This window comes from Stegodyphus dumicola, chromosome X1, assembly GCF_044657685.1.
Source record: "Stegodyphus dumicola isolate Sdum_Otavi_A_Nest chromosome X1, ASM4465768v1".
NCBI lineage: Eukaryota > Metazoa > Arthropoda > Arachnida > Araneae > Eresidae > Stegodyphus > Stegodyphus dumicola.
The window spans coordinates 4,702,769-4,766,779 of NC_140780.1; the positions used below are offsets into that span (position 1 = coordinate 4,702,769).

At 30.1% G+C, this 64,011-nt stretch overlaps 1 long non-coding RNA gene across 1 annotated transcript; it reads left to right on the plus strand.

The window, feature by feature from the left end:
* The first annotated feature begins 2,434 nt into the window (after positions 1-2,434).
* Positions 2,435-59,633, plus strand: LOC146993059 (uncharacterized). Its single transcript, XR_015038595.1, has 3 exons — positions 2,435-3,346; positions 47,507-47,624; positions 59,484-59,633. It is a non-coding gene; the product is annotated as an uncharacterized LOC146993059 (long non-coding RNA).
* Positions 59,634-64,011: the final 4,378 nt, after the last annotated feature.

Genomic DNA, 64,011 nt, shown 5'->3' on the forward strand with positions numbered 1-64,011 from the left:
ATCCCTCTCATCCACAAATTTTCCCTCTCTCGAGATTCCTTAAGGGCTTTGTAAGTGTTGACAGACGTGAACTGATAACGCTGGCGTCTGTTTCGAGTTGATACACAAAGGAAGCCACAAGCAATGGCAATTTCAAGTATTTTTGAATGCTTTAAACTGAGGAAAAATTAAGATTTATTGATTTAAAGGCACTTATTTATAGAAATTTGATTTAGTTTAAATGAAAGAAAAGTACTTATCTTAAAATTCCAGGCTTTTGGAGTACATCCTTACGTTGTCCGCTGTTTTATTCTCGTCAACATCGGAGCCGAAATTCATTGGAATGATATAGGTTTTGTAGGGGAAAAATAAACATTTTTCAACGAAATTTAATTGATAATCACCAAGAGGAAAGGAAATATTTTCACTTTTTTACGGAGCGCAGCGATCGTCCTGCCGCTTGCCTCGGTGATCACGCAGCCCTCCCGCTTCTTGTCCTTTAAGACAGACAGACAAAGTAGACAGATGTCTTGTTTTGCACCCGCTAAGTCTTTCTGCACCGATGGGCGAAAAATCAAGCATAGGTGCGAAGGAAAGGTATATAGAAAGGGGGCAATTTCGTATCTGAGGAGAGTAAAAAGGGAACTTCGTACATCTTGCACGAGTTCAAAAGGTCAGGAAGAAAAGATGGGACAAAATAAAATTTAAAATAAATGGCCCCAAAATAATAGAGAGGAAAAAAAAAAAAAAAAAAAGGGCCTATAGAAAGAAAAGGAAAAGAAGTAGAAAATATCCTAAAATACGATTGTGTCCATGAGTGTAGTTTAAAGGAGGAAAATTTGTCTTCATTTACAATAAATAGTGTCTCACAAGTGTGTGTGTGTGTGTGTGTGTGTGTGTGTGTGTGTGTGTGGTGAGTGTGTTTGGTAATGATGAATAGATGTGTTACTAGGGGAGAAAAAAATATTGATGGTGTTAAATTGCTTCGTATCAAGGTATTTAGCATGAAATACAAAGTAATATGTATGCTGAGTACGTGCAAAGTAATATGTATTGCATCCTGAGATATCAACAAAAGTCATCATACAAAGTATATATTAATTTAACTAAAGTAAATTGTGCTATTTTAGTTCCCAACATTTTCATACATTTTTGCAAAAAACAGCAGCAGACAAACAAGATAGAACCATATACAATACAAGACCACAACCGTACACACACACACACACACAAACAAAAAAAAAAAAAAAAGATATATATATATATATGTGTGTGTGTGTATGTAAATTACTGAGTATATGTATTAAAAACACAAATTAAACATAGTATTTATTAATTTATATATCATAATTTATTACAAGATTTATTATTTTGCTATCATAATTTATTACTACTTAATTAATTAATTACACAATTAATTACTTAATTAATTACACAATGAGGGACACTGTTGTTTATATAAGCTCATAGTTCTAAGAATTTATTTAAGGCAGTGACGAATAATCTATCCGTTACATATGGACATTTAACAGATAGCAAGGAACAGTATGAGAAAAAATCGGTGAGGTATAATATTATTTAAAGGCAAAAAATATTTAAGCGATCTAAAAAAAAAAAAGAATCCAGAGGATCCGAGAGGAAATAGCGCGATGCCGTGAGTCCCCTATTTTCCCTCTCACGAGATTCCTCAAAGCAAGATAAGGGGGCTTTGTAAGTGACGACAGACATGAACTGATAACGTTGGCGTCTGTTCGGAATTGTTTAACAAAGGAAGCCACAGGCAATAAGCAATTTCAAGTATTTTTTAATGCTAAAAACTGATTAAAAGTTAAAATTTATTGATTTAAAGGCACATATTTATAGAAATTTGATTGAGTTTAGATGAAAGAAGGGTACTTATCTTAAAATTCCAGCCTTTCGTTGTACTTCCTCACATTGTCCGCTGTTTCATTCTCATCAACATCGCAACTGAAAAACTTTTGAAAACGTGTAGGTATTGTAGAAGAATCAGTATTTCAATGTAATTTAATTGATATTCCCCAAGGGGAAAGGAATTTTTTTCACTTTTTTACGGAGCGCTGCGAACGTCCAGCCGCTTGCCTCGGTGATCGCAGCGCCCTCCCTTTAAGCAAAAGAATTCTTTTCTGTATTTTCAGAAGTTACGGTTATAATTTTTAACTCATGCATTCAATATTTTCAATCGTTTGGTAATGATCGTTTTCAATCGTTTGGTATCTTAATAACATATTTGTCAGAGATAATTCGTTGCGTTAAATGCTAACACTACCACACACCACACAAAAGTAGATTTATAATTTAAAAAAATCTCGCGCAGAACATTATAAACCTACCATTTCAACTCAGTTAAAACTTCATTTAAGTTTTCTTTAAATACGAAGCTATAGCATACTTATAACTTGTTTTTAAGGAGAGGCGTAACCAATATTACGTCATAAAAAGGCATGTCCAAGCATAAGAGAAGTAAACACAGCATCGACTGATGCAGCCTATTCTGCGATTTAGCCAAATTTTCTTTTATTGAGGTACAACAAAAAGCGCAACAAACCTGGAGTAGGATGAAACTATGTTGCTTATTTGAAAAACAAAACAGAAATTTTGTGAATCTTTGCAAAGTTTGAAGACGAAATGTTGTTTTCAATTACAAACTGGCTGAATAAAGGAGAAATGCAAACTTGTTTAAAGCCAACTTTCAGGCCATGACAAGTGGTTTATGAAGGAAAGAGGTCTAAGCAATTGAAAAAATTATTATTCACAGGAACTTTTAATCGACCCATAACACGTATTTGGCCATCAAAAATTAAATCCATCTTTTTGTTTGCCATACATCTAAATGCTTAATTACATAAACTGTGACTCACAGAGGACTGAATTTACAGGCAGTGATTTCTCAAATTTTATTCACATTGAGAAAAGCTTGCCTGTATTGACGTGTCGAGAGAATTGTGCAAAATCTTTATTCACAGGTAAAATTCTTTGAAAATTTGTTTAAATTTTTAACGTTTGAAGTAATTTATTCTAACAGGGAACATGCATCTAATATGTTGATGTTGAATAGTAATAACGATTTTTTGAGTTCAGACGAGTATTAGATATTTTGAGTAATGTGTCGTACTGGATTAGAATCAGAATCCGGTACACATGTTTTATTTTGTATATAATTTCCTGTCATACTGCTTGCGTGATGAGTTTTGCTGTTTATAATTTAGATTTAAGAAGTAACTCTTTCTGTTTTACAGTGAAGGATATATGAATAATATAAGGAATTCAAGTTACTTTCTTAACTGTGCAGAATGTCCATTCTGAGGTAGATGTTTTAGAAAAATGGCTTCAATTTCTAATGCTTGAAGTAAGACACAAACCTGCCACTTTTAATAGGCCAACAATTTTGTTTTTATGACTGTGATGACTGGGCTTCATGTATGGATGCAATTATTTAATATTTTGTAAAGCATTGCTTAATGTAACTGTAAAATTACCTCGTTTAGAAATATATAACATGTTTCTTACTTTCCTCAGTCAATTATTGGTAAAATCCTAGAACATGGTACACGCTTGGTGAGATTTTGAAAATTATTACTAACACCAATATGATTCATTTACTGCTCATCATAAATGCCGCGTTAACTGATCATCATTAAAGTCGCCACATCCCGTATGTGCCATGTAAACCCATTAAACCCAATTATTGGCTTAATTAAAGCCTGCTGCGAAAGCCAATAATGTTGATCCGGTAAGAACTTTGTGAAAATTTTGGAGCTTTGATAGAAAATATAGGCAGTGGCACATAACTTGAGAAAACAGTCAATCACAATCTAGCCTGTTTCTGTTAATTATTAAAATTTATTCGAAGCATAAATAAAAATACAAAAGTTTGTATGCAAACGTATGTACCTTCAAATCTTTAAATAAGATTGCTATGCCTCTAGAAATCAATTAGGATACTTTTTAGTTCCTCATTCAAATTTCTAGGGTGCTGAGAGATGTTTTCCAGAAGAAAGTTGTTGGCAAATTCTTCGGAAAGAGAATGAAAGTATTTTTGATAGGAATATTTCAAGCGGCGGAAAGCCCCTGCCTTCGCCACCCCCCCATGACTACACATTTCCAGGGTGATGGCAGACATTCACCAGAAGAACGGTGTCCACGATGTCTTCGGAAAAAGGAGCTTGAAAAGATGGGCGGAGGAGGGTGCAGCAGCGGGTATAGTGGCATTAAGTGCAAAGAAAATTATTATTATTATTATTTGTTTATTTTTTTTAACATTCTGAAACGTAACTGTTCGTAGAAACATAAGGCAAATGCACTTAAAATTTAATCAAAAACTCGAAGGTGTAAAAGAAATACCGTATTTACTATTAGTCGCACTTTTGCCATTTTTCATTGTGAGATTCTAGGTGTGACTATTATGCGGAGAAATCTATTACATGACATTGTACACTTTTGGCGAATTTTTCTGCTTCAAAAGGAGGGTGCGAGTATTATGTGAGAGTGATTATTACGCGAGCAAATATTATGTTGACACTAAACAAATTGTGAAATAGTTGGCTTTTAAATTTAATAGTAAAACTCACTGTTGAAATGAAGTGTGTTGTCCCTGCTCTAAATAATATATTTTTTATATTCCAAGTGTCAGTTGGTTGCCATTCGGCAAAGCATAAACTATTTAGATTTTCATTTAAATTTGATCACTCTTGTGTTGTTTAACAAACTAACCCTCTTAAAAACAGAACACACATTTTTTAATGCTGCTTCATTAATTTGAAGTTGTATGCGCAAAATGACATGAGCTGGATTTTGTAAGAGTAGCATTTAGTGATTTTCTTTTTTATAGTAACTATTTTATGGGGCTTGTTATTGGAAAAGGGAAAAGGACAACAAAAGTGATTCGACGTAAAACTAACCGTGGAGATTAATTAAAACTTCAAATAATTTGAAGTTTCAAAATTGGATGGTTGTATGTACCGTTGTTTTATCTCAATGCTAGAAACATACATATATTTATGCAGATTCTTCATTATTTAATTTCTTTAAATGTAACACAGGGCGATAATATTCGGTGGCAACAATTTAAAAAAGTAAAATAATGCTATAATTATCAGAAGTCTGAGAGTTCTGTTGCTTCGTAGTGATTTCAAAATTACTGCTGTAGTGTAAATTTTCCCAAGTGGCCTCCTTTCGCATTACGAGGAAGAGGCTAAACATTTTCCTCTTTGTGTGGCCTAATATTTTCCCTATCCAACGGGGTCTTCTCTTCCCAACAGGTCAGTGTAATTGCACTGCCTGTGTATAAATTAATTTTGTTTGTCTTTTCTGAATTTAGAGTCTCTCTATCAAGTGCTGTTTCTCTTAAAACCATTGAAAGTTAAATGTTGAACAAAAAAGAAATGTAAATAAAAATTTAATGAGTGCTCGTAAAGAAAGTTAGTGGAGCCAAACTGTCTTCTGTTAAGGCTGCTCAAAATGTGCTTTTTATTAATTGTTTTAAGCATACTTTATTATATTTTTCCCTTAATCTGAACTATTTTGGCAAAAATTGTGAAGTTTTATGAACCAATTTGCGAAGATCTATTTAAAATTGATTCCATAAGTAAAAATTCATTTTGAAATCAAATCAGAGATGTTTTGTTATTATCGAAGTAAAATTCTGCAGATTAACTTTGAACTTTGTTTTGAAAAGCACTCTGAAAGTTTCTTTTGGACTTTATTCCGTTCTCTTGGCAAATGCATGACAGAATTATTTTTTGAAAAAGCTGATGTCTTTTGCTTATAATAATGACTGATGCAACTGCAACCGTGTCGCTGTAAAGAGCACAGGTTTCCCAGTAGTTCTTTTAAAGTGTTCTGTTTTTTCTTTAATTGGGTCAATCCCCGCTAAAAGATCAGATGTTGCTTTTGTGTTATTTAACAATTCCTTCATCTTATCTTCAGTTAAGAGCTCTTCTTCGTAATGAGTGCTTTTATTATCTAGGGGTTTTATAAGCACCCAATTTTTCGTTTGTAATTTTCTGATTCATTGTTTGACTTCTCTGTCTTCCATATGTGAAAATTCTTCGGCATTCTTTGCTTTTGAGATTTGTAAGATTTTTTAAACTTCATTTTCAGTCGATGGAAATTGTTTAAAGTAGCAGATAAATTATTTCCGGTGTTGATGGATGAATGTTGAACCACGTATGAATGAAATTCTAGCAGTGGACAAATTAAATTGAATTCTTGAAGGTACTGCTGTACGCAAAATCACGCTTTACAAGTCTGCGCTCAGCAAGTACCTGCCGTATTAAAAATGATAGACTACGAAACGTGACTTGAAGAATCGTATGAGGTATTTGGAATGCAGATTGGAAGTTTATTCGTGGTAAATAAACATTCTATACATATGACTGGAAATAATAAAAATTTAGATGGATGTACTATAAAGTATTTTACTCCTGGACCATGGATTAGTCATAAACAGTACTTGTGTAAAAACAGATTAAAGTATGTATATGGATTCCCTGTTTAAGAAAGTTATTTCTCTCTGAAAGTATGTAGTCTGTATCATAGCTGGAATAGCGAGGTGTTGCGTCTTCAGGGAAACAAAATCTGTTATTCTGTAATTTTTACTGAAAATGTGTGTTTAAATTTTGTTACCTAGATAGCCTTTTTTTAACTCTTTCTATATGAAAATGAAACGAAATACAGACAAAAACATAAAATTGCATTCCTTGCCTTGGTGTAGTTATGCGCAACTTTAACTTAATGGGAGCCAATTTTGAGTTTATAAAATTTTGGCTAGCTACAATTATATATTGCACTTTTAATATTTCAGTTATAAGTACATTACACAAAGTATAAAAATGTGTGGTATAATATGTTAAAGAAAAGGTATACTCTTTGTATTATTTACAAAAATTCAGCAAGATGAAAGTTAAATACAGGGAAATCATATTTTAATGTAAAATTTAACACTGCATTTCTTCGGCGAGTTTTTCTTTCCTTCTGGTACATGCGATGTTATGGCTAAATCCATGCAGTCTTTCGAATGTTTGTTTGTTATCTTGTATCTGAACATTGATTTTAACAAGTTCGTTGTTGAAAATCCTCTTTCACATTTTTTATTAGATCGAAATTAGAAATTTATTTTTTTAAAAGTTTAACACTTAATGATTTTTCTGATCTAGGACTATTCAAATGGCTTTTTGTGATATTGTTCATCTTAATTAGGATGAAAATCAGTTACTTCCATTTCTAGATCAGTAGAATTGTTATTTAACATATTTGCAATCTTTTACCATTTTTCTAAAATACTAGTATTATGTAATGTGTTTGAAGTGAATGAAGTAGTTGGTCTAATTTTAAATACACTCAAAACATCTAACTTAGAAACTAACTTAAGCTCGATGAGACTTTCCAAATGTTTGTTTCAGTTTTCTTATAATTCACGCTTTAGTTCTCGAGATTTTCAAAGTGGCAAAACGTACATTACATTATGGTAAAAATGTATATTCCTTATATTTGTAATATTTTCACAAAATTAATTTGATTTAAAATGAATTTATAATACCTTTAATTCAAAGACTTGAGTTTAGTTCTCTCCTTCCCCTCAAGTTTAAGATTTAGTTATTATGTATGTAAGAATGGCTAAATCATAGAACCAGGTATGTTCAATAATTTCTTCATGAGTTTCGTTTCTGGATTTTTAAAATTCTTCTATGAAACTTTTGTAACAAAAGCTGGGATGGAACCTAGGCAGCCAGACAGAATGTCCCTTCCCTGAGTAAAAATTTCTATCATTTCATTGAAAGTGACCTTATAATATTTCAGAATAAACCCTCGTGACACTAATAAATGTATATAGATTTTTTTTTAATGTTTATGTAATGCGTGTTTGGTTCTTACAATATTTTGAGCTATTATATTACTAATTCTGTATGTGAATTAAGACAGTTTAATGTAGAATACCTGCTTCAGTGCTAAAAGTAAAGTATTTGAATTATGTTTTACCGTTCATCTGTTTTCAGACGTAGGCTCTATTCTACAATTTACAGAATTTCTCTTTCTTGGACATCTCACATATGTGACAAAATTTCATTCCTATGTTAAGGTTTTATGGTACAGTACGTTGAGCATATGTAAATTAGTATATGACTATGTTTCCTTCTAAAGAAAATGTGTATCTTAGTTTTTTTAAATTTTTAATCAAAATTTTAGTACGTAGGTAATTACAATAGTGCTTCCACAAAATTGCGTTTAAATTTTTTGCATCATTTCAAAATGCTGTATCATTCAATGGCATTTGATGTGTCTTGGCTTGGTGTATTAAAGCTGGGCTCGAACCCGGACAGCCAGTCAGTATGTTCTTTCTCTGACTGAAATATTGCTATAATTTCATTAAAGTGACGTAATATTTCAGGATAATTTCTTGTACATTGGGTTAAGCGTTCCTCTCTCATGGGATAAAAGTACCTAAGTAAAGAACTTAAAAATAGAAACGGTTCTTACGTTAAAATTCTGAATGAAATATTTTTTTATGGTTAATGACTTTTGTTTCCAAGATGTTCTTCGAAATCTGTTTTTAGAATGGTGTTTTTCAGCCCTTTCTAAAAAAAAAATCTATAAAAATATATATATGTATAGCTATTTTAATGTTAATATATTGCGAGTTTGATTATTACTCTTTTTTGATCTGTTATGTCACTAATTCTGTGTGTGAATTAAGATTGTTTAATATATAACACCTGCTTCAAAGCTAACAGTAAAGTTTATTTTGTTTATTTGTCATTTAAAATTACCTGCTTGTTGTCTTTTGGTGCCCTCTTTTTGCAGCGCTGAAATTATTTACTCTCGAAGATCATTATCGCTTTTATTCTGTGTATCCGTAATAACTGTCTAATTTTTTTTCTTTTATTGTTCATGTTGTACCCATACATTAAAATCCCCCTTCGCTTACTGTTCTTTTGTCTTATTAGGAAAATCATTTGCTTTTCTATCGACTGCAGTCATGATTTTAGTAACAATGTAGCACATTGCTGGAATTTAAAACAAAGAAGGCTGCTTTTGAAGTTTTATATATTAAGAAACAATATTAGATATTTCTGTGTGTGTATAATTATTCTTTATTATCAAAGTAGTTAAAATCTAATGATTCCTTTCCCCCCTTGGCCTCTTCTAGTGTAATTTGTCATCATTTTTGTGCACTCTTGGATTGCAGAACATGATATCATGAAAGAAAACGAACGAAGAGGAAAAGAATGGAGAAATAGTGCAGAGCAAAAACACATCTGTGGCTGGTAATTCTTGTTTTATATTAACTTCATTTGCACTAGAAATGCTTGAATGTTATAATTTGTACACTGCATTTCTTCTGCGAGTTTTTCTTTCCCTCTGGTACATGCCATGTTATGGCTAAATCCATGCAGTCGTTCGGATGTTTGTTTGTTATCCTGTATCTGAACATTGATTTTTAACAAGTTCGTTGTTGAAAATCCTCTTTCACATCTTTTAGTAGATCGAAAGCAGGAATTTATCTTTTTAGAAGTTTAACAGGTCATGATTTTTCTGATCTAGGACTATTCAAATGGCTTTTTGTGATATTCTTGATCTTAATTAGGATGCAAATCAGTTACTTCCATTTCTAGATCAGTAGAATTGTTATTTAACATATTTGCAATCTTTTACCATTTTTCTTAAATACTAGTATTATGTAATGGGTTTGAAGTGAATGAAGTAGTTGGCCTAATTTTAAATACACTCAAAACATCTAATTTAGAAACTAACTTAAGCTCGATGAGATTTTTCAAATGTTTGTTTCAGTTTTCTTATATTTCACGCTTTAGTTCTCGAGATTTTCAAAGTGGCAAAACGTACATTACATTATGTTAAAAATGTATATTCCTTATATTTGTGTAATATTTTCACAAAATTAATTTGATTTAAAATGAATTTATAAGACCTTTAATTCAAAGACTTTAGTTTAGTTCTCTCCTCCCCCTCAAGTTTAAGATTTAGTTATTATGTCTGTAAGAATGGCTAAATCGTAGAACCAGGTATGTTCAATAATTTCTTCATAAGTTTCGTTTCTGGATTTTTAAAATTCTTCTATGAAACTTTTGTAACAAGAGCTGGGATACAACCTAGGCAGCCAGACAGAATGTCCCTTCCCTGAGTGAAAATTTCTATCATTTCATTGAAAGTGACCTTATAATATTTCAGAATAAACCCTCGTAATACTAATAAATGTATATAGATTTCTTTTAATGTTTATGTAATGCGTCTTTTGTTCTTACAATATTTTGAGCTATTGTATTACTAATTCTGTATGTGAATTAAGGTAGTTAAATGTAGAATACCTGCTTCAGTGCTAAAAGTAAAGTATTTGAATTATGTTTTACCATTCATCTGTTTTCAGACGTAGGTTCTATTCTACAATTTACGGAATTCCTCTTTATTGGACATCTCACATAGCTGACAAAATTTTATTCCTATGTTTAGGTTTTATAGTACAATACGTTGAGCATCCGTACATTAGTATATGACTTTGATTCCTTCTAAAGAAAAAGAGTATCTTAGTTTTCTTTAATTTTTGCTTAGAAGTTTAGTATGTAGGTAATTACAATAGTGCTTCCAGAAAATAGCATTTAAATTTTTCGCATCATTTCAAAATGCTGTACCATTCAATGGCATTTGATGTGTCTTGGCTTGGTGTATTAAAGCTGGGCTCGAACCCGGGCAGCTAGTCAATATGTTCTTTCTCTGAGTGAAATATTGCTGTAATTTCATTAAAGTGACGTAATATTTCAGGATAATTTCTTGTACATTGGACTAAGCGTTCCTCTCTCATGGATAAGAGTACCTAAGTAAAGAACTTAAAAATAGAAACGGTTCTTACGTTAATATTCTGAATGAAATATTTTTTTATGGTTAATGACTTTTGTTTCCATGATGTTCTTCGAAATCTGTTTTTAGAATTTTGTTTTTGAGCCCTTTCTAAAAAAAAAAATCTATAAAAATATATATATGTATAGCTATTTTAATGTTAATATATTGCGAGTTTGATTATTACTCTTTTTTGATCTGTTATGTCACTAATTCTGTGTGTGAATTAAGATTGTTTAATATATAACATCTGCTTCAGTAAAGCTAACAGTAAAGTTTATTTTGTTTATTTTTTACTTAAAATTACCTGCTTATTGTCTTTTGATGCCATCTTTTTACCAGCGCTGAAATTATTTACTCTTCTTGAAGATCATTATCCCTTTTATTCTGTGTATCCGTAATAACTGTCTAATTTTTTTCTTTCATTGTTCATGTTGTACCCATACATTAAAATCCCCCTTCGCTTACTGTACTTTTGTCGTATTAGGAAAATCATTTGCTTTTCTATCGACTGCAGTCATGATTTTAGTAACAATGTAGCACATTGCTGGAATTTAAAACAAAGAAGGCTACTTTTGAAGTTTTATATATTAAGAAACAATATTAGATATTTCTGTGTGTGTATAATTATTCTTTATTATCAAAGTAGTTAAAATCTAATGATTCCTTTTCCCCCCTTGGCCTCTTCTAGTGTAATTTGTCATCATTTTTGTGCACTCTTGGATTGCAGAACATGATATCATGAAAGAGAAAGAACGAAGAGGAAAAGAATGGAGAAATAGTGCAGAGCAAAAACACATCTGTGGCTGGTAATTCTTGTTTTATATTAACTTTATTTCCACTAGAAATGCTTGAATGTTATAATTTGTACACTGCATTTCTTCTGCGAGTTTTTCTTTCCCTCTGGTACATGCCATGTTATGGCTAAATCCATGCAGTCGTTCGGATGCTTGTTTGTTATCTTGTATCTGAACATTGATTTTTAACAAGTTCGTTGATGAAAATCCTCTTTCACATTTTTTAGTAGATCGAAAGCAGAAATTTATCTTTTTAAAAGTTTAACAGGTCATGATTTTTCTGATCTAGGACTATTCAAATGGCTTTTTGTGATATTCTTGATCTTAATTAGGATGAAAATCAGTTACTTCCATTTCTAGATCAGTAGAATTGTTATTTAACATATTTGCAATCTTTCACCATTTTTCTTAAATACTAGTATTATGTAATGGGTTTGAAGTGAACGAAGTAGTTGCCCTAATTTTAAATACACTCAAAACATCTAATTTAGAAACTCACTTAAGTTCGATGAGATTTTTCAAATGTTTGTTTCAGTTTTCTTATATTTCACGCTTTAGTTCTCGAGATTTTCAAAGTGGTAAAACGTACATTACATTATGGTAAAAATGTATATTCCTTATATTTGTGTAATATTTTCACAAAATTAATTTGATTTAAAATGAATTTATAAGACCTTTAATTCAAAGACTTTAGTTTAGTTCTCTCCTCCCCCTCAAGTTTAAGATTTAGTTATTATGTCTGTAAGAATAGCTAAATCGTAGAACCAGGTATGTTCAATAATTTCTTCATAAGTTTCGTTTCTGGATTTTTAAAATTCTTCTATGAAACTTTTGTAACAAGAGCTGGGATACAACCTAGGCAGCCAGACAGAATGTCCTTTCCCTGAGTGAAAATTTCTATCATTTCATTGAAAGTGACCTTATAATATTTCAGAATAAACCCTCGTAATACTAATAAATGTATATAGATTTCTTTTAATGTTTATGTAATGCGTCTTTTGTTCTTACAATATTTTGAGCTATTGTATTACTAATTCTGTATGTGAATTATGGCAGTTAAATGTAGAATACCTGCTTCAGTGCTAAAAGTAAAGTATTTGAATTATGTTTTACCATTCATCTGTTTTCAGACGTAGGTTCTATTCTACGATTTACGGAATTCCTCTTTATTGGACATCTCACATAGCTGACAAAATTTCATTACTATGTTTAGGTTTTATAGTACTATACGTTGAGCATCCGTACATTAGTATATGACTTTGATTCCTTCTAAAGAAAAAGAGTATCTTAGTTTTCTTTAATTTTTGCTCAAAATTTTAGTATGTCGGTAATTACAATAGTGCTTCCAGAAAATAGCATTTAAATTTTTTGCATCATTTCTAAATGCTGTATCATTCAATGGCATTTGATGTGTCTTGGCTTGGTGTATTAAAGCTGGGCTTGAACCCGGGCAGCCAGTCAATATGTTCTTTCTCTGAGTGAAATATTGCTATAATTTCATTAAAGTGGCGTAATATTTCAGGATAATTTCTTGTACATTGGACTAAGCGTTCCTCTCTCATGGATAAAAGTACCTAAGTAAAGAACTTAAAAATAGAAACGGTTCTTACGTTAAAATTCTGAATGAAATATTTCTTTTATGGTTAATGACTTTTGTTTCCAAGATGTTCTTTGAAATCTGTTTTTAGAATGGTGTTTTTGAGCCCTTTCTAAAAAAAAATCTATAAAAATATATATATGTATAGCTATTTTAATGTTAATATATTGCGAGTTTGATTATTACTCTTTTTTGATCTGTTATGTCACTAATTCTGTGTGTGAATTAAGATTGTTTAATATATAACACCTGCTTCAAAGCTAACAGTAAAGTTTATTTTGTTTATTTGTCATTTAAAATTACCTGCTTGTTGTCTTTTGGTGCCCTCTTTTTGCAGCACTGAAATTATTTACTCTCGAAGATCATTATCGCTTTTATTCTGTGTATCCGTAATAACTGTCTAATTTTTTTTCTTTTATTGTTCATGTTGTACCCATACATTAAAATCCCCCTTCGCTTACTGTTCTTTTGTCTTATTAGGAAAATCATTTGCTTTTCTATCAACTGCAGTCATGATTTTAGTAACAATGTAGCACATTGCTGGAATTTAAAACAAAGAAGGCTACTTTTGAAGTTTTATATATTAAGAAACAATATTAGATATTTCTGTGTGTGTATAATTATTCTTTATTATCAAAGTAGTTAAAATCTAATGATTCCTTTTCCCCCCTTGGCCTCTTCTGGTGTAATTTGTCATCATTTTTGTGCACTCTTGGATTGCAGAACATGATATCATGAAAGAAAACGAACGAAGAGGAAAAGAATGGAGAAATAGTGCAGAGCAAAAACACATCTGTGGCTGGTAATACTTGTTTTATATTAACTTTATTTCCACTAGAAATGCTTGAATGTTATAATTTGTACACTGCATTTCTTCTGCGAGTTTTTCTTTCCCTCTGGTACATGCCATGTTATGGCTAAATCGATGCAGTCGTTCGGATGTTTGTTTGTTATCTTGTATCTGAACATTGATTTTTAACAAGTTCGTTGATGAAAATCCTCTTTCACATTTTTTAGTAGATCGAAAGCAGAAATTTATCTTTTTAAAAGTTTAACAGGTCATGATTTTTCTGATCTAGGACTATTCAAATGGCTTTTTGTGATATTCTTGATCTTAATTAGGATGAAAATCAGTTACTTCCATTTCTAGATCAGTAGAATTGTTATTTAACATATTTGCAATCTTTCACCATTTTTCTTAAATACTAGTATTATGTAATGGGTTTGAAGTGAACGAAGTAGTTGCCCTAATTTTAAATACACTCAAAACATCTAATTTAGAAACTCACTTAAGTTCGATGAGATTTTTCAAATGTTTGTTTCAGTTTTCTTATATTTCACGCTTTAGTTCTCGAGATTTTCAAAGTGGTAAAACGTACATTACATTATGGTAAAAATGTATATTCCTTATATTTGTGTAATATTTTCACAAAATTAATTTGATTTAAAATGAATTTATAAGACCTTTAATTCAAAGACTTTAGTTTAGTTCTCTCCTCCCCCTCAAGTTTAAGATTTAGTTATTATGTCTGTAAGAATAGCTAAATCGTAGAACCAGGTATGTTCAATAATTTCTTCATAAGTTTCGTTTCTGGATTTTTAAAATTCTTCTATGAAACTTTTGTAACAAGAGCTGGGATACAACCTAGGCAGCCAGACAGAATGTCCCTTCCCTGAGTGAAAATTTCTATCATTTCATTGAAAGTGACCTTATAATATTTCAGAATAAACCCTCGTAATACTAATAAATGTATATAGATTTCTTTTAATGTTTATGTAATGCGTCTTTTGTTCTTACAATATTTTGAGCTATTGTATTACTAATTCTGTATGTGAATTATGGCAGTTAAATGTAGAATACCTGCTTCAGTGCTAAAAGTAAAGTATTTGAATTATGTTTTACCATTCATCTGTTTTCAGACGTAGGTTCTATTCTACGATTTACGGAATTCCTCTTTATTGGACATCTCACATAGCTGACAAAATTTCATTACTATGTTTAGGTTTTATAGTACTATACGTTGAGCATCCGTACATTAGTATATGACTATGTTTCCTTCTAAAGAAAATGTGTATCTTAGTTTTTTTAAATTTTTAATCAAAATTTTAGTACGTAGGTAATTACAATAGTGCTTCCACAAAATTGCGTTTAAATTTTTTGCATCATTTCAAAATGCTGTATCATTCAATGGCATTTGATGTGTCTTGGCTTGGTGTATTAAAGCTGGGCTCGAACCCGGACAGCCAGTCAGTATGTTCTTTCTCTGACTGAAATATTGCTATAATTTCATTAAAGTGACGTAATATTTCAGGATAATTTCTTGTACATTGGGTTAAGCGTTCCTCTCTCATGGGATAAAAGTACCTAAGTAAAGAACTTAAAAATAGAAACGGTTCTTACGTTAAAATTCTGAATGAAATATTTTTTTATGGTTAATGACTTTTGTTTCCAAGATGTTCTTCGAAATCTGTTTTTAGAATGGTGTTTTTCAGCCCTTTCTAAAAAAAAAATCTATAAAAATATATATATGTATAGCTATTTTAATGTTAATATATTGCGAGTTTGATTATTACTCTTTTTTGATCTGTTATGTCACTAATTCTGTGTGTGAATTAAGATTGTTTAATATATAACACCTGCTTCAAAGCTAACAGTAAAGTTTATTTTGTTTATTTGTCATTTAAAATTACCTGCTTGTTGTCTTTTGGTGCCCTCTTTTTGCAGCACTGAAATTATTTACTCTCGAAGATCATTATCGCTTTTATTCTGTGTATCCGTAATAACTGTCTAATTTTTTTTCTTTTATTGTTCATGTTGTACCCATACATTAAAATCCCCCTTCGCTTACTGTTCTTTTGTCTTATTAGGAAAATCATTTGCTTTTCTATCGACTGCAGTCATGATTTTAGTAACAATGTAGCACATTGCTGGAATTTAAAACAAAGAAGGCTACTTTTGAAGTTTTATATATTAAGAAACAATATTAGATATTTCTGTGTGTGTATAATTATTCTTTATTATCAAAGTAGTTAAAATCTAATGATTCCTTTTCCCCCCTTGGCCTCTTCTAGTGTAATTTGTCATCATTTTTGTGCACTCTTGGATTGCAGAACATGATATCATGAAAGAAAACGAACGAAGAGGAAAAGAATGGAGAAATAGTGCAGAGCAAAAACACATCTGTGGCTGGTAATACTTGTTTTATATTAACTTTATTTCCACTAGAAATGCTTGAATGTTATAATTTGTACACTGCATTTCTTCTGCGAGTTTTTCTTTCCCTCTGGTACATGCCATGTTATGGCTAAATCGATGCAGTCGTTCGGATGTTTGTTTGTTATCTTGTATCTGAACATTGATTTTTAACAAGTTCGTTGATGAAAATCCTCTTTCACATTTTTTAGTAGATCGAAAGCAGAAATTTATCTTTTTAAAAGTTTAACAGGTCATGATTTTTCTGATCTAGGACTATTCAAATGGCTTTTTGTGATATTCTTGATCTTAATTAGGATGAAAATCAGTTACTTCCATTTCTAGATCAGTAGAATTGTTATTTAACATATTTGCAATCTTTCACCATTTTTCTTAAATACTAGTATTATGTAATGGGTTTGAAGTGAACGAAGTAGTTGCCCTAATTTTAAATACACTCAAAACATCTAATTTAGAAACTCACTTAAGTTCGATGAGATTTTTCAAATGTTTGTTTCAGTTTTCTTATATTTCACGCTTTAGTTCTCGAGATTTTCAAAGTGGTAAAACGTACATTACATTATGGTAAAAATGTATATTCCTTATATTTGTGTAATATTTTCACAAAATTAATTTGATTTAAAATGAATTTATAAGACCTTTAATTCAAAGACTTTAGTTTAGTTCTCTCCTCCCCCTCAAGTTTAAGATTTAGTTATTATGTCTGTAAGAATAGCTAAATCGTAGAACCAGGTATGTTCAATAATTTCTTCATAAGTTTCGTTTCTGGATTTTTAAAATTCTTCTATGAAACTTTTGTAACAAGAGCTGGGATACAACCTAGGCAACCAGACAGAATGTCCCTTCCCTGAGTGAAAATTTCTATCATTTCATTGAAAGTGACCTTATAATATTTCAGAATAAACCCTCGTAATACTAATAAATGTATATAGATTTCTTTTAATGTTTATGTAATGCGTCTTTTGTTCTTACAATATTTTGAGCTATTGTATTACTAATTCTGTATGTGAATTAAGGTAGTTAAATGTAGAATACCTGCTTCAGTGCTAAAAGTAAAGTATTTGAATTATGTTTTACCATTCATCTGTTTTCAGACGTAGGTTCTATTCTACAATTTACGGAATTCCTCTTTATTGGACATCTCACATAGCTGACAAAATTTTATTCCTATGTTTAGGTTTTATAGTACAATACGTTGAGCATCCGTACATTAGTATATGACTTTGATTCCTTCTAAAGAAAAAGAGTATCTTAGTTTTCTTTAATTTTTGCTTAGAAGTTTAGTATGTAGGTAATTACAATAGTGCTTCCAGAAAATAGCATTTAAATTTTTCGCATCATTTCAAAATGCTGTACCATTCAATGGCATTTGATGTGTCTTGGCTTGGTGTATTAAAGCTGGGCTCGAACCCGGGCAGCTAGTCAATATGTTCTTTCTCTGAGTGAAATATTGCTGTAATTTCATTAAAGTGACGTAATATTTCAGGATAATTTCTTGTACATTGGACTAAGCGTTCCTCTCTCATGGATAAGAGTACCTAAGTAAAGAACTTAAAAATAGAAACGGTTCTTACGTTAATATTCTGAATGAAATATTTTTTTATGGTTAATGACTTTTGTTTCCATGATGTTCTTCGAAATCTGTTTTTAGAATTTTGTTTTTGAGCCCTTTCTAAAAAAAAAAATCTATAAAAATATATATATGTATAGCTATTTTAATGTTAATATATTGCGAGTTTGATTATTACTCTTTTTTGATCTGTTATGTCACTAATTCTGTGTGTGAATTAAGATTGTTTAATATATAACACCTGCTTCAAAGCTAACAGTAAAGTTTATTTTGTTTATTTGTCATTTAAAATTACCTGCTTGTTGTCTTTTGGTGCCCTCTTTTTGCAGCACTGAAATTATTTACTCTCGAAGATCATTATCGCTTTTATTCTGTGTATCCGTAATAACTGTCTAATTTTTTTTCTTTTATTGTTCATGTTGTACCCATACATTAAAATCCCCCTTCGCTTACTGTTCTTTTGTCTTATTAGGAAAATCATTTGCTTTTCTATCGACTGCAGTCATGATTTTAGTAACAATGTAGCACATTGCTGGAATTTAAAACAAAGAAGGCTACTTTTGAAGTTTTATATATTAAGAAACAATATTAGATATTTCTGTGTGTGTATAATTATTCTTTATTATCAAAGTAGTTAAAATCTAATGATTCCTTTTCCCCCCTTGGCCTCTTCTAGTGTAATTTGTCATCATTTTTGTGCACTCTTGGATTGCAGAACATGATATCATGAAAGAAAACGAACGAAGAGGAAAAGAATGGAGAAATAGTGCAGAGCAAAAACACATCTGTGGCTGGTAATACTTGTTTTATATTAACTTTATTTCCACTAGAAATGCTTGAATGTTATAATTTGTACACTGCATTTCTTCTGCGAGTTTTTCTTTCCCTCTGGTACATGCCATGTTATGGCTAAATCGATGCAGTCGTTCGGATGTTTGTTTGTTATCCTGTATCTGAACATTGATTTTTAACAAGTTCGTTGTTGAAAATCCTCTTTCACATCTTTTAGTAGATCGAAAGCAGGAATTTATCTTTTTAGAAGTTTAACAGGTCATGATTTTTCTGATCTAGGACTATTCAAATGGCTTTTTGTGATATTCTTGATCTTAATTAGGATGAAAATCAGTTACTTCCATTTCTAGATCAGTAGAATTGTTATTTAACATATTTGCAATCTTTTACCATTTTTCTTAAATACTAGTATTATGTAATGGGTTTGAAGTGAATGAAGTAGTTGGCCTAATTTTAAATACACTCAAAACATCTAATTTAGAAATTAACTTAAGCTCGATGAGATTTTTCAAATGTTTGTTTCAGTTTTCTTATATTTCACGCTTTAGTTCTCGAGATTTTCAAAGTGGCAAAACGTACATTACATTATGTTAAAAATGTATATTCCTTATATTTGTGTAATATTTTCACAAAATTAATTTGATTTAAAATGAATTTATAAGACCTTTAATTCAAAGACTTTAGTTTAGTTCTCTCCTCCCCCTCAAGTTTAAGATTTAGTTATTATGTCTGTAAGAATGGCTAAATCGTAGAACCAGGTATGTTCAATAATTTCTTCATAAGTTTCGTTTCTGGATTTTTAAAATTCTTCTATGAAACTTTTGTAACAAGAGTTGGATACAGCCTAGGCAGCCAGACAGAATGTCCCTTCCCTGAGTGAAAATTTCTATCATTTCATTGAAAGTGACCTTATAATATTTCAGAATAAAGCCTCGTAATACTAATAAATGTATATAGATTTCTTTTAATGTTTATGTAATGCGTCTTTTGTTCTTACAATATTTTGAGCTATTATATTATTAATTCTGTATGTGAATTAAGGCAGTTAAATGTAGAATACCTGCTTCAGTGCTAAAAGTAAAGTATTTGAATTATGTTTTACCATTCATCGGTTTTCAGACGTAGGTTCTATTCTACAATGTACGGAATTCCTCTTTATTGGACATCTCACATAGCTGACAAAATTTTATTCCTATGTTTAGGTTTTATAGTACAATACGTTGAGCATCCGTACATTAGTATATGACTTTGATTCCTTCTAAAGAAAAAGAGTATCGTAGTTTTCTTTAATTTTTGCTTAGAAGTTTAGTATGTAGGTAATTACAATAGTGCTTCCAGAAAATAGCATTTAAATTTTTTACATCATTTCAAAATGCTGTATCATTCAATGGCATTTGATGTGTCTTGGCTTGGTGTATTAAAGCTGGGCTCGAACCCGGACAGCCAGTCAGTATGTTCTTTCTCTGACTGAAATATTGCTATAATTTCATTAAAGTGACGTAATATTTCAGGATAATTTCTTGTACATTGGGTTAAGCGTTCCTCTCTCATGGATAAAAGTACCTAAGTAAAGAACTTAAAAATAGAAACGGTTCTTACGTTAAAATTCTGAATGAAATATTTTTTTATGGTTAATGACTTTTGTTTCCAAGATGTTCTTCGAAATCTGTTTTTAGAATGGTGTTTTTCAGCCCTTTCTAAAAAAAAATCTATAAAAATATATATATGTATAGCTATTTTAATGTTAATATATTGCGAGTTTGATTATTACTCTTTTTTGATCTGTTATGTCACTAATTCTGTGTGTGAATTAAGATTGTTTAATATATAACATCTGCTTCAGTAAAGCTAACAGTAAAGTTTATTTTGTTTATTTGTTACTTAAAATTACCTGCTTATTGTCTTTTGGTGCCATCATTTTGCAGCGCTGAAATTATTTACTCTCGAAGATCATTATCCCTTTTATTCTGTGTATCCGTAATAACTGTCTAATTTTTTTTCTTTTATTGTTCATGTTGTACCCATACATTAAAATCCCCCTTCGCTTACTGTACTTTTGTCGTATTAGGAAAATCATTTGCTTTTCTATCGACTGCAGTCATGATTTTAGTAACAATGTAGCACATTGCTGGAATTTAAAACAAAGAAGGCTACTTTTGAAGTTTTATATATTAAGAAACAATATTAGATATTTCTGTGTGTGTATAATTATTCTTTATTATCAAAGTAGTTAAAATCTAATGATTCCTTTTCCCCCCTTGGTCTCTTCTAGTGTAATTTGTCATCATTTTTGTGCACTCTTGGATTGCAGAACATGATATCATGAAAGAAAACGAACGAAGAGGAAAAGAATGGAGAAATAGTGCAGAGCAAAAACACATCTGTGGCTGGTAATACTTGTTTTATATTAACTTTATTTCCACTAGAAATGCTTGAATGTTATAATTTGTACACTGCATTTCTTCTGCGAGTTTTTCTTTCCCTCTGGTACATGCCATGTTATGGCTAAATCGATGCAGTCGTTCGGATGTTTGTTTGTTATCCTGTATCTGAACATTGATTTTTAACAAGTTCGTTGTTGAAAATCCTCTTTCACATCTTTTAGTAGATCGAAAGCAGGAATTTATCTTTTTAGAAGTTTAACAGGTCATGATTTTTCTGATCTAGGACTATTCAAATGGCTTTTTGTGATATTCTTGATCTTAATTAGGATGAAAATCAGTTACTTCCATTTCTAGATCAGTAGAATTGTTATTTAACATATTTGCAATCTTTTACCATTTTTCTTAAATACTAGTATTATGTAATGGGTTTGAAGTGAATGAAGTAGTTGGCCTAATTTTAAATACACTCAAAACATCTAATTTAGAAATTAACTTAAGCTCGATGAGATTTTTCAAATGTTTGTTTCAGTTTTCTTATATTTCACGCTTTAGTTCTCGAGATTTTCAAAGTGGCAAAACGTACATTACATTATGTTAAAAATGTATATTCCTTATATTTGTGTAATATTTTCACAAAATTAATTTGATTTAAAATGAATTTATAAGACCTTTAATTCAAAGACTTTAGTTTAGTTCTCTCCTCCCCCTCAAGTTTAAGATTTAGTTATTATGTCTGTAAGAATGGCTAAATCGTAGAACCAGGTATGTTCAATAATTTCTTCATAAGTTTCGTTTCTGGATTTTTAAAATTCTTCTATGAAACTTTTGTAACAAGAGTTGGATACAGCCTAGGCAGCCAGACAGAATGTCCCTTCCCTGAGTGAAAATTTCTATCATTTCATTGAAAGTGACCTTATAATATTTCAGAATAAAGCCTCGTAATACTAATAAATGTATATAGATTTCTTTTAATGTTTATGTAATGCGTCTTTTGTTCTTACAATATTTTGAGCTATTATATTATTAATTCTGTATGTGAATTAAGGCAGTTAAATGTAGAATACCTGCTTCAGTGCTAAAAGTAAAGTATTTGAATTATGTTTTACCATTCATCGGTTTTCAGACGTAGGTTCTATTCTACAATGTACGGAATTCCTCTTTATTGGACATCTCACATAGCTGACAAAATTTTATTCCTATGTTTAGGTTTTATAGTACAATACGTTGAGCATCCGTACATTAGTATATGACTTTGATTCCTTCTAAAGAAAAAGAGTATCGTAGTTTTCTTTAATTTTTGCTTAGAAGTTTAGTATGTAGGTAATTACAATAGTGCTTCCAGAAAATAGCATTTAAATTTTTTACATCATTTCAAAATGCTGTATCATTCAATGGCATTTGATGTGTCTTGGCTTGGTGTATTAAAGCTGGGCTCGAACCCGGACAGCCAGTCAGTATGTTCTTTCTCTGACTGAAATATTGCTATAATTTCATTAAAGTGACGTAATATTTCAGGATAATTTCTTGTACATTGGGTTAAGCGTTCCTCTCTCATGGATAAAAGTACCTAAGTAAAGAACTTAAAAATAGAAACGGTTCTTACGTTAAAATTCTGAATGAAATATTTTTTTATGGTTAATGACTTTTGTTTCCAAGATGTTCTTCGAAATCTGTTTTTAGAATGGTGTTTTTCAGCCCTTTCTAAAAAAAAATCTATAAAAATATATATATGTATAGCTATTTTAATGTTAATATATTGCGAGTTTGATTATTACTCTTTTTTGATCTGTTATGTCACTAATTCTGTGTGTGAATTAAGATTGTTTAATATATAACATCTGCTTCAGTAAAGCTAACAGTAAAGTTTATTTTGTTTATTTGTTACTTAAAATTACCTGCTTATTGTCTTTTGGTGCCATCATTTTGCAGCGCTGAAATTATTTACTCTCGAAGATCATTATCCCTTTTATTCTGTGTATCCGTAATAACTGTCTAATTTTTTTTCTTTTATTGTTCATGTTGTACCCATACATTAAAATCCCCCTTCGCTTACTGTACTTTTGTCGTATTAGGAAAATCATTTGCTTTTCTATCGACTGCAGTCATGATTTTAGTAACAATGTAGCACATTGCTGGAATTTAAAACAAAGAAGGCTACTTTTGAAGTTTTATATATTAAGAAACAATATTAGATATTTCTGTGTGTGTATAATTATTCTTTATTATCAAAGTAGTTAAAATCTAATGATTCCTTTTCCCCCCTTGGCCTCTTCTAGTGTAATTTGTCATCATTTTTGTGCACTCTTGGATTGCAGAACATGATATCATGAAAGAAAAAGAACGAAGAGGAAAAGAATGGAGAAATAGTGCAGAGCAAAAACACATCTGTGGCTGGTAATTCTTGTTTTATATTAACTTTATTTCCACTAGAAATGCTTGAATGTTATAATTTGTACACTGCATTTCTTCTGCGAGTTTTTCTTTCCCTCTGGTACATGCCATGTTATGGCTAAATCCATGCAGTCGTTCGGATGTTTGTTTGTTATCTTGTATCTGAACATTGATTTTTAACAAGTTCTTTGTTGAAAATCCTCTTTCACATTTTTTAGTAGATCGAAAGCAGAAATTTATCTTTTTAAAAGTTTAACAGGTCATGATTTTTCTGATCTAGGACTATTCAAATGGCTTTTTGTGATATTCTTGATCTTAATTAGGATGAAAATCAGTTACTTCCATTTCTAGATCAGTAGAATTGTTATTTAACATATTTGCAATCTTTGACCATTTTTCTTAAATACTAGTATTATGTAATGGGTTTGAAGTGAACGAAGTAGTTGCCCTAATTTTAAATACACTCAAAACATCTAATTTAGAAACTCACTTAAGCTCGATGAGATTTTTCAAATGTTTGTTTCAGTTTTCTTATATTTCACGCTTTAGTTCTCGAGATTTTCAAAGTGGCAAAACATACATTACATTATGGTAAAAATGTATATTCCTTATATTTGTGTAATATTTTCACAAAATTAATTTGATTTAAAATGAATTTATAAGACCTTTAATTCAAAGACTTTAGTTTAGTTCTCTCCTCCCCCTCAAGTTTAAGATTTAGTTATTATGTCTGTAAGAATGGCTAAATCGTAGAACCAGGTATGTTCAATAATTTCTTCATAAGTTTCGTTTCTGGATTTTTAAAATTCTTCTATGAAACTTTTGTAACAAGAGCTGGGATACAACCTAGGCAGCCAGACAGAATGTCCCTTCCCTGAGTGAAAATTTCTATCATTTCATTGAAAGTGACCTTATAATATTTCAGAATAAACCCTCGTAACACTAATAAATGTATATAGATTTCTTTTAATGTTTATGTAATGCGTCTTTTGTTCTTACAATATTTTGAGCTATTATATATTATATTATTAATTCTGTATGTGAATTAAGGCAGTTAAATGTAGAATACCTGCTTCAGTGCTAAAAGTAAAGTATTTGAATTATGTTTTACCATTCATCTGTTTTCAGACGTAGGTTCTATTCTACAATTTACGGAATTCCTCTTTATTGGACGTTCCTCTTTATTGGAATTCCTATTTATTCACATAGCTGACAAAATTTCATTCCTATGTTTAGGTTTTATAGTACAATACGTTTAGCATCCGTACATTAGTATATGACTTTGATTCCTTCTAAAGAAAAAGAGTATCTTAGTTTTCTTTAATTTTTGCTCAAAATTTTAGTATGTAGGTAATTACAATAGTGCTTCCAGAAAATAGCATTTAAATTTTTTGCATCATTTCAAAATGCTGTATCATTCAATGGCATTTGATGTGTCTTGGCTTGGTGTATTAAAGCTGGGCTTGAACCCGGGCAGCCAGTCAATATGTTCTTTCTCTGAGTGAAATATTGCTGTAATTTCATTAAAGTGACGTAATATTTCAGGATAATTTCTTGTACATTGGACTAATCGTTCCTCTCTCATGGATAAGGGTACCTAAGTAAAGAACTTAAAAATAGAAACGGTTCTTACGTTAAAATTCTGAATGAAATATTTCTTTTATGGTTAATGACTTTTGTTTCCAAGAAGTTCTTCGAAATCTGTTTTTAGAATGGTGTTTTTGAGCCCTTTCTAAAAAAAAAATCTATAAAAATATATATATGTATAGCTATTTTAATGTTAATATATTGCGAGTTTGATTATTACTCTTTTTTGATCTGTTATGTCACTAATTCTGTGTGTGAATTAAGATTGTTTAATATATAACACCTGCTTCAAAGCTAACAGTAAAGTTTATTTTGTTTATTTGTCATTTAAAATTACCTGCTTGTTGTCTTTTGGTGCCCTCTTTTTGCAGCGCTGAAATTATTTACTCTCGAAGATCATTATCGCTTTTATTCTGTGTATCCGTAATAACTGTCTAATTTTTTTTCTTTTATTGTTTATGTTGTACCCATACATTAAAATCCCCCTTCGCTTACTGTTCTTTTGTCTTATTAGGAAAATCATTTGCTTTTCTATCGACTGCAGTCATGATTTTAGTAACAATGTAGCACATTGCTGGAATTTAAAACAAAGAAGGCTACTTTTGAAGTTTTATATATTAAGAAACAATATTAGATATTTCTGTGTGTATATAATTATTCTTTATTATCAAAGTAGTTAAAATCTAATGATTCCTTTTCCCCCCTTGGCCTCTTCTAGTGTAATTTGTCATCATTTTTGTGCACTCTTGGATTGCAGAACATGATATCATGAAAGAAAAAGAACGAAGAGGAAAAGAATGGAGAAATAGTGCAGAGCAAAAACACATCTGTGGCTGGTAATTCTTGTTTTATATTAACTTTATTTCCACTAGAAATGCTTGAATGTTATAATTTGTACACTGCATTTCTTCTGCGAGTTTTTCTTTCCCTCTGGTACATGCGATGTTATGGCTAAATCCATGCAGTCGTTCGGATGTTTGTTTGTTATCTTGTATCTGAACATTGATTTTTAATAAGTTCGTTGTTGAAAATCCTCTTTCACATTTTTTAGTAGATCGAAAGCAGAAATTTATCTTTTTAAAAGTTTAACAGGTCATGATTTTTCTGATCTAGGGCTATTCAAATGGCTTTTTGTGATATTCTTGATGTTAATTAGGATGAAAATCAGTTGCTTCCATTTCTAGATCATTAGAATTGTTATTTAACATATTTGCAATCTTTTACCATTTTTCTTAAATACTAGTATTATGTAATGGGTTTGAAGTGAATGAAGTAGCTGGCCTAATTTTAAATACACTCAAAACATCTAATTTAGAATTTCACTTAAGCTCGATGAGATTTTTCAAATGTTTGTTTCAGTTTTCTTATATTTCACGCTTTAGTTCTCGAGATTTTCAAAGTGGCAAAACGTACATTACATTATGGTAAAAATGTATATTCCTTATATTTGTGTAATATTTTCACAAAATTAATTTGATTTAAAATGAATTTATAAGACCTTTAATTCAAAGACTTTAGTTTAGTTCTCTCCTCCCCCTCAAGTTTAAGATTTAGTTATTATGTCTGTAAGAATGGCTAAATCGTAGAACCAGGTATGTTCAATAATTTCTTCATAAGTTTCGTTTCTGGATTTTAAAATTTCTTCTATGAAACTTTTGTAACAAGAGTTGGATACAGCCTAGGCAGCCAGACAGAATGTCCCTTCCCTGAGTGAAAATTTCTATCATTTCATTGAAAGTGACCTTATAATATTTCAGAATAAACCCTCGTAATACTAATAAATGTATATAGATTTCTTTTAATGTTTATGTAATGCGTCTTTTGTTCTTACAATATTTTGAGCTATTATATTACTAATTCTGTATGTGAATTAAGGCAGTTAAATGTAGAATACCTGCTTCAGTGCTAAAAGTAAAGTATTTGAATTATGTTTTACCATTCATCTGTTTTCAGACGTAGGTTCTATTCTACAATTTACGGAATTCCTCTTTATTGGACGTTCCTCTTTATTGGAATTCCTATTTATTCACATAGCTGACAAAATTTCATTCCTATGTTTAGGTTTTATAGTACAATACGTTTAGCATCCGTACATTAGTATATGACTTTGATTCCTTCTAAAGAAAAAGAGTATCTTAGTTTTCTTTAATTTTTGCTCAAAATTTTATTATGTAGGTAATTACAATAGTGCTTCCAGAAAATAGCATTTAAATTTTTTGCATCATTTCAAAATGCTGTATCATTCAATGGCATTTGATGTGTCTTGGCTTGGTGTATTAAAGCTGGGCTTGAACCCGGGCAGCCAGTCAATATGTTCTTTCTCTGAGTGAAATATTGCTGTAATTTCATTAAAGTGACGTAATATTTCAGGATAATTTCTTGTACATTGGACTGATCGTTCCTCTCTCATGGATAAGTGTACCTAAGTAAAGAACTTAAAAATAGAAACGGTTCTTACGTTAAAATTCTGAATGAAATATTTCTTTTATGGTTAATGACTTTTGTTTCCAAGAAGTTCTTCGAAATCTGTTTTTAGAATGGTGTTTTTGAGCCCTTTCTAAAAAAAAAATCTATAAAAATATATATATGTATAGCTATTTTAATGTTAATATATTGCGAGTTTGATTATTACTCTTTTTTGATCTGTTATGTCACTAATTCTGTGTGTGAATTAAGATTGTTTAATATATAACACCTGCTTCAAAGCTAACAGTAAAGTTTATTTTGTTTATTTGTCATTTAAAATTACCTGCTTGTTGTCTTTTGGTGCCCTCTTTTTGCAGCGCTGAAATTATTTACTCTTGAAGATCATTATCGCTTTTATTCTGTGTATCCGTAATAACTGTCTAATTTTTTTTCTTTTATTGTTCATGTTGTACCCATACATTAAAATCCCTCTTCGCTTACTGTTCTTTTGTCTTATTAGGAAAATCATTTGCTTTTCTATCGACTACAGTCATGATTTTAGTAACAATGTAGCACATTGCTGGAATTTAAAACAAAGAAGGCTACTTTTGAAGTTTTATATATTAAGAAACAATATTAGATATTTCTGTGTGTGTATAATTATTCTTTATTATCAAAGTAGTTAAAATCTAATGATTCCTTTTCCCCCCTTGGCCTCTTCTAGTGTAATTTGTCATCATTTTTGTGCACTCTTGGATTGCAGAACATGATATCATGAAAGAAAAAGAACGAAGAGGAAAAGAATGGAGAAATAGTGCAGAGCAAAAACACATCTGTGGCTGGTAATTCTTGTTTTATATTAACTTTATTTCCACTAGAAATGCTTGAATGTTATAATTTGTACACTGCATTTCTTCTGCGAGTTTTTCTTTCCCTCTGGTACATGCCATGTTATGGCTAAATCCATGCAGTCGTTCGGATGTTTGTTTGTTATCTTGTATCTGAACATTGATTTTTAATAAGTTCGTTGTTGAAAATCCTCTTTCACATTTTTTAGTAGATCGAAAGCAGAAATTTATCTTTTTAAAAGTTTAACAGGTCATGATTTTTCTGATCTAGGGCTATTCAAATGGCTTTTTGTGATATTCTTGATGTTAATTAGGATGAAAATCAGTTGCTTCCATTTCTAGATCATTAGAATTGTTATTTAACATATTTGCAATCTTTTACCATTTTTCTTAAATACTAGTATTATGTAATGGGTTTGAAGTGAATGAAGTAGCTGGCCTAATTTTAAATACACTCAAAACATCTAATTTAGAATTTCACTTAAGCTCGATGAGATTTTTCAAATGTTTGTTTCAGTTTTCTTATATTTCACGCTTTAGTTCTCGAGATTTTCAAAGTGGCAAAACGTACATTACATTATGGTAAAAATGTATATTCCTTATATTTGTGTAATATTTTCACAAAATTAATTTGATTTAAAATGAATTTATAAGACCTTTAATTCAAAGACTTTAGTTTAGTTCTCTCCTCCCCCTCAAGTTTAAGATTTAGTTATTATGTCTGTAAGAATGGCTAAATCGTAGAACCAGGTATGTTCAATAATTTCTTCATAAGTTTCGTTTCTGGATTTTAAAATTTCTTCTATGAAACTTTTGTAACAAGAGTTGGATACAGCCTAGGCAGCCAGACAGAATGTCCCTTCCCTGAGTGAAAATTTCTATCATTTCATTGAAAGTGACCTTATAATATTTCAGAATAAACCCTCGTAATACTAATAAATGTATATAGATTTCTTTTAATGTTTATGTAATGCGTCTTTTGTTCTTACAATATTTTGAGCTATTATATTACTAATTCTGTATGTGAATTAAGGCAGTTAAATGTAGAATACCTGCTTCAGTGCTAAAAGTAAAGTATTTGAATTATGTTTTACCATTCATCTGTTTTCAGACGTAGGTTCTATTCTACAATTTACGGAATTCCTCTTTATTGGACGTTCCTCTTTATTGGAATTCCTATTTATTCACATAGCTGACAAAATTTCATTCCTATGTTTAGGTTTTATAGTACAATACGTTTAGCATCCGTACATTAGTATATGACTTTGATTCCTTCTAAAGAAAAAGAGTATCTTAGTTTTCTTTAATTTTTGCTCAAAATTTTATTATGTAGGTAATTACAATAGTGCTTCCAGAAAATAGCATTTAAATTTTTTGCATCATTTCAAAATGCTGTATCATTCAATGGCATTTGATGTGTCTTGGCTTGGTGTATTAAAGCTGGGCTTGAACCCGGGCAGCCAGTCAATATGTTCTTTCTCTGAGTGAAATATTGCTGTAATTTCATTAAAGTGACGTAATATTTCAGGATAATTTCTTGTACATTGGACTGATCGTTCCTCTCTCATGGATAAGTGTACCTAAGTAAAGAACTTAAAAATAGAAACGGTTCTTACGTTAAAATTCTGAATGAAATATTTCTTTTATGGTTAATGACTTTTGTTTCCAAGAAGTTCTTCGAAATCTGTTTTTAGAATGGTGTTTTTGAGCCCTTTCTAAAAAAAAAATCTATAAAAATATATATATGTATAGCTATTTTAATGTTAATATATTGCGAGTTTGATTATTACTCTTTTTTGATCTGTTATGTCACTAATTCTGTGTGTGAATTAAGATTGTTTAATATATAACACCTGCTTCAAAGCTAACAGTAAAGTTTATTTTGTTTATTTGTCATTTAAAATTACCTGCTTGTTGTCTTTTGGTGCCCTCTTTTTGCAGCGCTGAAATTATTTACTCTTGAAGATCATTATCGCTTTTATTCTGTGTATCCGTAATAACTGTCTAATTTTTTTTCTTTTATTGTTCATGTTGTACCCATACATTAAAATCCCTCTTCGCTTACTGTTCTTTTGTCTTATTAGGAAAATCATTTGCTTTTCTATCGACTACAGTCATGATTTTAGTAACAATGTAGCACATTGCTGGAATTTAAAACAAAGAAGGCTACTTTTGAAGTTTTATATATTAAGAAACAATATTAGATATTTCTGTGTGTGTATAATTATTCTTTATTATCAAAGTAGTTAAAATCTAATGATTCCTTTTCCCCCCTTGGCCTCTTCTAGTGTAATTTGTCATCATTTTTGTGCACTCTTGGATTGCAGAACATGATATCATGAAAGAAAAAGAACGAAGAGGAAAAGAATGGAGAAATAGTGCAGAGCAAAAACACATCTGTGGCTGGTAATTCTTGTTTTATATTAACTTTATTTCCACTAGAAATGCTTGAATGTTATAATTTGTACACTGCATTTCTTCTGCGAGTTTTTCTTTCCCTCTGGTACATGCCATGTTATGGCTAAATCCATGCAGTCGTTCGGATGTTTGTTTGTTATCTTGTATCTGAACATTGATTTTTAACAAGTTCGTTGTTGAAAATCCTCTTTCACATTTTTTAGTAGATCGAAAGCAGAAATTTATCTTTTTAAAAGTTTAACAAGTCATGATTTTTCTGATCTAGGACTATTCAAATGGCTTTTTGTGATATTCTTGATGTTAATTAGGATGAAAATCAGTTGCTTCCATTTCTAGATCAGTAGAATTGTTATTTAACATATTTGCAATCTTTTACCATTTTTCTTAAATACTAGTATTATGTAATGGGTTTGAAGTGCACGAAGTAGTTGCCCTAATTTTAAATACACTCAAAACATCTAATTTAGAAACTCACTTAAGCTCGATGAGATTTTTCAAATGTTTGTTTCAGTTTTCTTATATTTCACGCTTTAGTTCTCGAGATTTTCAAAGTGGCAAAACGTACATTACATTATGTTAAAAATGTATATTCCTTATATTTGTGTAATATTTTCACAAAATTAATTTGATTTAAAATGAATTTATAAGACCTTTAATTCAAAGACTTTAGTTTAGTTCTCTCCTCCCCCTCAAGTTTAAGATTTAGTTATTATGTCTGTAAGAATGGCTAAATCGTAGAACCAGGTATGTTCAATAATTTCTTCATAAGTTTCGTTTCTGGATTTTTAAAATTCTTCTATGAAACTTTTGTAACAAGAGTTGGATACAGCCTAGGCAGCCAGACAGAATGTCCCTTCCCTGAGTGAAAATTTCTATCATTTCATTGAAAGTGACCTTATAATATTTCAGAATAAAGCCTCGTAATACTAATAAATGTATATAGATTTCTTTTAATGTTTATGTAATGCGTCTTTTGTTCTTACAATATTTTGAGCTATTATATTATTAATTCTGTATGTGAATTAAGGCAGTTAAATGTAGAATACCTGCTTCAGTGCTAAAAGTAAAGTATTTGAATTATGTTTTACCATTCATCGGTTTTCAGACGTAGGTTCTATTCTACAATGTACGGAATTCCTCTTTATTGGACATCTCACATAGCTGACAAAATTTTATTCCTATGTTTAGGTTTTATAGTACAATACGTTGAGCATCCGTACATTAGTATATGACTTTGATTCCTTCTAAAGAAAAAGAGTATCGTAGTTTTCTTTAATTTTTGCTTAGAAGTTTAGTATGTAGGTAATTACAATAGTGCTTCCAGAAAATAGCATTTAAATTTTTTACATCATTTCAAAATGCTGTATCATTCAATGGCATTTGATGTGTCTTGGCTTGGTGTATTAAAGCTGGGCTCGAACCCGGACAGCCAGTCAGTATGTTCTTTCTCTGACTGAAATATTGCTATAATTTCATTAAAGTGACGTAATATTTCAGGATAATTTCTTGTACATTGGGTTAAGCGTTCCTCTCTCATGGATAAAAGTACCTAAGTAAAGAACTTAAAAATAGAAACGGTTCTTACGTTAAAATTCTGAATGAAATATTTTTTTATGGTTAATGACTTTTGTTTCCAAGATGTTCTTCGAAATCTGTTTTTAGAATGGTGTTTTTCAGCCCTTTCTAAAAAAAAATCTATAAAAATATATATATGTATAGCTATTTTAATGTTAATATATTGCGAGTTTGATTATTACTCTTTTTTGATCTGTTATGTCACTAATTCTGTGTGTGAATTAAGATTGTTTAATATATAACATCTGCTTCAGTAAAGCTAACAGTAAAGTTTATTTTGTTTATTTGTTACTTAAAATTACCTGCTTATTGTCTTTTGGTGCCATCATTTTGCAGCGCTGAAATTATTTACTCTCGAAGATCATTATCCCTTTTATTCTGTGTATCCGTAATAACTGTCTAATTTTTTTTCTTTTATTGTTCATGTTGTACCCATACATTAAAATCCCCCTTCGCTTACTGTACTTTTGTCGTATTAGGAAAATCATTTGCTTTTCTATCGACTGCAGTCATGATTTTAGTAACAATGTAGCACATTGCTGGAATTTAAAACAAAGAAGGCTACTTTTGAAGTTTTATATATTAAGAAACAATATTAGATATTTCTGTGTGTGTATAATTATTCTTTATTATCAAAGTAGTTAAAATCTAATGATTCCTTTTCCCCCCTTGGCCTCTTCTAGTGTAATTTGTCATCATTTTTGTGCACTCTTGGATTGCAGAACATGATATCATGAAAGAAAAAGAACGAAGAGGAAAAGAATGGAGAAATAGTGCAGAGCAAAAACACATCTGTGGCTGGTAATTCTTGTTTTATATTAACTTTATTTCCACTAGAAATGCTTGAATGTTATAATTTGTACACTGCATTTCTTCTGCGAGTTTTTCTTTCCCTCTGGTACATGCCATGTTATGGCTAAATCCATGCAGTCGTTCGGATGTTTGTTTGTTATCTTGTATCTGAACATTGATTTTTAACAAGTTCTTTGTTGAAAATCCTCTTTCACATTTTTTAGTAGATCGAAAGCAGAAATTTATCTTTTTAAAAGTTTAACAGGTCATGATTTTTCTGATCTAGGACTATTCAAATGGCTTTTTGTGATATTCTTGATCTTAATTAGGATGAAAATCAGTTACTTCCATTTCTAGATCAGTAGAATTGTTATTTAACATATTTGCAATCTTTGACCATTTTTCTTAAATACTAGTATTATGTAATGGGTTTGAAGTGAACGAAGTAGTTGCCCTAATTTTAAATACACTCAAAACATCTAATTTAGAAACTCACTTAAGCTCGATGAGATTTTTCAAATGTTTGTTTCAGTTTTCTTATATTTCACGCTTTAGTTCTCGAGATTTTCAAAGTGGCAAAACATACATTACATTATGGTAAAAATGTATATTCCTTATATTTGTGTAATATTTTCACAAAATTAATTTGATTTAAAATGAATTTATAAGACCTTTAATTCAAAGACTTTAGTTTAGTTCTCTCCTCCCCCTCAAGTTTAAGATTTAGTTATTATGTCTGTAAGAATGGCTAAATCGTAGAACCAGGTATGTTCAATAATTTCTTCATAAGTTTCGTTTCTGGATTTTTAAAATTCTTCTATGAAACTTTTGTAACAAGAGCTGGGATACAACCTAGGCAGCCAGACAGAATGTCCCTTCCCTGAGTGAAAATTTCTATCATTTCATTGAAAGTGACCTTATAATATTTCAGAATAAACCCTCGTAACACTAATAAATGTATATAGATTTCTTTTAATGTTTATGTAATGCGTGTTTTGTTCTTACAATATTTTGAGCTATTATATTACTAATTCTGTATGTGAATTAAGGCAGTTTAATGTAGAATACCTGCTTCAGTGCTAAAAGTAAAGTATTTGAATTATGTTTTACCGTTCATCTGTTTTCAGACGTAGGTTCTATTCTACAATTTACGGAATTCCTCTTTATTGGACATCTCACATAGCTGACAAAATTTCATTCCTATGTTTAGGTTTTATAGTACAATACGTTGAGCATCCATACATTAGTATATGACTTTGATTCCTTCTAAAGAAAAAGAGTATCGTAGTTTTCTTTAATTTTTGCTCAAAATTTTAGTATGTAGGTAATTACAATAGTGCTTCCAGAAAATAGCATTTAAATTTTTTGCATCATTTCAAAATGCTGTATCATTCAATGGCATTTGATGTGTCTTGGCTTGGTGTATTAAAGCTGGGCTCGAACCCAGGCAGCCAGTCAGTATGCTCTTTCTCTGACTGAAATATTGCTATAATTTCATTAAAGTGACGTAATATTTCAGGATAATTTCTTGTACATTGGGTGAAGCGTTCCTCTCTCATGGATAAGAGTACCTAAGTAAAGAACTTAAAAATGGAAATGGTTCTTACGTTAAAATTCTGAATGAAATATTTTTTTATGGTTAATGACTTTTGTTTCCAAGATGTTCTTCGAAATCTGTTTTTAGAATGGTGTTTTTCAGCCCTTTCGAAAAAAAAAATCTATAAAAATATATATATGTATAGCTATTTTAATGTTAATATATTGCGAGTTTGATTATTACTCTTTTTTGATCTGTTATGTCACTAATTCTGTGTGTGAATTAAGATTGTTTAATATGTAACATCTGCTTCAGTAAAGCTAACAGTAAAGTTTATTTTGTTTATTTGTTACTTAAAATTACCTGCTTATTGTCTTTTGGTGCCATCATTTTGCAGCGCTGAAATTATTTACTCTCGAAGATCATTATCCCTTTTATTCTGTGTATCCGTAATAACTGTCTAATTTTTTTTCTTTTATTGTTCATGTTGTACCCATACATTAAAATCCCCCTTCGCTTACTGTACTTTTGTCGTATTAGGAAAATCATTTGCTTTTCTATCGACTGCAGTCATGATTTTAGTAACAATGTAGCACATTGCTGGAATTTAAAACAAAGAAGGCTACTTTTGAAGTTTTATATATTAAGAAACAATATTAGATATTTCTGTGTGTGTATAATTATTCTTTATTATCAAAGTAGTTAAAATCTAATGATTCCTTTTCCCCCCTTGGCCTCTTCTAGTGTAATTTGTCATCATTTTTGTGCACTCTTGGATTGCAGAACATGATATCATGAAAGAAAAAGAACGAAGAGGAAAAGAATGGAGAAATAGTGCAGAGCAAAAACACATCTGTGGCTGGTAATTCTTGTTTTATATTAACTTTATTTCCACTAGAAATGCTTGAATGTTATAATTTGTACACTGCATTTCTTCTGCGAGTTTTTCTTTCCCTCTGGTACATGCCATGTTATGGCTAAATCCATGCAGTCGTTCGGATGTTTGTTTGTTATCTTGTATCTGAACATTGATTTTTAACAAGTTCTTTGTTGAAAATCCTCTTTCACATTTTTTAGTAGATCGAAAGCAGAAATTTATCTTTTTAAAAGTTTAACAGGTCATGATTTTTCTGATCTAGGACTATTCAAATGGCTTTTTGTGATATTCTTGATCTTAATTAGGATGAAAATCAGTTACTTCCATTTCTAGATCAGTAGAATTGTTATTTAACATATTTGCAATCTTTTACCATTTTTCTTAAATACTAGTATTATGTAATGGGCGTAGTTGCCCTAATTTTAAATACACTCAAAACATCTAATTTAGAAACTCACTTAAGCTCGATGAGATTTTTCAAATGTTTGTTTCAGTTTTCTTATATTTCACGCTTTAGTTCTCGAGATTTTCAAAGTGGCAAAACGTACATTACATTATGGTAAAAATGTATATTCCTTATATTTGTGTAATATTTTCACAAAATTAATTTGATTTAAAATGAATTTATAAGACCTTTAATTCAAAGACTTTAGTTTAGTTCTCTCCTCCCCCTCAAGTTTAAGATTTAGTTATTATGTCTGTAAGAATGGCTAAATCGTAGAACCAGGTATGTTCAATAATTTCTTCATAAGTTTTGTTTCTGGATTTTTAAAATTCTTCTATGAAACTTTTGTAACAAAAGCTGGGATAGAACTTAGGCAGCCAGACAGAATGTCCCTTCCCTGAGTGAAAATTTCTATCATTTCATTGAAAAAGACCTTATAATATTTCAGAATAAACCCTCGTAACACTAATAAATGTATATAGATTTCTTTTAATGTTTATGTAATGCGTCTTTTGTTCTTACAATATTTTGAGCTATTATATATTATATTATTAATTCTGTATGTGAATTAAGGCAGTTAAATGTAGAATACCTGCTTCAGTGCTAAAAGTAAAGTATTTGAATTATGTTTTACCATTCATCTGTTTTCAGACGTAGGTTCTATTCTACAATTTACGGAATTCCTCTTTATTGGACATCTCACATAGCTGACAAAATTTCATTCCTATGTTTAGGTTTTATAGTACAATATGTTTAGCATCCGTACATTAGTATATGACTTTGATTCCTTCTAAAGAAAAAGAGTATCTTAGTTTTCTTTAATTTTTGCTCAAAATTTTAGTATGTAGGTAATTACAGTAGTGCTTCCAGAAAATAGCATTTAAATTTTTTGCATCATATCAAAATGCTGTATCATTCAATGGCATTTGATGTGTCTTGGCTTGGTGTATTAAAGCTGGGCTTGAACCCGGGCAGCCAGTCAATATGTTCTTTCTCTGAGTGAAATATTGCTGTAATTTCATTAAAGTGACATGATATTTCAGGATAATTTCTTGTACATTGGACTAATCGTTCCTCTCTCATGGATAAGGGTACCTAAGTAAAGAACTTAAAAATAGAAACGGTTCTTACGTTAAAATTCTGAATGAAATATTTCTTTTATGGTTAATGACTTTTGTTTCCAACAAGTTCTTCGAAATCTGTTTTTAGAATGGTGTTTTTGAGCCCTTTCTAAAAAAAAAAATCTATAAAAATATATATATGTATAGCTATTTTAATGTTAATATATTGCGAGTTTGATTATTACTCTTTTTTGATCTGTTATGTCACTAATTCTGTGTGTGAATTAAGATTGTTTAATATATAACACCTGCTTCGAAGCTAACAGTAAAGTTTATTTTGTTTATTTGTCATTTAAAATTACCTGCTTGTTGTCTTTTGGTGCCCTCTTTTTGCAGCGCTGAAATTATTTACTCTCGAAGATCATTATCGCTTTTATTCTGTGTATCCGTAATAACTGTCTAATTTTTTTTCTTTCATTGTTCATGTTGTACCCATACATTAAAATCCCCCTTCGCTTACTGTTCTTTTGTCTTATTAGGAAAATCATTTGCTTTTCTATCGACTGCAGTCATGATTTTAGTAACAATGTAGCACATTGCTGGAATTTAAAACAAAGAAGGCTACTTTTGAAGTTTTATATATTAAGAAACAATATTAGATATTTCTGTGTGTGTATAATTATTCTTTATTATCAAAGTAGTTAAAATCTAATGATTCCTTTTCCCCCCTTGGCCTCTTCTAGTGTAATTTGTCATCATTTTTGTGCACTCTTGGATTGCAGAACATGATATCATGAAAGAAAAAGAACGAAGAGGAAAAGAATGGAGAAATAGTGCAGAGCAAAAACACATCTGTGGCTGGTAATTCTTGTTTTATATTAACTTTATTTCCACTAGAAATGCTTGAATGTTATAATTTGTACACTGCATTTCTTCTGCGAGTTTTTCTTTCCCTCTGGTACATGCCATGTTATGGCTAAATCCATGCAGTCGTTCGGATGTTTGTTTGTTATCTTGTATCTGAACATTGATTTTTAACAAGTTCTTTGTTGAAAATCCTCTTTCACATTTTTTAGTAGATCGAAAGCAGAAATTTATCTTTTTAAAAGTTTAACAGGTCATGATTTTTCTGATCTAGGACTATTCAAATGGCTTTTTTTGTGATATTCTTGATCTTAATTAGGATGAAAATCAGTTACTTCCATTTCTAGATCAGTAGAATTGTTATTTAACATATTTGCAATCTTTTACCATTTTTCTTAAATACTAGTATTATGTAATGGGTTTGAAGTGAACGAAGTAGTTGCCCTAATTTTAAATACACTCAAAACATCTAATTTAGAAACTCACTTAAGCTCGATGAGATTTTTCAAATGTTTGTTTCAGTTTTCTTATATTTCACGCTTTAGTTCTCGAGATTTTCAAAGTGGCAAAACGTACATTACATTATGGTAAAAATGTATATTCCTTATATTTGTGTAATATTTTCACAAAATTAATTTGATTTAAAATGAATTTATAAGACCTTTAATTCAAAGACTTTAGTTTAGTTCTCTCCTCCCCCTCAAGTTTAAGATTTAGTTATTATGTCTGTAAGAATGGCTAAATCGTAGAACCAGGTATGTTCAATAATTTCTTCATAAGTTTCGTTTCTGGATTTTTAAAATTCTTCTATGAAACTTTTGTAACAAGAGCTGGGATACAACCTAGGCAGCCAGACAGAATGTCCCTTCCCTGAGTGAAAATTTCTATCATTTCATTGAAAAAGACCTTATAATATTTCAGAATAAACCCTCGTAACACTAATAAATGTATATAGATTTCTTTTAATGTTTATGTAATGCGTCTTTTGTTCTTACAATATTTTGAGCTATTATATATTATATTATTAATTCTGTATGTGAATTAAGGCAGTTAAATGTAGAATACCTGCTTCAGTGCTAAAAGTAAAGTATTTGAATTATGTTTTACCATTCATCTGTTTTCAGACGTAGGTTCTATTCTACAATTTACGGAATTCCTCTTTATTGGACATCTCACATAGCTGACAAAATTTCATTCCTATGTTTAGGTTTTATAGTACAATATGTTTAGCATCCGTACATTAGTATATGACTTTGATTCCTTCTAAAGAAAAAGAGTATCTTAGTTTTCTTTAATTTTTGCTCAAAATTTTAGTATGTAGGTAATTACAGTAGTGCTTCCAGAAAATAGCATTTAAATTTTTTGCATCATATCAAAATGCTGTATCATTCAATGGCATTTGATGTGTCTTGGCTTGGTGTATTAAAGCTGGGCTTGAACCCGGGCAGCCAGTCAATATGTTCTTTCTCTGAGTGAAATATTGCTGTAATTTCATTAAAGTGACGTGATATTTCAGGATAATTTCTTGTACATTGGACTAATCGTTCCTCTCTCATGGATAAGGGTACCTAAGTAAAGAACTTAAAAATAGAAACGGTTCTTACGTTAAAATTCTGAATGAAATATTTCTTTTATGGTTAATGACTTTTGTTTCCAACAAGTTCTTCGAAATCTGTTTTTAGAATGGTGTTTTTGAGCCCTTTCTAAAAAAAAATCTATAAAAATATATATATGTATAGCTATTTTAATGTTAATATATTGCGAGTTTGATTATTACTCTTTTTTGATCTGTTATGTCACTAATTCTGTGTGTGAATTAAGATTGTTTAATATATAACACCTGCTTCAAAGCTAACAGTAAAGTTTATTTTGTTTATTTGTCATTTAAAATTACCTGCTTGTTGTCTTTTGGTGCCCTCTTTTTGCAGCGCTGAAATTATTTACTCTCGAAGATCATTATCGCTTTTATTCTGTGTATCCGTAATAACTGTCTAATTTTTTTTCTTTCATTGTTCATGTTGTACCCATACATTAAAATCCCCCTTCACTTACTGTTCTTTTGTCTTATTAGGAAAATCATTTGCTTTTCTATCGACTGCAGTCATGATTTTAGTAACAATGTAGCAAATTGCTGGAATTTAAAACAAAGAAGGCTACTTTTGAAGTTTTATATATTAAGAAACAATATTAGATATTTCTGTGTGTGTATAATTATTCTTTATTATCAAAGTAGTTAAAATCTAATGATTCCTTTTCCCCCCTTGGCCTCTTCTAGTGTAATTTGTCATCATTTTTGTGCACTCTTGGATTGCAGAACATGATATCATGAAAGAAAAAGAACGAAGAGGAAAAGAATGGAGAAATAGTGCAGAGCAAAAACACATCTGTGGCTGGTAATTCTTGTTTTATATTAACTTTATTTCCACTAGAAATGCTTGAATGTTATAATTTGTACACTGCATTTCTTCTGCGAGTTTTTCTTTCCCTCTGGTACATGCCATGTTATGGCTAAATCCATGCAGTCGTTCGGATGTTTGTTTGTTATCTTGTATCTGAACATTGATTTTTAACAAGTTCTTTGTTGAAAATCCTCTTTCACATTTTTTAGTAGATCGAAAGCAGAAATTTATCTTTTTAAAAGTTTAACAGGTCATGATTTTTCTGATCTAGGACTATTCAAATGGCTTTTTTTGTGATATTCTTGATCTTAATTAGGATGAAAATCAGTTACTTCCATTTCTAGATCAGTAGAATTGTTATTTAACATATTTGCAATCTTTTACCATTTTTCTTAAATACTAGTATTATGTAATGGGTTTGAAGTGAACGAAGTAGTTGCCCTAATTTTAAATACACTCAAAACATCTAATTTAGAAACTCACTTAAGCTCGATGAGATTTTTCAAATGTTTGTTTCAGTTTTCTTATATTTCACGCTTTAGTTCTCGAGATTTTCAAAGTGGCAAAACGTACATTACATTATGGTAAAAATGTATATTCCTTATATTTGTGTAATATTTTCACAAAATTAATTTGATTTAAAATGAATTTATAAGACCTTTAATTCAAAGACTTTAGTTTAGTTCTCTCCTCCCCCTCAAGTTTAAGATTTAGTTATTATGTCTGTAAGAATGGCTAAATCGTAGAACCAGGTATGTTCAATAATTTCTTCATAAGTTTCGTTTCTGGATTTTTAAAATTCTTCTATGAAACTTTTGTAACAAGAGCTGGGATACAACCTAGGCAGCCAGACAGAATGTCCCTTCCCTGAGTGAAAATTTCTATCATTTCATTGAAAAAGACCTTATAATATTTCAGAATAAACCCTCGTAACACTAATAAATGTATATAGATTTCTTTTAATGTTTATGTAATGCGTCTTTTGTTCTTACAATATTTTGAGCTATTATATATTATATTATTAATTCTGTATGTGAATTAAGGCAGTTAAATGTAGAATACCTGCTTCAGTGCTAAAAGTAAAGTATTTGAATTATGTTTTACCATTCATCTGTTTTCAGACGTAGGTTCTATTCTACAATTTACGGAATTCCTCTTTATTGGACGTTCCTCTTTATTGGAATTCCTATTTATTCACATAGCTGACAAAATTTCATTCCTATGTTTAGGTTTTATAGTACAATATGTTTAGCATCCGTACATTAGTATATGACTTTGATTCCTTCTAAAGAAAAAGAGTATCTTAGTTTTCTTTAATTTTTGCTCAAAATTTTAGTATGTAGGTAATTACAATAGTGCTTCCAGAAAATAGCATTTAAATTTTTTGCATCATTTCAAAATGCTGTATCATTCAATGGCATTTGATGTGTCTTGGCTTGGTGTATTAAAGCTGGGCTTGAACCCGGGCAGCCAGTCAATATGTTCTTTCTCTGAGTGAAATATTGCTGTAATTTCATTAAAGTGACGTAATATTTCAGGATAATTTCTTGTACATTGGACTAATCGTTCCTCTCTCATGGATAAGGGTACCTAAGTAAAGAACTTAAAAATAGAAACGGTTCTTACGTTAAAATTCTGAATGAAATATTTTTTTTATGGTTAATGACTTTTGTTTCCATGATGTTCTTCGAAATCTGTTTTTAGAATGGTGTTTTTCAGCCCTTTCGAAAAAAAAAATCTATAAAAATATATATATGTATAGCTATTTTAATGTTAATATATTGCGAGTTTGATTATTACTCTTTTTTGATCTGTTGTCACTAATTTTGTGTGTGAATTAAGATTGTTTAATATATAACATCTGCTTCAGTAAAGCTAACAGTAAAGTTTATTTTTTTTACTTGTTACCTAAAATTACCTGCTTATTGTCTTTTGGTGCCATCATTTTGCAGCGCTGAAATTATTTACTCTCGAAGATCATTATCCCTTTTATTCTGTGTATCCGTAATAACTGTCTAATTTTTTTTCTTTTATTGTTCATGTTGTACCCATACATTAAAATCCCCCTTTGCTTACTGTTCTTTTGTCTTATTAGGAAAATCATTTGCTTTTCTATCGACTGCAGTCATGATTTTAGTAACAATGTAGCACATTGCTGGAATTTAAAACAAAGAAGGCTACTTTTGAAGTTTTATATATTAAGAAACAATATTAGATATTTCTGTGTGTGTATAATTATTCTTTATTATCAAAATCTAATGATTCCTTTTCCCCCCTTGGCCTCTTCTAGTGTAATTTGTCATCATTTTTGTGCACTCTTGGATTGCAGAACATGATATCATGAAAGAAAAAGAACGAAGAGGAAAAGAATGGAGAAATAGTGCAGAGCAAAAACACATCTGTGGCTGGTAATTCTTGTTTTATATTAACTTTATTTCCACTAGAAATGCTTGAATGTTATAATTTGTACACTGCATTTCTTCTGCGAGTTTTTCTTTCCCTCTGGTACATGCCATGTTATGGCTAAATCCATGCAGTCGTTCGGATGTTTGTTTGTTATCTTGTATCTGAACATTGATTTTTAACAAGTTCTTTGTTGAAAATCCTCTTTCACATTTTTTAGTAGATCGAAAGCAGAAATTTATCTTTTTAAAAGTTTAACAGGTCATGATTTTTCTGATCTAGGACTATTCAAATGGCTTTTTGTGATATTCTTGATCTTAATTAGGATGAAAATCAGTTACTTCCATTTCTAGATCAGTAGAATTGTTATTTAACATATTTGCAATCTTTGACCATTTTTCTTAAATACTAGTATTATGTAATGTGTTTGAAGTGAACGAAGTAGTTGCCCTAATTTTAAATACACTCAAACCATCTAATTTAGAAACTCACTTAAGCTCGATGAGATTTTTCAAATGTTTGTTTCAGTTTTCTTATATTTCACGCTTTAGTTCTCGAGATTTTCAAAGTGGCAAAACGTACATTACATTATGGTAAAAATGTATATTCCTTATATTTGTGTAATATTTTCACAAAATTAATTTGATTTAAAATGAATTTATAAGACCTTTAATTCAAAGACTTTAGTTTAGTTCTCTCCTCCCCCTCAAGTTTAAGATTTAGTTATTATGTCTGTAAGAATGGCTAAATCGTAGAACCAGGTATGTTCAATAATTTCTTCATAAGTTTCGTTTCTGGATTTTTAAAATTCTTCTATGAAACTTTTGTAACAAGAGCTGGGATACAACCTAGGCAGCCAGACAGAATGTCCCTTCCCTGAGTGAAAATTTCTATCATTTCATTGAAAGTGACCTTATAATATTTCAGAATAAACCCTCGTAACACTAATAAATGTATATAGATTTGTTTTAATGTTTATGTAATGCGTCTTTTGTTCTTACAATATTTTGAGCTATTATATATTATATTATTAATTCTGTATGTGAATTAAGGCAGTTAAATGTAGAATACCTGCTTCAGTGCTAAAAGTAAAGTATTTGAATTATGTTTTACCATTCATCTGTTTTCAGACGTAGGTTCTATTCTACAATTTACGGAATTCCTCTTTATTAGACGTTCCTCTTTATTGGAATTCCTATTTATTCACATAGCTGACAAAATTTCATTCCTATGTTTAGGTTTTATAGTACAATACGTTTAGCATCCGTACATTAGTATATGACTTTGATTCCTTCTAAAGAAAAAGAGTATCTTAGTTTTCTTTAATTTTTGCTCAAAATTTTAGTATGTAGGTAATTACAATAGTGCTTCCAGAAAATAGCATTTAAATTTTTTGCATCATTTCAAAATGCTGTATCATTCAATGGCATTTGATGTGTCTTGGCTTGGTGTATTAAAGCTGGGCTTGAACCCGGGCAGCCAGTCAATATGTTCTTTCTCTGAGTGAAATATTGCTGTAATTTCATTAAAGTGACGTAATATTTCAGGATAATTTCTTGTACATTGGACTAATCGTTCCTCTCTCATGGATAAGGGTACCTAAGTAAAGAACTTAAAAATAGAAACGGTTCTTACGTTAAAATTCTGAATGAAATATTTTTTTTATGGTTAATGACTTTTGTTTCCATGATGTTCTTCGAAATCTGTTTTTAGAATGGTGTTTTTCAGCCCTTTCTAAAAAAAAAATCTATAAAAATATATATATGTATAGCTATTTTAATGTTAATATATTGCGAGTTTGATTATTACTCTTTTTTGATCTGTTATGTCACTAATTCTGTGTGTGAATTAAGATTGTTTAATATATAACACCTGCTTCAAAGCTAACAGTAAAGTTTATTTTGTTTATTTGTCATTTAAAATTACCTGCTTGTTGTCTTTTGGTGCCCTCTTTTTGCAGCGCTGAAATTATTTACTCTCGAAGATCATTATCGCTTTTATTCTGTGTATCCGTAATAACTGTCTAATTTTTTTTCTTTTATTGTTCATGTTGTACCCATACATTAAAATCCCTCTTCGCTTACTGTTCTTTTGTCTTATTAGGAAAATCATTTGCTTTTCTATCGACTACAGTCATGATTTTAGTAACAATGTAGCACATTGCTGGAATTTAAAACAAAGAAGGCTACTTTTGAAGTTTTATATATTAAGAAACAATATTAGATATTTCTGTGTGTGTATAATTATTCTTTATTATCAAAGTAGTTAAAATCTAATGATTCCTTTTCCCCCCTTGGCCTCTTCTAGTGTAATTTGTCATCATTTTTGTGCACTCTTGGATTGCAGAACATGATATCATGAAAGAAAAAGAACGAAGAGGAAAAGAATGGAGAAATAGTGCAGAGCAAAAACACATCTGTGGCTGGTAATTCTTGTTTTATATTAACTTTATTTCCACTAGAAATGCTTGAATGTTATAATTTGTACACTGCATTTCTTCTGCGAGTTTTTCTTTCCCTCTGGTACATGCCATGTTATGGCTAAATCCATGCAGTCGTTCGGATGTTTGTTTGTTATCTTGTATCTGAACATTGATTTTTAACAAGTTCGTTGTTGAAAATCCTCTTTCACATTTTTTAGTAGATCGAAAGCAGAAATTTATCTTTTTAAAAGTTTAACAAGTCATGATTTTTCTGATCTAGGACTATTCAAATGGCTTTTTGTGATATTCTTGATGTTAATTAGGATGAAAATCAGTTGCTTCCATTTCTAGATCAGTAGAATTGTTATTTAACATATTTGCAATCTTTTACCATTTTTCTTAAATACTAGTATTATGTAATGGGTTTGAAGTGCACGAAGTAGTTGCCCTAATTTTAAATACACTCAAAACATCTAATTTAGAAACTCACTTAAGCTCGATGAGATTTTTCAAATGTTTGTTTCAGTTTTCTTATATTTCACGCTTTAGTTCTCGAGATTTTCAAAGTGGCAAAACGTACATTACATTATGGTAAAAATGTATATTCCTTATATTTGTGTAATATTTTCACAAAATTAATTTGATTTAAAATGAATTTATAAGACCTTTAATTCAAAGACTTTAGTTTAGTTCTCTCCTCCCCCTCAAGTTTAAGATTTAGTTATTATGTCTGTAAGAATGGCTAAATCGTAGAACCAGGTATGTTCAATAATTTCTTCATAAGTTTCGTTTCTGGATTTTTAAAATTCTTTTATGAAACTTTTGTAACAAGAGCTGGGATACAACCTAGGCAGCCAGACAGAATGTCCCTTCCCTGAGTGAAAATTTCTATCATTTCATTGAAAAAGACCTTATAATATTTCAGAATAAACCCTCGTAACACTAATAAATGTATATAGATTTCTTTTAATGTTTATGTAATGCGTCTTTTGTTCTTACAATATTTTGAGCTATTATATATTATATTATTAATTCTGTATGTGAATTAAGGCAGTTAAATGTAGAATACCTGCTTCAGTGCTAAAAGTAAAGTATTTGAATTATGTTTTACCATTCATCTGTTTTCAGACGTAGGTTCTATTCTACAATTTACGGAATTCCTCTTTATTGGACATCTCACATAGCTGACAAAATTTCATTCCTATGTTTAGGTTTTATAGTACAATATGTTTAGCATCCGTACATTAGTATATGACTTTGATTCCTTCTAAAGAAAAAGAGTATCTTAGTTTTCTTTAATTTTTGCTCAAAATTTTAGTATGTAGGTAATTACAGTAGTGCTTCCAGAAAATAGCATTTAAATTTTTTGCATCATATCAAAATGCTGTATCATTCAATGGCATTTGATGTGTCTTGGCTTGGTGTATTAAAGCTGGGCTTGAACCCGGGCAGCCAGTCAATATGTTCTTTCTCTGAGTGAAATATTGCTGTAATTTCATTAAAGTGACGTGATATTTCAGGATAATTTCTTGTACATTGGACTAATCGTTCCTCTCTCATGGATAAGGGTACCTAAGTAAAGAACTTAAAAATAGAAACGGTTCTTACGTTAAAATTCTGAATGAAATATTTCTTTTATGGTTAATGACTTTTGTTTCCAACAAGTTCTTCGAAATCTGTTTTTAGAATGGTGTTTTTGAGCCCTTTCTAAAAAAAAATCTATAAAAATATATATATGTATAGCTATTTTAATGTTAATATATTGCGAGTTTGATTATTACTCTTTTTTGATCTGTTATGTCACTAATTCTGTGTGTGAATTAAGATTGTTTAATATATAACACCTGCTTCGAAGCTAACAGTAAAGTTTATTTTGTTTATTTGTCATTTAAAATTACCTGCTTGTTGTCTTTTGGTGCCCTCTTTTTGCAGCGCTGAAATTATTTACTCTCGAAGATCATTATCGCTTTTATTCTATGTATCCGTAATAACTGTCTAATTTTTTTTCTTTCATTGTTCATGTTGTACCCATACATTAAAATCCCCCTTCGCTTACTGTTCTTTTGTCTTATTAGGAAAATCATTTGCTTTTCTATCGACTGCAGTCATGATTTTAGTAACAATGTAGCACATTGCTGGAATTTAAAACAAAGAAGGCTACTTTTGAAGTTTTATATATTAAGAAACAATATTAGATATATCTGTGTGTGTATAATTATTCTTTATTATCAAAGTAGTTAAAATCTAATGATTCCTTTTCCCCCCTTGGCCTCTTCTAGTGTAATTTGTCATCATTTTTGTGCACTCTTCGATTGCAGAACATGATATCATGAAAGAAAAAGAACGAAGAGGAAAAGAATGGAGAAATAGTGCAGAGCAAAAACACATCTGTGGCTGGTAATTCTTGTTTTATATTAACTTTATTTCCACTAGAAATGCTTGAATGTTATAATTTGTACACTGCATTTCTTCTGCGAGTTTTTCTTTCCCTCTGGTACATGCCATGTTATGGCTAAATCCATGCAGTCGTTCGGATGTTTGTTTGTTATCTTGTATCTGAACATTGATTTTTAACAAGTTCTTTGTTGAAAATCCTCTTTCACATTTTTTAGTAGATCGAAAGCAGAAATTTATCTTTTTAAAAGTTTAACAGGTCATGATTTTTCTGATCTAGGACTATTCAAATGGCTTTTTGTGATATTCTTGATCTTAATTAGGATGAAAATCAGTTACTTCCATTTCTAGATCAGTAGAATTGTTATTTAACATATTTGCAATCTTTTACCATTTTTCTTAAATACTAGTATTATGTAATGGGTTTGAAGTGAACGAAGTAGTTGCCCTAATTTTAAATACACTCAAAACATCTAATTTAGAAACTCACTTAAGCTCGATGAGATTTTTCAAATGTTTGTTTCAGTTTTCTTATATTTCACGCTTTAGTTCTCGAGATTTTCAAAGTGGCAAAACGTACATTACATTATGGTAAAAATGTATATTCCTTATATTTGTGTAATATTTTCACAAAATTAATTTGATTTAAAATGAATTTATAAGACCTTTAATTCAAAGACTTTAGTTTAGTTCTCTCCTCCCCCTCAAGTTTAAGATTTAGTTATTATGTCTGTAAGAATGGCTAAATCGTAGAACCAGGTATGTTCAATAATTTCTTCATAAGTTTCGTTTCTGGATTTTTAAAATTCTTTTATGAAACTTTTGTAACAAGAGCTGGGATACAACCTAGGCAGCCAGACAGAATGTCCCTTCCCTGAGTGAAAATTTCTATCATTTCATTGAAAAAGACCTTATAATATTTCAGAATAAACCCTCGTAACACTAATAAATGTATATAGATTTCTTTTAATGTTTATGTAATGCGTCTTTTGTTCTTACAATATTTTGAGCTATTATATATTATATTATTAATTCTGTATGTGAATTAAGGCAGTTAAATGTAGAATACCTGCTTCAGTGCTAAAAGTAAAGTATTTGAATTATGTTTTACCATTCATCTGTTTTCAGACGTAGGTTCTATTCTACAATTTACGGAATTCCTCTTTATTGGACGTTCCTCTTTATTGGAATTCCTATTTATTCACATAGCTGACAAAATTTCATTCCTATGTTTAGGTTTTATAGTACAATATGTTTAGCATCCGTACATTAGTATATGACTTTGATTCCTTCTAAAGAAAAAGAGTATCTTAGTTTTCTTTAATTTTTGCTCAAAATTTTAGTATGTAGGTAATTACAATAGTGCTTCCAGAAAATAGCATTTAAATTTTTTGCATCATTTCAAAATGCTGTATCATTCAATGGCATTTGATGTGTCTTGGCTTGGTGTATTAAAGCTGGGCTTGAACCCGGGCAGCCAGTCAATATGTTCTTTCTCTGAGTGAAATATTGCTGTAATTTCATTAAAGTGACGTAATATTTCAGGATAATTTCTTGTACATTGGACTAATCGTTCCTCTCTCATGGATAAGGGTACCTAAGTAAAGAACTTAAAAATAGAAACGGTTCTTACGTTAAAATTCTGAATGAAATATTTTTTTTATGGTTAATGACTTTTGTTTCCATGATGTTCTTCGAAATCTGTTTTTAGAATGGTGTTTTTCAGCCCTTTCGAAAAAAAAAATCTATAAAAATATATATATGTATAGCTATTTTAATGTTAATATATTGCGAGTTTGATTATTACTCTTTTTTGATCTGTTGTCACTAATTTTGTGTGTGAATTAAGATTGTTTAATATATAACATCTGCTTCAGTAAAGCTAACAGTAAAGTTTATTTTTTTTACTTGTTACTTAAAATTACCTGCTTATTGTCTTTTGGTGCCATCATTTTGCAGCGCTGAAATTATTTACTCTCGAAGATCATTATCCCTTTTATTCTGTGTATCCGTAATAACTGTCTAATTTTTTTTCTTTTATTGTTCATGTTGTACCCATACATTAAAATCCCCCTTCGCTTACTGTTCTTTTGTCTTATTAGGAAAATCATTTGCTTTTCTATCGACTGCAGTCATGATTTTAGTAACAATGTAGCACATTGCTGGAATTTAAAACAAAGAAGGCTACTTTTGAAGTTTTATATATTAAGAAACAATATTAGATATTTCTGTGTGTGTATAATTATTCTTTATTATCAAAGTAGTTAAAATCTAATGATTCCTTTTCCCCCCTTGGCCTCTTCTAGTGTAATTTGTCATCATTTTTGTGCACTCTTGGATTGCAGAACATGATATCATGAAAGAAAAAGAACGAAGAGGAAAAGAATGGAGAAATAGTGCAGAGCAAAAACACATCTGTGGCTGGTAATTCTTGTTTTATATTAACTTTATTTCCACTAGAAATGCTTGAATGTTATAATTTGTACACTGCATTTCTTCTGCGAGTTTTTCTTTCCCTCTGGTACATGCGATGTTATGGCTAAATCCATGCAGTCGTTCGGATGTTTGTTTGTTATCATGTATCTGAACATTGATTTTTAACAAGTTCGTTGTTGAAAATCCTCTTTCACATCTTTTAGTAGATCGAAAGCAGGAATTTATCTTTTTAGAAGTTTAACAGGTCATGATTTTTCTGATCTAGGACTATTCAAATGGCTTTTTGTGATATTCTTGATGTTAATTAGGATGAAAATCAGTTGCTTCCATTTCTAGATCATTAGAATTGTTATTTAACATATTTGCAATCTTTTACCATTTTTCTTAAATACTAGTATTATGTAATGGGTTTGAAGTGAATGAAGTAGTTGGCCTAATTTTAAATACACTCAAAACATCTAATTTAGAAACTCACTTAAGCTCGATGAGATTTTTCAAATGTTTGTTTCAGTTTTCTTATATTTCACGCTTTAGTTCTCGAGATTTTCAAAGTGGCAAAATGTACATTACATTATGGTAAAAATGTATATTCCTTATATTTGTGTAATATTTTCACAAAATTAATTTGATTTAAAATGAATTTATAAGACCTTTAATTCAAAGACTTTAGTTTAGTTCTCTCCTCCCCCTCAAGTTTAAGATTTAGTTATTATGTCTGTAAGAATGGCTAAATCGTAGAACCAGGTATGTTCAATAATTTCTTCATAAGTTTCGTTTCTGGATTTTTAAAATTCTTCTATGAAACTTTTGTAACAAGAGCTGGGATACAACCTAGGCAGCCAGACAGAATGTCTCTTCCCTGAGTGAAAATTTCTATCATTTCATTGAAAGTGACCTTATAATATTTCAGAATAAACCCTCGTAATACTAATAAATGTATATAGATTTCTTTTAATGTTTATGTAATGCGTCTTTTGTTCTTACAATATTTTGAGCTATTATATTACTAATTCTGTATGTGAATTAAGGCAGTTAAATGTAGAATACCTGCTTCAGTGCTAAAAGTAAAGTATTTGAATTATGTTTTACCATTCATCTGTTTTCAGACGTAGGTCCTATTCTACAATTTACGGAATTCCTCTTTATTGGACATCTCACATAGCTGACAAAATTTTATTCCTATGTTTAGGTTTTATAGTACAATACGTTTTGCATCCGTACATTAGTATATGACTTTGATTCCTTCTAAAGAAAAAGAGTATCTTAGTTTTCTTTAATTTTTGCTCAAAATTTTAGTATGTAGGTAATTACAATAGTGCTTCCAGAAAATAGCATTTAAATTTTTTGCATCATTTCAAAATGCTGTATCATTCAATGGCATTTGATGTGTCTTGGCTTGGTGTATTAAAGCTGGGCTCGAACCCAGGCAGCCAGTCAGTATGTTCTTTCTCTGACTGAAATATTGCTATAATTTCATTAAAGTGACGTAATATTTCAGAATAATTTCTTGTACATTGGACTAATCGTTCCTCTCTCATGGATAAGGGTACCTAAGTAAAGAACTTAAAAATAGAAACGGTTCTTACGTTAAAATTCTGAATGAAATATTTTTTTTATGGTTAATGACTTTTGTTTCCATGATGTTCTTCGAAATCTGTTTTTAGAATGGTGTTTTTCAGCCCTTTCGAAAAAAAAAATCTATAAAAATATATATATGTATAGCTATTTTAATGTTAATATATTGCGAGTTTGATTATTACTCTTTTTTGATCTGTTGTCACTAATTTTGTGTGTGAATTAAGATTGTTTAATATATAACATCTGCTTCAGTAAAGCTAACAGTAAAGTTTATTTTTTTTACTTGTTACTTAAAATTACCTGCTTATTGTCTTTTGGTGCCATCATTTTGCAGCGCTGAAATTATTTACTCTCGAAGATCATTATCCCTTTTATTCTGTGTATCCGTAATAACTGTCTAATTTTTTTTCTTTTATTGTTCATGTTGTACCCATACATTAAAATCCCCCTTCGCTTACTGTTCTTTTGTCTTATTAGGAAAATCATTTGCTTTTCTATCGACTGCAGTCATGATTTTAGTAACAATGTAGCACATTGCTGGAATTTAAAACAAAGAAGGCTACTTTTGAAGTTTTATATATTAAGAAACAATATTAGATATTTCTGTGTGTGTATAATTATTCTTTATTATCAAAGTAGTTAAAATCTAATGATTCCTTTTCCCCCCTTGGCCTCTTCTAGTGTAATTTGTCATCATTTTTGTGCACTCTTGGATTGCAGAACATGATATCATGAAAGAAAAAGAACGAAGAGGAAAAGAATGGAGAAATAGTGCAGAGCAAAAACACATCTGTGGCTGGTAATTCTTGTTTTATATTAACTTTATTTCCACTAGAAATGCTTGAATGTTATAATTTGTACACTGCATTTCTTCTGCGAGTTTTTCTTTCCCTCTGGTACATGCGATGTTATGGCTAAATCCATGCAGTCGTTCGGATGTTTGTTTGTTATCATGTATCTGAACATTGATTTTTAACAAGTTCGTTGTTGAAAATCCTCTTTCACATCTTTTAGTAGATCGAAAGCAGGAATTTATCTTTTTAGAAGTTTAACAGGTCATGATTTTTCTGATCTAGGACTATTCAAATGGCTTTTTGTGATATTCTTGATGTTAATTAGGATGAAAATCAGTTGCTTCCATTTCTAGATCATTAGAATTGTTATTTAACATATTTGCAATCTTTTACCATTTTTCTTAAATACTAGTATTATGTAATGGGTTTGAAGTGAATGAAGTAGTTGGCCTAATTTTAAATACACTCAAAACATCTAATTTAGAAACTCACTTAAGCTCGATGAGATTTTTCAAATGTTTGTTTCAGTTTTCTTATATTTCACGCTTTAGTTCTCGAGATTTTCAAAGTGGCAAAATGTACATTACATTATGGTAAAAATGTATATTCCTTATATTTGTGTAATATTTTCACAAAATTAATTTGATTTAAAATGAATTTATAAGACCTTTAATTCAAAGACTTTAGTTTAGTTCTCTCCTCCCCCTCAAGTTTAAGATTTAGTTATTATGTCTGTAAGAATGGCTAAATCGTAGAACCAGGTATGTTCAATAATTTCTTCATAAGTTTCGTTTCTGGATTTTTAAAATTCTTCTATGAAACTTTTGTAACAAGAGCTGGGATACAACCTAGGCAGCCAGACAGAATGTCTCTTCCCTGAGTGAAAATTTCTATCATTTCATTGAAAGTGACCTTATAATATTTCAGAATAAACCCTCGTAATACTAATAAATGTATATAGATTTCTTTTAATGTTTATGTAATGCGTCTTTTGTTCTTACAATATTTTGAGCTATTATATTACTAATTCTGTATGTGAATTAAGGCAGTTAAATGTAGAATACCTGCTTCAGTGCTAAAAGTAAAGTATTTGAATTATGTTTTACCATTCATCTGTTTTCAGACGTAGGTCCTATTCTACAATTTACGGAATTCCTCTTTATTGGACATCTCACATAGCTGACAAAATTTTATTCCTATGTTTAGGTTTTATAGTACAATACGTTTTGCATCCGTACATTAGTATATGACTTTGATTCCTTCTAAAGAAAAAGAGTATCTTAGTTTTCTTTAATTTTTGCTCAAAATTTTAGTATGTAGGTAATTACAATAGTGCTTCCAGAAAATAGCATTTAAATTTTTTGCATCATTTCAAAATGCTGTATCATTCAATGGCATTTGATGTGTCTTGGCTTGGTGTATTAAAGCTGGGCTCGAACCCAGGCAGCCAGTCAGTATGTTCTTTCTCTGACTGAAATATTGCTATAATTTCATTAAAGTGACGTAATATTTCAGAATAATTTCTTGTACATTGGACTAATCGTTCCTCTCTCATGGATAAGGGTACCTAAGTAAAGAACTTAAAAATAGAAACGGTTCTTACGTTAAAATTCTGAATGAAATATTTTTTTTATGGTTAATGACTTTTGTTTCCATGATGTTCTTCGAAATCTGTTTTTAGAATGGTGTTTTTCAGCCCTTTCGAAAAAAAAAATCTATAAAAATATATATATGTATAGCTATTTTAATGTTAATATATTGCGAGTTTGATTATTACTCTTTTTTGATCTGTTGTCACTAATTTTGTGTGTGAATTAAGATTGTTTAATATATAACATCTGCTTCAGTAAAGCTAACAGTAAAGTTTATTTTTTTTACTTGTTACTTAAAATTACCTGCTTATTGTCTTTTGGTGCCATCATTTTGCAGCGCTGAAATTATTTACTCTCGAAGATCATTATCCCTTTTATTCTGTGTATCCGTAATAACTGTCTAATTTTTTTTCTTTTATTGTTCATGTTGTACCCATACATTAAAATCCCCCTTCGCTTACTGTTCTTTTGTCTTATTAGGAAAATCATTTGCTTTTCTATCGACTGCAGTCATGATTTTAGTAACAATGTAGCACATTGCTGGAATTTAAAACAAAGAAGGCTACTTTTGAAGTTTTATATATTAAGAAACAATATTAGATATTTCTGTGTGTGTATAATTATTCTTTATTATCAAAGTAGTTAAAATCTAATGATTCCTTTTCCCCCCTTGGCCTCTTCTAGTGTAATTTGTCATCATTTTTGTGCACTCTTGGATTGCAGAACATGATATCATGAAAGAAAAAGAACGAAGAGGAAAAGAATGGAGAAATAGTGCAGAGCAAAAACACATCTGTGGCTGGTAATTCTTGTTTTATATTAACTTTATTTCCACTAGAAATGCTTGAATGTTATAATTTGTACACTGCATTTCTTCTGCGAGTTTTTCTTTCCCTCTGGTACATGCGATGTTATGGCTAAATCCATGCAGTCGTTCGGATGTTTGTTTGTTATCATGTATCTGAACATTGATTTTTAACAAGTTCGTTGTTGAAAATCCTCTTTCACATCTTTTAGTAGATCGAAAGCAGGAATTTATCTTTTTAGAAGTTTAACAGGTCATGATTTTTCTGATCTAGGACTATTCAAATGGCTTTTTGTGATATTCTTGATGTTAATTAGGATGAAAATCAGTTGCTTCCATTTCTAGATCATTAGAATTGTTATTTAACATATTTGCAATCTTTTACCATTTTTCTTAAATACTAGTATTATGTAATGGGTTTGAAGTGAATGAAGTAGTTGGCCTAATTTTAAATACACTCAAAACATCTAATTTAGAAACTCACTTAAGCTCGATGAGATTTTTCAAATGTTTGTTTCAGTTTTCTTATATTTCACGCTTTAGTTCTCGAGATTTTCAAAGTGGCAAAATGTACATTACATTATGGTAAAAATGTATATTCCTTATATTTGTGTAATATTTTCACAAAATTAATTTGATTTAAAATGAATTTATAAGACCTTTAATTCAAAGACTTTAGTTTAGTTCTCTCCTCCCCCTCAAGTTTAAGATTTAGTTATTATGTCTGTAAGAATGGCTAAATCGTAGAACCAGGTATGTTCAATAATTTCTTCATAAGTTTCGTTTCTGGATTTTTAAAATTCTTCTATGAAACTTTTGTAACAAGAGCTGGGATACAACCTAGGCAGCCAGACAGAATGTCTCTTCCCTGAGTGAAAATTTCTATCATTTCATTGAAAGTGACCTTATAATATTTCAGAATAAACCCTCGTAATACTAATAAATGTATATAGATTTCTTTTAATGTTTATGTAATGCGTCTTTTGTTCTTACAATATTTTGAGCTATTATATTACTAATTCTGTATGTGAATTAAGGCAGTTAAATGTAGAATACCTGCTTCAGTGCTAAAAGTAAAGTATTTGAATTATGTTTTACCATTCATCTGTTTTCAGACGTAGGTCCTATTCTACAATTTACGGAATTCCTCTTTATTGGACATCTCACATAGCTGACAAAATTTTATTCCTATGTTTAGGTTTTATAGTACAATACGTTTTGCATCCGTACATTAGTATATGACTTTGATTCCTTCTAAAGAAAAAGAGTATCTTAGTTTTCTTTAATTTTTGCTCAAAATTTTAGTATGTAGGTAATTACAATAGTGCTTCCAGAAAATAGCATTTAAATTTTTTACATCATTTCAAAATGCTGTATCATTCAATGGCATTTGATGTGTCTTGGCTTGGTGTATTAAAGCTGGGCTCGAACCCGGACAGCCAGTCAGTGTGTTCTTTCTCTGACTGAAATATTGCTATAATTTCATTAAAGTGACGTAATATTTCAGAATAATTTCTTATACATTGGGTTAAGCGTTCCTCTCTCATGGATAAAAGTACCTAAGTAAAGAACTTAAAAATAGAAACGGTTCTTACGTTAAAATTCTGAATGAAATATTTTTTTATGGTTAATGACTTTTGTTTCCAAGATGTTCTTCGAAATCTGTTTTTAGAATGGTGTTTTTCAGCCCTTTCTAAAAAAAAAATCTATAAAAATATATATATGTATAGCTATTTTAATGTTAATATATTGCGAGTTTGATTATTACTCTTTTTTGATCTGTTATGTCACTAATTCTGTGTGTGAATTAAGATTGTTTAATATATAACATCTGCTTCAGTAAAGCTAACAGTAAAGTTTATTTTGTTTATTTGTTACTTAAAATTACCTGCTTATTGTCTTTTGGTGCCATCATTTTACAGCGCTGAAATTATTTACTCTCGAAGATCAGTATCCCTTTTATTCTGTGTATCCGTAATAACTGTCTAATTTTTTTTCTTTTATTGTTCATGTTGTACCCATACATTAAAATCCCCCTTCGCTTACTGTACTTTTGTCGTATTAGGAAAATCATTTGCTTTTCTATCGACTGCAGTCATGATTTTAGTAACAATGTAGCACATTGCTGGAATTTAAAGCAAAGAAGGCTACTTTTGAAGTTTTATATATTAAGAAACAATATTAGATATTTCTGTGTGTGTATAATTATTCTTTATTATCAAAGTAGTTAAAATCTAATGATTCCTTTTCCCCCCTTGGCCTCTTCTAGTGTAATTTGTCATCATTTTTGTGCACTCTTGGATTGCAGAACATGATATCATGAAAGAAAAAGAACGAAGAGGAAAAGAATGGAGAAATAGTGCAGAGCAAAAACACATCTGTGGCTGGTAATTCTTGTTTTATATTAACTTTATTTCCACTAGAAATGCTTGAATGTTATAATTTGTACACTGCATTTCTTCTGCGAGTTTTTCTTTCCCTCTGGTACATGCGATGTTATGGCTAAATCCATGCAGTCGTTCGGATGTTTGTTTGTTATCATGTATCTGAACATTGATTTTTAACAAGTTCGTTGTTGAAAATCCTCTTTCACATCTTTTAGTAGATCGAAAGCAGGAATTTATCTTTTTAGAAGTTTAACAGGTCATGATTTTTCTGATCTAGGACTATTCAAATGGCTTTTTGTGATATTCTTGATGTTAATTAGGATGAAAATCAGTTGCTTCCATTTCTAGATCATTAGAATTGTTATTTAACATATTTGCAATCTTTTACCATTTTTCTTAAATACTAGTATTATGTAATGGGTTTGAAGTGAATGAAGTAGTTGGCCTAATTTTAAATACACTCAAAACATCTAATTTAGAAACTCACTTAAGCTCGATGAGATTTTTCAAATGTTTGTTTCAGTTTTCTTATATTTCACGCTTTAGTTCTCGAGATTTTCAAAGTGGCAAAATGTACATTACATTATGGTAAAAATGTATATTCCTTATATTTGTGTAATATTTTCACAAAATTAATTTGATTTAAAATGAATTTATAAGACCTTTAATTCAAAGACTTTAGTTTAGTTCTCTCCTCCCCCTCAAGTTTAAGATTTAGTTATTATGTCTGTAAGAATGGCTAAATCGTAGAACCAGGTATGTTCAATAATTTCTTCATAAGTTTCGTTTCTGGATTTTTAAAATTCTTCTATGAAACTTTTGTAACAAGAGCTGGGATACAACCTAGGCAGCCAGACAGAATGTCTCTTCCCTGAGTGAAAATTTCTTATCATTTCATTGAAAGTGACCTTATAATATTTCAGAATAAACCCTCGTAATACTAATAAATGTATATAGATTTCTTTTAATGTTTATGTAATGCGTCTTTTGTTCTTACAATATTTTGAGCTATTATATTACTAATTCTGTATGTGAATTAAGGCAGTTAAATGTAGAATACCTGCTTCAGTGCTAAAAGTAAAGTATTTGAATTATGTTTTACCATTCATCTGTTTTCAGACGTAGGTCCTATTCTACAATTTACGGAATTCCTCTTTATTGGACATCTCACATAGCTGACAAAATTTTATTCCTATGTTTAGGTTTTATAGTACAATATGTTTAGCATCCGTACATTAGTATATGACTTTGATTCCTTCTAAAGAAAAAGAGTATCTTAGTTTTCTTTAATTTTTGCTCAAAATTTTAGTATGTAGGTAATTACAGTAGTGCTTCCAGAAAATAGCATTTAAATTTTTTGCATCATATCAAAATGCTGTATCATTCAATGGCATTTGATGTGTCTTGGCTTGGTGTATTAAAGCTGGGCTTGAACCCGGGCAGCCAGTCAATATGTTCTTTCTCTGAGTGAAATATTGCTGTAATTTCATTAAAGTGACGTGATATTTCAGGATAATTTCTTGTACATTGGACTAATCGTTCCTCTCTCATGGATAAGGGTACCTAAGTAAAGAACTTAAAAATAGAAACGGTTCTTACGTTAAAATTCTGAATGAAATATTTCTTTTATGGTTAATGACTTTTGTTTCCAACAAGTTCTTCGAAATCTGTTTTTAGAATGGTGTTTTTGAGCCCTTTCTAAAAAAAAATCTATAAAAATATATATATGTATAGCTATTTTAATGTTAATATATTGCGAGTTTGATTATTACTCTTTTTTGATCTGTTATGTCACTAATTCTGTGTGTGAATTAAGATTGTTTAATATATAACACCTGCTTCGAAGCTAACAGTAAAGTTTATTTTGTTTATTTGTCATTTAAAATTACCTGCTTGTTGTCTTTTGGTGCCCTCTTTTTGCAGCGCTGAAATTATTTACTCTCGAAGATCATTATCGCTTTTATTCTATGTATCCGTAATAACTGTCTAATTTTTTTTCTTTCATTGTTCATGTTGTACCCATACATTAAAATCCCCCTTCGCTTACTGTTCTTTTGTCTTATTAGGAAAATCATTTGCTTTTCTATCGACTGCAGTCATGATTTTAGTAACAATGTAGCACATTGCTGGAATTTAAAACAAAGAAGGCTACTTTTGAAGTTTTATATATTAAGAAACAATATTAGATATATCTGTGTGTGTATAATTATTCTTTATTATCAAAGTAGTTAAAATCTAATGATTCCTTTTCCCCCCTTGGCCTCTTCTAGTGTAATTTGTCATCATTTTTGTGCACTCTTCGATTGCAGAACATGATATCATGAAAGAAAAAGAACGAAGAGGAAAAGAATGGAGAAATAGTGCAGAGCAAAAACACATCTGTGGCTGGTAATTCTTGTTTTATATTAACTTTATTTCCACTAGAAATGCTTGAATGTTATAATTTGTACACTGCATTTCTTCTGCGAGTTTTTCTTTCCCTCTGGTACATGCCATGTTATGGCTAAATCCATGCAGTCGTTCGGATGTTTGTTTGTTATCTTGTATCTGAACATTGATTTTTAACAAGTTCTTTGTTGAAAATCCTCTTTCACATTTTTTAGTAGATCGAAAGCAGAAATTTATCTTTTTAAAAGTTTAACAGGTCATGATTTTTCTGATCTAGGACTATTCAAATGGCTTTTTGTGATATTCTTGATCTTAATTAGGATGAAAATCAGTTACTTCCATTTCTAGATCAGTAGAATTGTTATTTAACATATTTGCAATCTTTTACCATTTTTCTTAAATACTAGTATTATGTAATGGGTTTGAAGTGAACGAAGTAGTTGCCCTAATTTTAAATACACTCAAAACATCTAATTTAGAAACTCACTTAAGCTCGATGAGATTTTTCAAATGTTTGTTTCAGTTTTCTTATATTTCACGCTTTAGTTCTCGAGATTTTCAAAGTGGCAAAACGTACATTACATTATGGTAAAAATGTATATTCCTTATATTTGTGTAATATTTTCACAAAATTAATTTGATTTAAAATGAATTTATAAGACCTTTAATTCAAAGACTTTAGTTTAGTTCTCTCCTCCCCCTCAAGTTTAAGATTTAGTTATTATGTCTGTAAGAATGGCTAAATCGTAGAACCAGGTATGTTCAATAATTTCTTCATAAGTTTCGTTTCTGGATTTTTAAAATTCTTTTATGAAACTTTTGTAACAAGAGCTGGGATACAACCTAGGCAGCCAGACAGAATGTCCCTTCCCTGAGTGAAAATTTCTATCATTTCATTGAAAAAGACCTTATAATATTTCAGAATAAACCCTCGTAACACTAATAAATGTATATAGATTTCTTTTAATGTTTATGTAATGCGTCTTTTGTTCTTACAATATTTTGAGCTATTATATATTATATTATTAATTCTGTATGTGAATTAAGGCAGTTAAATGTAGAATACCTGCTTCAGTGCTAAAAGTAAAGTATTTGAATTATGTTTTACCATTCATCTGTTTTCAGACGTAGGTTCTATTCTACAATTTACGGAATTCCTCTTTATTGGACGTTCCTCTTTATTGGAATTCCTATTTATTCACATAGCTGACAAAATTTCATTCCTATGTTTAGGTTTTATAGTACAATATGTTTAGCATCCGTACATTAGTATATGACTTTGATTCCTTCTAAAGAAAAAGAGTATCTTAGTTTTCTTTAATTTTTGCTCAAAATTTTAGTATGTAGGTAATTACAATAGTGCTTCCAGAAAATAGCATTTAAATTTTTTGCATCATTTCAAAATGCTGTATCATTCAATGGCATTTGATGTGTCTTGGCTTGGTGTATTAAAGCTGGGCTTGAACCCGGGCAGCCAGTCAATATGTTCTTTCTCTGAGTGAAATATTGCTGTAATTTCATTAAAGTGACGTAATATTTCAGGATAATTTCTTGTACATTGGACTAATCGTTCCTCTCTCATGGATAAGGGTACCTAAGTAAAGAACTTAAAAATAGAAACGGTTCTTACGTTAAAATTCTGAATGAAATATTTTTTTTATGGTTAATGACTTTTGTTTCCATGATGTTCTTCGAAATCTGTTTTTAGAATGGTGTTTTTCAGCCCTTTCGAAAAAAAAAATCTATAAAAATATATATATGTATAGCTATTTTAATGTTAATATATTGCGAGTTTGATTATTACTCTTTTTTGATCTGTTGTCACTAATTTTGTGTGTGAATTAAGATTGTTTAATATATAACATCTGCTTCAGTAAAGCTAACAGTAAAGTTTATTTTTTTTACTTGTTACTTAAAATTACCTGCTTATTGTCTTTTGGTGCCATCATTTTGCAGCGCTGAAATTATTTACTCTCGAAGATCATTATCCCTTTTATTCTGTGTATCCGTAATAACTGTCTAATTTTTTTTCTTTTATTGTTCATGTTGTACCCATACATTAAAATCCCCCTTCGCTTACTGTTCTTTTGTCTTATTAGGAAAATCATTTGCTTTTCTATCGACTGCAGTCATGATTTTAGTAACAATGTAGCACATTGCTGGAATTTAAAACAAAGAAGGCTACTTTTGAAGTTTTATATATTAAGAAACAATATTAGATATTTCTGTGTGTGTATAATTATTCTTTATTATCAAAGTAGTTAAAATCTAATGATTCCTTTTCCCCCCTTGGCCTCTTCTAGTGTAATTTGTCATCATTTTTGTGCACTCTTGGATTGCAGAACATGATATCATGAAAGAAAAAGAACGAAGAGGAAAAGAATGGAGAAATAGTGCAGAGCAAAAACACATCTGTGGCTGGTAATTCTTGTTTTATATTAACTTTATTTCCACTAGAAATGCTTGAATGTTATAATTTGTACACTGCATTTCTTCTGCGAGTTTTTCTTTCCCTCTGGTACATGCGATGTTATGGCTAAATCCATGCAGTCGTTCGGATGTTTGTTTGTTATCATGTATCTGAACATTGATTTTTAACAAGTTCGTTGTTGAAAATCCTCTTTCACATCTTTTAGTAGATCGAAAGCAGGAATTTATCTTTTTAGAAGTTTAACAGGTCATGATTTTTCTGATCTAGGACTATTCAAATGGCTTTTTGTGATATTCTTGATGTTAATTAGGATGAAAATCAGTTGCTTCCATTTCTAGATCATTAGAATTGTTATTTAACATATTTGCAATCTTTTACCATTTTTCTTAAATACTAGTATTATGTAATGGGTTTGAAGTGAATGAAGTAGTTGGCCTAATTTTAAATACACTCAAAACATCTAATTTAGAAACTCACTTAAGCTCGATGAGATTTTTCAAATGTTTGTTTCAGTTTTCTTATATTTCACGCTTTAGTTCTCGAGATTTTCAAAGTGGCAAAATGTACATTACATTATGGTAAAAATGTATATTCCTTATATTTGTGTAATATTTTCACAAAATTAATTTGATTTAAAATGAATTTATAAGACCTTTAATTCAAAGACTTTAGTTTAGTTCTCTCCTCCCCCTCAAGTTTAAGATTTAGTTATTATGTCTGTAAGAATGGCTAAATCGTAGAACCAGGTATGTTCAATAATTTCTTCATAAGTTTCGTTTCTGGATTTTTAAAATTCTTCTATGAAACTTTTGTAACAAGAGCTGGGATACAACCTAGGCAGCCAGACAGAATGTCTCTTCCCTGAGTGAAAATTTCTATCATTTCATTGAAAGTGACCTTATAATATTTCAGAATAAACCCTCGTAATACTAATAAATGTATATAGATTTCTTTTAATGTTTATGTAATGCGTCTTTTGTTCTTACAATATTTTGAGCTATTATATTACTAATTCTGTATGTGAATTAAGGCAGTTAAATGTAGAATACCTGCTTCAGTGCTAAAAGTAAAGTATTTGAATTATGTTTTACCATTCATCTGTTTTCAGACGTAGGTCCTATTCTACAATTTACGGAATTCCTCTTTATTGGACATCTCACATAGCTGACAAAATTTTATTCCTATGTTTAGGTTTTATAGTACAATACGTTTTGCATCCGTACATTAGTATATGACTTTGATTCCTTCTAAAGAAAAAGAGTATCTTAGTTTTCTTTAATTTTTGCTCAAAATTTTAGTATGTAGGTAATTACAATAGTGCTTCCAGAAAATAGCATTTAAATTTTTTGCATCATTTCAAAATGCTGTATCATTCAATGGCATTTGATGTGTCTTGGCTTGGTGTATTAAAGCTGGGCTCGAACCCAGGCAGCCAGTCAGTATGTTCTTTCTCTGACTGAAATATTGCTATAATTTCATTAAAGTGACGTAATATTTCAGAATAATTTCTTGTACATTGGACTAATCGTTCCTCTCTCATGGATAAGGGTACCTAAGTAAAGAACTTAAAAATAGAAACGGTTCTTACGTTAAAATTCTGAATGAAATATTTTTTTTATGGTTAATGACTTTTGTTTCCATGATGTTCTTCGAAATCTGTTTTTAGAATGGTGTTTTTCAGCCCTTTCGAAAAAAAAAATCTATAAAAATATATATATGTATAGCTATTTTAATGTTAATATATTGCGAGTTTGATTATTACTCTTTTTTGATCTGTTGTCACTAATTTTGTGTGTGAATTAAGATTGTTTAATATATAACATCTGCTTCAGTAAAGCTAACAGTAAAGTTTATTTTTTTTACTTGTTACTTAAAATTACCTGCTTATTGTCTTTTGGTGCCATCATTTTGCAGCGCTGAAATTATTTACTCTCGAAGATCATTATCCCTTTTATTCTGTGTATCCGTAATAACTGTCT